Raw genomic sequence first — 72,089 nt, 5'->3', positions numbered from 1 at the left:
GGAGATGCATGGCATTTTTGTGATTTGGCTTTAAAGCCAGTATCATTTCCCCCATACTCTATTTTTTAAGTTTATTTATTTATTTTGAGAGAGAGAGAGAGAGAGAGAGAGAGAGAGAGAGAGAGCATGAGCAGGGGAAGGGCAGAGAGAGAGGGAGAAAGAGATAATCCCAAGCAGGATCTACACTGTCAGTGTAGAGCCCCATGTGGAGCTCGACTTACAAACCGTGAGATCATGACTTGAGCCGAAATCAGGAGTCTGGCACTCAACAGACTGAGCCACCCAGGCACCCCCCCCACCCCATATTCTATTTGTTCAGACAGTCCAAAGGTCTGCCTAGTACAGGGAGAGGGAACATGACTTCACCACCCATTGGGAACAGTATCAAGGTTTTGAGGGTAGTTAGAAATGTGATCTGACTTTTATTTAACTGTCATTGTGAGAACATGCAAGCCATCTTTGGAAAATACAATATGTCATGGGTCCCATTTCTGGCTACAAAAATTCACACCCCTCCTACCTTACCACATGCAAGGTACACGCATTTTCTCCCCTGAGACATCAAAATCTCATTCTATTTTGGCATTTTCTTAATGTCTAGTATTTCCTCATCTAAATCAAGTCCAGGTGCAGATGAGATCCATTGGATGCTGTTCCTCAAGTACGGCTTCTTCAGTAATGCTCATCTTGAGCTGAAGACATGATGACTTAATAGTCTAGTTATCTGTTTCCCAAATACTCAATACTCACTGGTGGAACAAATGTGAATGGCCTTTTTGCACATTCCATTCAAAAAGAGAGAAATCAGGAGGCACATAGTGGTCACACATCCATAGAAATTATTCTCACTTTACCACTCCCCAGTAGTTTCACTTGTACAAATATCAAAATAGTACTAATTTTGATAACCTACCAACATTATATGAATATTTTTAACAAATACTAGCATACTGATCAAATAAGCCAGAAATTAAATACACTAAACCATTTCTATATTTTTCAATTACAGTTTCACATAATCACTATGTTAGCCCAACATACTTCATTGTGCTAACCGTAAAATGCCTTTCCTATAGATCCCATCAATTATCAAATCATAAAACTTAATAATATACTTAAAAATTTGAATACATTCCTTCTGTGTACATTCTTTATTAATGTAAGTTGATTTAAAAATGATTGGGACAACTTTAGATACCTCACTATAGTAGGCTAAAGTCTATGATGGCTGCCGAGACACCTGCTCTAATTCCTGGGACTGTGAAGAAAATGGATTTTACTCTAGTGATTAGGTTATGTCCTGTGGTACAGTTGTATTTAAAAAAGGGAGATGATCTAAGTGAGCTAAACGAGTCACATGAGTCTTCTTAAAACAGAGAGTGTTCTCTGGCTGGTTGAGGAGAGACAAATTGTAGCTGGCCTGGAAGACAGCAAGTATCCACATTGTAAGCTGTCTGTGGAGGCCATGTGGAAAGAACCTAAAAGGAGCACTTAGGAGCCTAGAGCCAGCTACGAAATGGGATATCAGTCTTACAACTGCAAGGGACTGAATTCTGCCAAAACCAAGAATGAACTTAGATGATATTGCCCAGAAACCCTTGAGACAAGACCTCAGCCTGGCTGAGTTTGATTTCAGGCTTGCAATACTCTTGTGAGAGAACCCAGTCATGCCCTACAGACTTCTGATCTACAGAACTGTGAGGTAATAAATGGATTCTGTTTTAAGCTGTTAAGTTTGTGGTAATTTGTTATGAAGCAATAGAAACTAATATAGTCATCCAGGAGACGGGAGTTTTAACCGAGCAAGAGGTTAAGAAGGGAGATCAAGATACATAAAGAAGGTGATAAGGGATAAAGCGCACTCATAGTGAACTGACTCTTCTTCCTTGTCCCTCTCTCCTTTATTAAGTGTACGTGTCAATTCCTTCAAAATGTGGTCTGTGGGTGAGAGAAGGCTACACTACAAAATGTGGTCTGTGGGTGAGAGAAGCAGGATATCCACGGGTTTGGTTCAGTCAGACCCGGGGTAAAGTGATTGCTCTTCCATGTGACCACTAACATGTCTGGGCCTCCATTTCTCCAAGCATAAATGGAGAATAAATATTATTTACTTGAAAACATTCTGTAGAAGTTTTAACCATACATTGTTTAACACTACAGAGACTTTTAGGGAGACCAGGATTCCCAAATTATACGTGGAGCACCATTGTTGTAACCCCTTTCTCCATTTTCATTTCCAAGGATTCCACTTGACTAAAACACTCTTGAATGACAAGGAGAAAGTCTTCCCAATGAGTCTTTTGAAACATACAGTGATAATATTGAGTCCCTGGGGAAGGGGTCCATGTTTGGTGGAGAGTTAGAAATGTTATCTGACTTTTATTTGACTGAATGAAGTGCCATAATAGTATTCACTAACAGTAGATTTTTAAGAATCAAACGCAATTTTGGAAGGTTTTTACTTCACTTGTTTTTAACTAGGATTTTTATTGTTGATGCTGGTGATGGTAGTTTTGCTTTGTATTTTAAATAAACATGACATTTTTTATTACAACCTTCCCATGTACTGACTGTAAGAAAAATGCTGGTGTCGTGTTATAATTCAGATAAAGAAGAGACCATTGAACAAAGGACAATGCCACACTTTAACTGTCTGATTATCTCTTCTAGTTTAGATTATCCTATTTGTTAAAATGCAAATTGTATTTTTTTGGCCAAAAAAGGATAAGAGAAACATGAAAAGTGTAAATTGAACTTTTGCCTTGTGTTACATCTCCGCTGTTTACCAAAATCAATTTATTTCTGTTTGTTTTACTGTCTATCTGCTGAAAACATATCTGAATCCAATGGAAATGTAAAACATGTGATTTAAAATAGTTTGAGAAAGGAAAAAGGAAGCATGCTGTTAAATGTTAAAACGGGTTCTGTGGTAAATTGTATACATGCACCACATCAAACGCAAATTGAAGTTAAAATAAATAATGTTACACTGAAAGTTGAAAGAATATAGCAAATCATAAAGATGCTTGTATACTAATTGAGAATATTTTAATTGTTAAAAGATTTAGAGAAATAAACACTGTAGATGGGAACACAATGCTGAAAGATCAGTGCCAGTTCTGGTTTTCCTTTCTAGTGGCTTGGCACGGCGGCTCTGCTGAGCTCCAGCCTCGCCTTCAGAAACAGAAGCAATGCCGTTCAAAGGATTAATCAGTGGCCCATGCATAGGCCTGGGGACATACACATTGGCAGTTCCAGAAGCTGGTACAGAAAAACGTGTGTCCTCCATCTTTGCTACGCTGCATTTCCGGAAAGACAGCACTTCCTGGCAAGCGTACCCTGGAGGTTTAAGCTTCATTTGTTCCCGTGTCTCAGGTCTGCTGTGTGTTGACCTCACCAGCTCCTCTGTTCCTCTCTTCATTCTGTTGCTATGAGTCACAATGTCACATTTTACAGCAGCAAAATACCAATACTTCCTCTTCCAATCTGGTCTCTTGTATGATCTATGTTACCTGGTTAATGTGGCTCAAGAAGAAACATGTCTTCAAGAAAGCAATTAGTTGTTGTCTGTCTCTCTCTCCAATTTTATTGAGCTCCTATCAGTTGAATTAAAATACTTTTTACGATATAGTCTACTAGTTCTTGGATTGTATATAAAAGGCTTCCAGGATTCAGTGAAAATATATTAACATCAGTCAGGCTTTGGGTATATGTAGGAAACAAACATATTTGGGTTTGTGTGTGTCTTTCAAATGTATATGATATTAATTTTGAATCCACATCTTTTTTCTTCTTCAAAGGTTACCTCAACTTTACCTTCAGGGGACACATTAATTGTTAAGTACAGTCAAGGGATATACCAGATAGAAAAATAGGAACTATTTCATATGTAAGTGGATAATCTATTGTATAAATAAACACCATCAGACATTTCTGACGTCCGTCTATGGTATGTCAAGAATTGTGCCAGGATTTACACATATCATATTTAGTCTTTAAAATAGCACAGTAAGAGCCTGAGTGGTTCAGTCGGTTAAGTGTCTGACTTCGGCTTAGGTCATCATCTTGTGGTTCTTGAGTTCAAGCCCCGAGTCTGGCCCTGTGCTGACAGCTCAGAGCTTAGGGCCTGCTTCAGATTCTGTGTCTCCCTCTCTCTCTGCCTCTCCCCTGCTCTCACTCTGTCTGTCTCTCTTTCTCAAAAATAAATAAACATTAAAAAAATTTTTTTAAATAGCACAGTAAAATAAATATTAGTATTTCTACTTTATAAATAAGGAAAATGAAGTTTAGAAGTATAAGTTCATTCACTTTTTTTTCCCTAAAAGATATGTCTTGAATATCTACTGTATGTCAAACACTGGGCAAGACTTTGGGGATAAAATAATAAACAAAAATCCTCATCATCTATTCTCTCATTGGATTTCCAAAAGAAAGCAATAATAATGTTGCAGTTATTAGGTAACATTCCAGGAATTAACCAGCTTTTCTTTATCAGCCTTTCTCACTAAAGGAGAATAAAAATGATGTCAGAAGCCAGTCAGGCTTTTTACATATTGCCCCCAGTTCTTCCAGATATATTAGATCCAAGAAGGCAGACATTTTGTTTCACTTCGGATCTAATCTGAGATCCTTAAGGACATTAGTCTAATATAATCTTCAATGGTTGGTCCTTATCCAATGGAGTGATCATTTCAGTGCCAGTAATATCTTTGGCCAAATATATAGTTACCAAGTAAATAGGTGCAGCAGTATAGATTCTCAATGCACTCAGTGATTATGGATGCAGCTGATGAAAACACTTGTTAGTGCTAATTTTTTGTGAATAATTCCTCTAGTCAGTTTCAATTTTTGTCATTGACTGGATTTTCAAAGACGGTTTACGAACAGTATAGATTTTAAAAATAGAATTATAAATCTAGAACTTTGTGTGACTTGAGTCCTTTCCTGCACTATTTTTTTTGCCAGATTAATCAGTGTTATACATAAATCTGAGTGTAATTTAATAAAATACATCAAGAATGAATTTATCATTTCCTCTGCACTCCAGAACAGGTTCAGGATGAGAAAATAATTCCATCCCAGTTGTGGCATACACAGTTAAAAGGTTAGGAGACTCATTCCTGTCTGGGAGATATGATCACTTAGCAACCCATTCACAAGTAGATGAAAAAATAAATGACAACTAAAAGCAAATAAGAAAAAGAAGCTAGAAGAAGCCAACTTTGGTCCTCAGCACCCAATATTTTCTGCTGCTAATAAAGACCTACTGCTATTACATGTCAACACTTCCTAGAGACCAATGACCACTCCTTGCTGTTCCAAAGATGATTCATTTGCAGTGTCTTCCTGCAAATGAATACCTACTTTCCATTGATAATAGCTACATTTATATTTCCTTAAAGATAAAGTGAAAATAGCACTGAAGGAACTTAGAAAATATTTATGCATGCAGTCTTTTGATTCCAGAGCTTCAATGGTTTTGTCTGATTATTGAAAAGACTAAACATTCTGGAATGAAATTTTGGTGGTTACATGCATGTCAACTTACTTGCTGCAAATAAGCCAAGTGTATATTGCAAAGACTGTATATATCATGCACTGGTTTAGCATGCTTTCCTTCCAAGACTGCCAAGAAATGTTGCTCGAGTCTCCACTGGTGCTGTTAATGCTGTTGCAAGACCGAGAGCAGCCCACTCCTTCCAACTCATGTCAATATTAGCCTGTGTAAGTATGGCGCCCCTTAAGTGGTACAAAATACCATAGTGCACTGGGAGTTCTTTTAGAGCCAGGCTTGAACATATCATGGGATATATACCTCTGTTTACTAATGAAAATGGAGCCACATTTTCCTGTTCTTTCAGCCATATGGGGTTATGATTGGTGTGTGCTTGCCTTTTACATTTCTATTTGATTCTATAATAAGAACCACATGAGACAAGTTTAGTTTATTAGTTCTTCAGTTGCCAACACGGCTATTGTACAACTAATAAAATAAATAAAAATATTTCCCTTGTGTTTTTTCTTATAAAATACACTTGTTATGTAAAGGATAAGCACATACCAGTCACAACCTGATCTGGCATGAATCATATTGTCTTGCTTTTTCTCATTTAATAGAAAACAAAGGAGACATATTTATTAGTTTCTTAATAGCATGGTTGGCTCACACTGGCCTATACCTACACATCAGATATTGAAGGCATTTATTTAGAGAGAAACGGTTTTTGCTGGAGTCTTGGTAAAAAATTTCAAAACCTAGTTACTAACAAAAATACATTTCTGGAAAAAGTATATAATAAAGGAAGTAAAAACAATGAAACACTGCATGTCCTCTTAGTGTCCACAGTAATTTTATCCATCATCTCCTTCAGGGTCAATCCCTAAAAAAAAAAACCAAACAAACAAAAAAAAACCACTGCTCCACTCCACTGCTGGTTTGGACCTTTCTGCTGTATCAAGAAGTCCAAAGTGAACCATACTAGCATGTCTAAGACCAGTGTTCCGCCATTCAGTAAACTGAGACCCAGATTTTGAGATTGAGCTGAAATGTCACTTTTTGAGTACTACTTGAAAGTAAGTCATACTGCTTTGAAATGTGCCATTAGTCATGTGTTTGCATAAGTCCTTATTGTTTGGAATAGTCAAGAACCAATCTATAAATATTCTCCTTTTGTATGCAGATGCACAACGGAGTAATGGCATAGGAAAAAATTGGCAATAGAAATTGGTTTTTTACTTGGGAATCTTTCTGAGGAAGTACCTGTGAGCAAAGGACAATGGGAGACCACTTCACTCCACCAAGACATCACATTTCCATGAGCTTATGTTGATGGCCTAGCTCATGAAACCTATCAGAGTTCTTGTTCCTTCATTTCCTGTTTTCAGTAGTAGAGATGCTGAAAGATGAGGGGATTGCAGGGAGTCCCATGCATGCATGCTGGAGCCTTACTACAGAGCACAAGTGGACATTTTAGAAATGACTCTTTCCCTAAAACAATTCTTTCTTGCAAAGAAGTACACTACGTAAGACTTGAATTATTCTGCATAAGATTTAAATTTAATTAAATGGTTGCAAGAAATACTTTATAAAACTAACTTTACCAGTCATTTTTTTAAAAGAATAAAACCTGAACATGTTGTTTCAATAAATTTTGGTAAAGAAAATTCCATGTGCTTCAATTCTTCCATTCCCTGGTTTGATCACTTTCTATCATTCTAAACATCTGTCTTTAAAGAAAAAATAAGAATGCGTACTCTTTAAAGAAGCCAAAAAAGATATTTTTGTTATCGTTGTCAGATTTATAACAGGTAAAGATATGTAATATATGAAAAATGATTAAGCAATGCAAGGAAAATGCAGTTTGTTGGGGTAATAGAATATTGCTTTAACTTGTGTTTTGTGCACATATAAATTTATTTACCTATTTAAGAGAATTAGAGCAAAGGGAAGAAAGGGCAGAGTGTATTTGGCTGAAATATCATAGAAGAAAACAATGTTTTCCAATAGATTTCAAGAGTGAATAGAAGGAAGAGAATTGGTTTGAGCCATTTTCCCACTGCTTTACGGACCAAATCATAAATGAGTTTGATGGGTACTGAGGATTAGCTTTGACCCCTCTATAGCTTCAGAGAGTCCAGGTCAACTTGGAGAGACTGGAAGTGTTAACACACAGGGGAGAGCAATGCGATACAGCCTCAGTGTTCAGAAAACTTCTCTGTCTCACACAGCCAGCCAACAACAGCCTTTCACAGTTATGTTGCTTCTTTTTCTATGTCAGGGTTAAGGTCATTTCTAGGGCATAGTGAGGAAATGTGGAGGCCAGGGCTGTCTGCACCACACCTGGGCTGTGAGAAACAGGGGGTTTCAATTTTCAGCCTGTGGATACCACGCAACCCAACCTTTACCTGCCTGTCCTCACCCCAGTATACAAATATAAAATAAAGTCAGATATTTCAGAGTAGTGAACTAGCAAGATCAAGGATGGACATTCCTGAAATGCATTAAGACCTTCAGAAAAAAGTAAGCAATAAAGGCAGAACTTTATTATTTAGCTAGAGTCATGGTTCCCTATGTTTAGTTATTTTGAGAGTAAGGGAGGGTTGGGAGGTGTGTAGAAGATGAATTTCTTTTTTTTAATTTTTATTTTATTTTAGATAGAGAGAACACATGTGCACACGAGTTGGGGAGAGCAGCAGGGGGGAGAGAGAGAGAGAGAGAGAGAGAGAGAGAACTATAAGCAGGTTCCACACTCAGCATGGTGTCCAACATAAGGCCTGGGATTATGACCTAACCTGAAATCAAGAATTGGAAGCTCAACTAACTGAGCCCTGAAAATGAATTTCAGTGATTGTTTTGATACATATGGAAGCATAAATATTGAGCTATTTATAAATATACTACTTACTGAGGACTGGATTTGCAAATATATGTAGTTTATTCTCATCTATAGCTTATTCATATATATATATATATATATATATATATATATATATATATAAAAATTACTCAACCACTCTCCTGAAAAACAAGTTAGAAGCAATAAAGTTGTGATTGGAGGGGAGGCAAACAGAAGGAAAGTGTTTTACTTTAGTGTTCTGAAGCTAGTGAACACCTTTCTCAAAGAATGCAAACCTAATAATCTGACTTATAGTTATGAAAATAGCATTAATAAAAGCTAGAGTTGATTTAACACTTATTCTGTGCTGTGAGCTGCTTTACATACAGTAGTTTGTCAATCCTTTCTGCATACTTATGACTCATTATTGTTATTATTGTCATTTTAATATTATGAGAAAATTGAGACAGTTTCTTCATCTTTCATATGATTTTCGTGTGCTTACTCATAAAGTGGCCGAAGATTCCCAACATGTTCGTGGGGTTCAATAACAGCAAATGTTATTGTCCCTTTTACAATGAAGAAAACATGTTACTAATGATGCTTGTGACACCGTTGGGCTTCTCTGAGATTTTGTAAATGTAAGTTTTCAGATTTACCATGTTATGCCAATTCAGAAGTCTCTTAATTGAATGTAATAAAGGGGCGCCTGGGTGTCTCAGTCTGTTAAGTGTCTGACTTGGGCTCAGGTCATGATCTCGAGGTTTGTGGGTTCAAGCCCTGCGTCAGGCTCTGTGCTGACAGCTCTGAGCATGGAGCCTGCTTTGGATTGTGGGTCTCCCTCTCTCTCTCTCTCTGCCCCTTCCCTATTTGTGCTCTCTGAAAAATAAATGAATAAACATTAAAAAAATAAAGTAATAGAGAAGGACCAATGATCCTTTAAAAATACACCATAGGGGCGCCTGGGTGGCGCAGTCGGTTAAGCGTCCGACTTCAGCCAGGTCACGATCTCGCGGTCCGTGAGTTCGAGCCCCGCGTCGGGCTCTGGGCTGATGGCTCAGGGCCTGGAGCCTATTTCCGATTCTGTGTCTCCCTATCTCTCTGCCCCTCCCCCGTTCATGCTCTGTCTCTCTCTTTCCCAAAAATAAATAAACGTTGAAAAAAAAAATTAAAAAAAAATACACCATAAATTGGTATAGAGTCATGCCATGGGTAGAACAAGAAGACAGTTGTCAATGAGACATGGTTTCAGGGGCACTGGAAGGTTTGTTTGTACTCCAATATTCTTTCAGAGCAAACTGCTCAAGCTTTCAAATTAGACAAAACTAGTCAAACACTAATTTTATCATAATTATTGTGATCTTGAACTGAAGTTTCTTAATTCGTCCAAGAGTTGTCTTGAAATGAGACAATGAATGTTAGTGCTTTGAATGTGATAAGACTAATACATTTTGTTTCTTTCGTCTTCCCCTTTATTCTTTCTCTTTCATGATCTGACGTATTAGGGAGATATTTTCATACTATGAGTGATAAAAATATATGAAAGTCATTAGAACCTGCCATTGAAAAACTCACATTCTAATGTTATATGTTGTGACCTAGAAAAAGCAGTGTGAGCTCTTAAACACTTCTCAGTCATTCAAGTATTTTTTCTGGCTAACAACGGAATTAAAAACTCAGGAATCTATACAAATATTTGGTTTATACAAAGTGGCATCTCACTTCATGTTGTCTTAGGAAGGAGAAATTGCAATATCATAATATCAGTCAATGGTATTTATTATCTCTCAGTCTTTTCCTGTTTTTCACTAGGTTCTTATAAAGTTTCTGATAGAGAAAATCAGGAGATCTTAGAAACTGACTTTCATTTATAACCTGCTGATTCACCTAGATCAGGTTACTGGGAAGAAATCCAAATCAGACCTCCTGACCTACCCAAAACAGCATGAAGTATACCCTGCCACTAAATCCTGATTCCTGTGTACTTCACCCTGTCACTAAATATGATTTAGAGGAACCTTTAGAAAGTCAGGTATAAGGATTTAGTGCTTTACATGTAGGTTACAGCTGCTGGACTGGCTTTTATAGTAACATAAGTAAGTAATTTATTAAATGGTTCAGTCATTAGATATACCAGACCTTGAAAACATTCTTGTGAAGGAGGTTACTTTGAGTAGTGAGAAGATTAGCATTTCTCAGCAGCAAGTATTTGTGACAAGATTAATGAGGCACAGGGCAGATGGATTTGTTTCTCTCTTTGTGTCTGCTCTCCTGGTCTCCTTGCCCTTTATTTGGTTGTCTTTTCCTCTGTGGCACCTGCTGTCACTGACATGGATGAGATGCCAAAACAGCATTCCTTTACTTCAACACTATTCACACCTTCTTTTCCCCCCTTCTTTCTCCACAGGAGTTATTCCTTTCTCCTCTTCTGGGATTGGCAAGGGCATTATTTCAGTTTCTATAAGAAATGCCTGGCAGGCATTTTCACATTAAAAGAAATCATAAAATTATGAACAAGATCAGAAACACTTCTTACTTGTTTCTTTTACATTAAAATTGTGTAATTAATTATGTGTCAATTTTCTTTAAGGTTATGTATGTGTTTTAATACATTCTGCATTTTCCTTCCAAGTTATCAGTACTCTATGGTCTCCATTTTGTCTTCTAGGAGGATGTAATGTGTCTTACACTGGCCACTTGATAGAATGTTTATGTTCCCATGTTCTTTCTCATGCTGTCAGGCACCGGAGACAGACACTGTCTTGCTTTTGTGAGCTTACTTCTCTTTAAAAGATTTATATCATGCAGACTAATAACAAGTGTACTTTCCTTTAACAAAGCCTCCAACTTTGCTTCTGTTTGTTCTTCTTCCAGCTCAATTTCCTCTGATGCCTTCCAATAAATTGCCATCCTTTTTATCCACAGAAGTATTCTAAGTGTGTTTTTTTGCTTTAATAAAACACACTTCTCACAACTTATAAAAGCTAATGGAACAGAATTTCCCATTTGTGTCTTTAGTATCTGCCAACAAATTTTTACGATGATCCCAATCACTAGTTATTTTTAGGTTAAAAGTAATGGCTAAGATATTTAAGGCTAAAGAGATGTTAAGATCTGTGGCTACCCAATGGGCACTCCTGGTTGGGTGAGACTCTGGGGGTCTGGTAGTTTGGGAGAGCAGCAAAAGCACATAAAATACTGGATTTCTATAGTTAGTGAGTATGCTTTATTATATTTTTGTAATCTAATTTTGAGTTTACATTTTGTTACTGACTTTATCATTCTTGATTTGACTGTAAAACTTAATAAAAGCAATTATGTATCAATAGAAACCATGCATTTCAAGAAATAGATTATTTAATTAGAGTAATCATGCAAAACAAGCTTCAGTTTCTAAGAAAATGTCTTATTTATTGGGTGCATCTAGGAACCTCGGTAGAGCATCTGCAGATGGGGTTATTCAGGAAGTGTTCAATGAGTATTTGGCCAATAGCACAACTGACATTTCAAAATTTGGGAGGAAAAAAGATTGTTTACATGGTTAAAGACTCTAGAATAGAAAAAAAAAATAGGCAAAGTGAAGTAAAATTTTCCCACTTACAATTACGAATGGGGCTAAAAATAAAACATGATCTGAAAGTTATAGCATTTTCACTACAATGTATTCGATAAGAAAGCCAATACTAAAGTCGAATTCTGGCTAAAATGCCCATCCTTTTGGATTTTTTCATCTGTAAATTGTAAATAATAAGAATTATTATTTTGCAGGGTTATCCTAAAGATTGAATGAAATAATGTCCTTAAAGCTCTTGGAGCAGCGATCAGTAATAGTTAAATAATTACTAAAAATACTGACGGGGCATCCGTGTGGCTCAGTCAGTAAGAGTCCAACTCTGGATTTCGGCTCAGGTCATGATATCGCGGTTTGTGAGATTGAGCCCCACGTTGGGTTCTGTGCTGACAGTACGGAGCCTGCTTGGGATTCTCTCTCTTCCTCTCTGCCCCTCCCACACCTCTCTAAGTAAATAAATAAACATTAAAAAAAAAACACTGACGACCCTCTTAAAGTATGTTTTATATAGAATAACATAAGAACCACACAACGCATAAACAATCACAGATAAGTGTTAAGAATAAGAATAGAATAGTGTTGATAAAGACAAGACCTGTGATGAGCTAAATATCAGCAGAAGGGAAGCACTTTAAAGCTATTGGTATGTGAGAATTAGGAAAGGAGAGAAATAGACCAATTGGGGTAAGAGGGTGCGATATTTAAGGAAATTATGAGACATCCCAAATTCTAAATTCCACTTTCACTCTGCATTCCTTATGAAACAGAGTTATTCTTAAACTAGAAAAGACAGAATAAACATTTTTAAGAGAAGATGGAAATTCAAGATAGGTTACAAGATTGGAAAAGAGTCCCTAGCTGATTTTATGTTATAAAATTTCTGGGTCCATTCATTCTTTATATAAAAAATTTCATTATACATGTGACCCTGTCTCCTGATACAACTTGCCTTTCACACAGCTATGCCTTATACAGTATTTCAATTCACCTGGAATGCTTTTCCTTAATTTTTCATTTGGAAAATGCTATTGTTTAGACAAGAATTTCCCAGCTTCCCTTGGCAGATCTAATCACTTCCTGGCCACCATCCAGTCTGTGCACGTCTCTGTTTAATATCTGTGAGAACGTATTGTAATGATAAGATTATATGTCATTAATGTTCTCCTGTCCCAATTGCGATCTTCTTATGAATACGGACCATCAATCTTTATATTCCGAGATCCTACCACAGAGTATGGCTCATGGCCAGAATTCAGCAAATGTTAATTTGACTTAATTTAACTTAAAGGAGATGAATGGTTTTGCAGGAGCTAAGGGCTCTTGACAAGAAAAGGCTTTAGGGAAAGTGCTGGAATGATAACTATCTTCAATAAATGACAGAAATTACATAAAAGAAGGAGTAACTTCAGAGGACAGAATCATGATTAATGGGTCAAAGTTAAAATGAAATAACTTTGGCCCTGAATAGAGCTAACCTTTCTATCAGAGCTGTTCTCACCTGGAAAGGGTTATCATATATGGTAGCAAATTCTCTGCTAGGATACGTGCTTAGGTAGGAACTGAGTAATCGATTTGGGATGTGGTACAGCTAGATCTTACAAAACACAAAGGTTGGATTTGAAAATCTTTAACTTTCCGTTTATAGCTCTAAAACTCTATGATTGTCCTCAACTATTAATGACTCAGTCTGGAGACTGCAATATTGTAGTAATTTTTTTTTCATTCAGAAAGACTATGCTTATCTCAACTACCATATTCTCCCATGTAATAATCTCTCCTACATGTTTATGAAACTTGCTTTACTGCAGGTCCAACTTTTATGAATGTTTCCCTCCCAATAAACCCCGCCACACCATAGGTACCTGCGATGGAGGCTCCCAAACTTGGCAACTCTGAAACATTATTGTGAAGTTTCCCCCACTTTGTTTTGTAGTCCTAGCTTCGCTGGAAAAAAAAAACTATTATGTTCAGGAGACTATTAGTATAAACCTGAATAATCAGAAAGGGGCTCAGTTCTGTAGACAACAATAATAATAATTGAAGTTGGCTTCTTTAGTGTCTGGAATTCCAACTGGGACAAGCTCAAAGCTTTGGTTTATCATCATAAGAGAGCCACAGAGCCCTCAAGAGACCTTTCTGGGATTCCAAAGAAAATCTACCAAGGCAGAAACTTTTTCTTCAAAATTTTTTTTTTATTAAAAACAAATAAAGGCAAACACAAACACATTCCAATACAGAAGCACTTCTGAAGAGCCACAAATCCACAAGGTTCCAAGCCTCTGGCTACTCCAATCTGCTGCTATAAAATGCTAGACATAATTTCAGCCAGCATGGGTCTGCCCCATACAATAATCAAAGACTGCAATACTACCACAAAAATCAGGCTCTCTTCTATATTACCACTACCTTTGTTTATGTCCTTAGAGTTTGTATTTTCTTCTTTTTATGAAAAATTTTATTGTTTCTTGAATGTTTCTTGTTTGATTTTGAAGTTAATATTCTTATTCTATCTTCAGCTCTGCACTAATGGCACATATGCTTTGTTTATCTGTATGGTGGCAAGACAATTTCGTGATATTCCCGCAGCTTATAAACTGATCAGTGGGGTCTGTCTTCATGGTGCCATGACTAATGGACATCTGGAATTGTCAGTTGTGCCTTTGTGAAGTTGAGCCGTGACTTGAACTAAAGCTACAATGTGAGCAGTCATTTGAACTTCCCTGTCACTTGCTGGGTGGAAAAGAAAGAAGGAGAAGCATAATCTGTAGTATGAAGAAAATTTTCTATTCTATTAGCTTACATATCCCATCATCTGATATAATACTTTTACCAATTTTATGCATCTACTAATGTAGGATAATATTATAACTGGTTTATTGAGTTATGTATATGCTGTATTCCAAGATTCCTTCTGTTTGTTATAGTCTAAGAACTGCTCAAAGTGTAAACATAATAACACAACATAATTATAGCAGTTTCTCTTTTAAAGCATTATGTGTGTATTTAAGAGAAATGATATCAGAATACACTAGCTCAACTTAATAGGCAGATAATCAAACATACCTGCTTCCTTCTATCTGAGGAGATAGTATGACAAAGTTAATAATTACAATCATAATCTCTGACATATATGTAGTATTTGTTGCATATAGCACTATTATATATTCTTAAAATATATTAGCCCATTTAATTTATATATATGGTAGGTGCTATTATTATCTTCGTTTTATAGATTAAAAAACCTGACATCTAGAGAGATTAAGTAATTTGTCAAGAAGAGTTGAAATGAACTTAAGGCTAGAAGTTTGGGTACTATTTTCATATCCAAAGCTTCCTAAATGATGATAGTAATGATTCAGCTTGTGGTATACATGGACTCCTACTACCAACTGCTGGGCTTCAGGTATACTTGTCAAGCAGATGAGACAGTCTTAATGGAAACATATTTGTACCCTCTGGAAAAAAATTCAATCTACTGTTGTATAGTGTGTTCAGACACACTGATGGGTAACACTGGTGGGGTGGCTTCCTCAAAGACTTTTAACACAGGATCCTGAATACATTTCCCAGAAAGGATTCCCCCTAAGAGAAACTAAGCCAGGCATGATGAACTTGACCTGGTGACTCATTTCAGCCACAGAAGAAGAGTAGACATGTGAATTACTGTGGGGGGCTGGTGTTTGAAAGCAAACAAATGACACCAGGGCCCCAAACCATGCTTCTTTGGGCCACATCAAAGAGAAATGCAAAGGAGAAGACTATTTTCCCAATTTAGCACCCATTGCCAACTGGGGTCTGAAGAGGTGCCAGCAGAAACTATAGCATCTTCAAGAGCAGGTAGGAATAGCCCACTCAACATAGTGTATTGGGGGTTATTCATCCAAGAAATACTTGGATGATACTTTGATAAGATGTGAAGATTCTACTCAAGCAGGTCAGGGGAAAGTGAGAAATTCTGGCTGAATGGAGCTCAGGGAACTTACTGGGTCATGATTAGTTAAGAAGGGCCATGAAAAAAATTAGGGATTTCACACTTTAATAAAGTAAAACAAATTTAGTAAAATTTGATCTGGAAACAAAACAACAACTATATATATATATATATATATATATATATATATAGTATACATGCAACCTCAAAATAAAGGACATTCCTTGAAATTAAAAATTTGGTTTGTGAAAAGTCCATACCTTATGATTTGTATTTACTTCAGACTCTGAAACACTTCATCACAGGCTTATATAGATTCACTGAGAGATGTCTGGAAACAACCAATGTGATGGCAGTTCCACTGGGTTATCTGGTCTATGACTTTGAAGTTTCAAAAACTCATTATTGCCAGTGCCAGGGGATTATCAGACTTTGAGAGAATGAATTATGCAGTCTTTGATATACATAGAACTACAGTAGCTATCAAAATGCTAATTTATTCTTTTAAAATGAGAAATACATACAAAAATTGAAATATCCATATTGGCATGAGTATTATATTTTCTCCCTACAGCCCAACCGTCTGGAATTTTATCAATCACATTGCTTTCTGCTATAAGATTTTCTTCTCCTAATATTTATTGAACATCTACAATTTGCCAACATTCTAAGCTCTTTGCTTTGTATTAACTCTTTTAGTCTGCATAACAAACAACTGAGGAAGCTGAGTTACAACAATGTTAAAGTAAATACCCTACATTCATGCATGGAGCAATTAGCCACGCTGAGATTCATAACTAGACAGTTGGCTCCAGAGTCCATGCTTTCATCCTCAATAATATACTTCCTTAAGCTATGAGATAGTTTGAGTTATGCAAAACTAAGTGATGAACTGATGAGAGTCTCAAATACAAAGGCAGAAGTAGTAATAAAAGGAATACAAGGAATTGAGTTGTATGAGTTCATATATTTTGAATGTTAATCCCTTATCAAATATATCATTTGCAAATATCTTCTCAAAATCACAATGAGATTTTACCTTATACCTGTCAGAATGGCTAGAATCAAAAATATAAGAAATAACATGCATTGGTGAAGATATAGAGAAAAAGGAACTCTGGTTTACTGTTGGTGGGAATGTAGTTTGGTACAGACACTGTGGAAACAGTATGGGGGTTCCTCAAAAAATTAAAGATAGCAATATCACATGATCCAATAACTCAACTACTAGATATTTATCTCCCTCCCCAAAAACCACTAATTTGAAGATATATATGCACCCTTATAGTTTACTGTAGCATTAGTTTTAATAGCCAAGATATGGAAGCAGCCCAATTGTCCATTCACAGATGAATAGATAAATAAGATGTGGTATATGTACAATGGAATATTACTCAGCCATAAAAATGGATGAGATCTTACCATTTATGGCAATATAGATAGACCTAGAGAGTGTTATGCTAAGTGAAATAAGTCAGACAGAGAAAAACAAATACCACATGATTTCACATATATGTGGCAACTAAAATACAAAATAAATAAATACACAAAAAGCAGAATCAGACTTGTAAATATGGAGAGCAAACTGATGGTTGCCAGTGGCTAGATGGTGAAGGTATGGGAAAAATGGGTGAAGAGGAATGGGAGATACAGACTTCCAGTTATATAATGAATAGGTCACAGGAATAAAATGAACAGCATAGAGAATATAGTCTATGGTATTATAATAGTGTTGCATGGTGACAGATGGTAGTCTGTCATACTTGTGGTGAGCGTAGCATAATATATAGAGTTGTTGAATCACTATTCAGTATACCTGAAACTAATATAACATCATGTGTCATCTATACCCAAATTAAAAAAAAATGAAGAGAAAAAGGAAACATAAAAGGACATAGTAGCTATAAAGGCAGAAAGCAGTTATGTGCTAAAGGTATTTCTCTCATCAATTTATATTAAAGATCAGAAATAATTAATGTTCACTAATTAGGATCTGAGGTCCCACAATGGAGAACACATGAGGAAGATATGTACCCTTATAACACCCAAGTTGATATATAACTGACTAATAACCTATATGGATATAGTAGCACCTTGGATGCTCTGTACTATCAGACATTCTCTAAGCTTATAGGAGCATTAAAACAGGTTTCTGAAATGGATATAAATATTTTAGGGTAACCAGCAATATCCAGAAACTGGCTTGGGTAAGATGGACAGAGTGGAAAACATTTCTCATTTGAGACTTAACTATAGATTCCAGAATATTATTTCTCATCTAATGTTATAGATGTCCAAAAAGTAGACTACAAACACCAGCATTCATTGGTTTTATTTTAGAGGATCATAAAAGCTTAATGTCACAACAGCACTTAACAGCAATGTTGACTATTTTCACAATCAAAATACTGGCAAGGAACCACTCTAAATGTGATCTCTTAATTTCTTTTTCATTTATGATAAAGCCAAATTTGTTCTCTAACTTGCCACAGCTTTGTCAAGACCCTTTGTCAAGAGAACACGTTCTATCTCATGTCTTTTGTGCTAAATGCCTAGTGATCTGGTTCCATTACATGAAAATTAAACAAAAGCTGACAGGCCTGGGTAAATTTTATTGAGGCTAAGAGTGGTTAATTGCTTTTATTCATTCATTCCCTCCTTTAACAAGTATTTATTTACACCATATGCCAGGTACAGTTCTTGCCCAAATTCACTCAGCTAGTGAATGAGTAAGTAACATATGCCTGACTCCAAAACCCATGCTCTTTCCACTCTACCATATTGAATTAAAATGGTATCTTTTAAGAAAATCTAAAATAGCATTATAGACTGAGTAAAATAGTAAAAGACTTACTATTTAAAACAATCATATTCTCACAAAACCACATGCAAACAATATCCCATATTCCATACATTTATTTCACTTTCCTGCTGGCCAATACCACAATCCTTCAGATTAGAAAATTTGGCTGCACTACAGAATACACATTGGAAGTCGAGCAACACCCAAGGCTCCATTAAGGTCATTATTCTTGTGGATTTCTTTTCCTCCCACAGGGACAGACATATCAATTTTTCTATATGTTTTGAAGAGCTTAGCCACATGATTTTAATCATTTCTCCCAGGTGGCTCTTAGAACTTGCATGGTGGCCCTATATATTATCCAACCAAGGACAGGTTCCAGTGTGATTTGATGAATGAGCAGGAGACCAAAATCAGAGACTTGAAATTCTCTTCCCCAAGGAGTAATAGTTTTACCTTCTATTGCTTGGGGATCCTAGGGAATCTGAATATTGGAAAACAATGTAACTTAAGGTTTTGAGCTGGACCACAATTTGAGATCACCTAATATTTTTTTTAGCTATTTTTACAAATGTTCTGGTTTGGATAAAACCTAAGCTATGTTTTTCTAAGTATCTCTCTTTTCAATTTTTAAATTTTTGTGTATTTAAGTGGAAATTTAATCCTCAATATTAGTTTATTTACAGTTAACTCATCAAAGTATATTAATAAAAACATATTTCCCAATTGGCTTTACAATAAACTTTTCTATAAACTTTAGAATGAATACACACACACACACACACACACACACACACACATACACAAGTCTCATGCCAGGAAATAAAACAAAAAGAAAATACACAGCACCAAGAAGTTCAGGTTGGGTTCAGATCTCAAAAGCCACAGGTTCCAAATAATTCTAAACTTGGATGATGGTTTCTTCCATCCAAGAATGTGTCCCACATGTCACTGAATGGTGCAACCACAGTAACCACAAGTTTAACCTAGTTCTCTTGTACTTTTTAATTGACTTCAGCCCAAAACTTTTCAAAATGTAGACTTAATTGAACTTCTCTAAAATATTGCAATTAAGATGCATTTTTCTTCTGACCACTGGCATGTGAGGCAATGTCAATCATTTTTCCTTGGTATCAAGAAATCTCTCTCTTCCTCTTCACTTCCAGGCAATAGAGCTATGAAATTTTTATTCTTGGAAGATAGTCTCTTATCTTTCTCATATATCTTATTGGCATACCTCAAAACTCTTTGACCAGTACATATGTTAGTCATCAAATATATATTCAGCTATTATTGTAAGTAAAGTGCTTATTTTACCAAAAGTTAGTTCAACAGATCTACTACGGCATAGTCATCTGCCAGCCAAGCTAATTCACTGAATGATATGAAAGCAATAATGCAAAATATAAGTCAGAATTGAAGATTTATACTATTGATAATGCATCTCCCTCCATGGCCATGATAGACATTTTAACCTATTAGACATACTTTTTTGTGAATCTCATGTATGACTTTTGAATTTTTTTCAACTGTATTCCAGAAAACCACCACCAAAATACTGGAGTTGGTACAGCAGATACAACCTATACTCTATTCGCTTATTATGTGCAATTACTCTGAGGGATCTTCAACTCTTAACCATGGGTGTGTTGCTGGGGTGCAGTGATAATTCATATGAAATTGTTGTGTCTGTATATTCCCATCGTATACCTATATAGTCCTATTTAGTATATGTTTACTAAACACTGTCAATTACTATACTCATCTGATCTTTCCTTGGTTGTTTCTTTTTCTCATACTTAAGATTAGAAAAAGCAGAAACTGATGGGGCACCTGGGTGGCTCAGTCCACTGTCTGACTTCTGCTCAGGTCATGATTTCATGGTTCATGAATTCAAACCCTGCATCAGGCTGTGTGCTGACAGCTTGGAGCCTGGAGCCTGCTTTGGATTCTATGTCTCCCTTTCTCTCTCTGCCCCTCCCCCATGCATGCTCTGTCTGTCTGTCTGTCTCTCTCTTTCTCTCTCAAAAATAAATAAACATTACAATTTTTAAAAAATCAGAAACTAAAACAATACCTATCCAATGAAATGAAAGTCTGGGGCATCTGGGTGGCTCAGTTGGTTAAGCATCCAACTCTTGATTTCAGCTCAAGGCATGATCTCTAGGTTTGTGAGATTGAACTCCACATTGGCTCTTTGCTGACAGTGTGGCGCTGGCTTGAGATCCTCTCTCTCTCTCTCTTAAAATAAATAAACAGGTGCCTGGCTGGCTCAGTCAGTTAAGCCTCCAACTCTTGATTTCAGCTCAGGTCATGATCTCACAGTTCATGAGTTCGAGCCCCATGTCAGGTTCTGTGCTGACAGCGGGGGAACCTGCTTGGGATTCTCTATCTCCTTCTCTCTTTGTCCCTTCTCCACTTTCACACACACACACTCTCTCTATTTCTCTCTTCCTCTCAAAAATAAATGAACATTTAAAAAATAGGGGCGCCTGGGTGGCGCAGTCGGTTAAGCATCCGACTTCAGCCAGGTCACGATCTCGCGGTCCGTGAGCTCGAGCCCCACGTCGGGCTCTGGGCTGATGGCTCAGAGCCTGGAGCCTGTTTCCGATTCTGTGTCTCCCTCTCTCTCTGCCCCTCCCCCGTTCATGCTCTGTCTCTCTCTGTCCCAAAAATAAATAAACGTTGAAAAAAAAAATAAATAAATAACCATTTAAAAAATAATAAAACATTAAAAAAAGAAAGTTTAAGCCTGTCATATTTCAACAAATAGTAAATATGTATTCCCTATTTATTACCTTAGACAGACTAGGGCATCAAAAGGCAGACGACCAGGGTCACTTATCCCCAATTCTCTAAACCATTTATTCATTCACCTATTCATAAAACTAATATTTGGAAGCAATCACTTTGGGACAGGCACTCTTCAAAGGCCTTGGTTGACTTATCTGAAAAAATGAGGAGCATCCACTTCTTTCAGCTTACGCAGAGAGGACCCAGGCTATTATGGTAGTTCCAATTCTGGGTTTTTTAGAGAGACTGTTGTTTTGCACTGATGTAGAACAAGTTAATTAAGTCAAGTAGGAAATCAGCCTTCATTAACCTCCCAGGAATGTCATAGAAATGACCCAATAGATAATTGTGACCGCTACAATATCCAGTTCCTAGTTTTTCTTCTTTCTTCTTCCTTTTTAATGTCCTCTTCTCACATTTGGATTTATTTCTTTGCTCTTGCCCTAACCCGAACTAAAACTTCAGAAATACCAGGATCTCTCCAATATTTGTTCATTTTTTTTCACCTTTTAAAATAATTTGTCATCTCTATTCTTCAAATTAACAAATCCTTAACAAATTAACAAAATCTATAATTAATGAAATATGACATTGCAGAATACATGAGATACAGTAGAAAAAGTGATTAAGTGCTTTTTACAATAAGTAAAAAAGAATGAAAATAATTAAGTCAAAAATTTAGTTAAATAAAATAGAAAAGTAACAAAATCCGATCACCTAAAAAATTTGAAGGAAAAAACATGGTAGGTTGAAGAACATCAATGAATGAATTATAATAAAGAATATATCAGGAGCTTGGGTGGCTCAGTCCGTTAAGTGTCCGACTTTGACTCAGATCATGATCTCGCAGTTTGTGAGTTCAAGCCCTGCCTTGGGCTCCATGCTGACAGGTTGCAGCTTGGAGCATTCTTTGGCTTCTATGTCGCCCTCTCTCTCTGCCCCTACCCTGCTTGTGCTTTGTCTCTCCCTCTCTGTCTGCCGGTGTCTCTCTGTCTTAAAAATAAACAAACAGTAAAAAATTTTAAGAAAAAAAAGAATATATCATCATGTCTAAGGTTAAAATTCTAAAACTGTACTGTCTAATATAGTACACTAGCCACATGTAGTAATTTAAATTTGCATTTTAGTTAAAATTAAATGCAATTAGATATTCAGTATCACTAGCCAAATTCCAAGTCCTCAATAGTCACATGTAGCTAGTGGTTACCATATTATGCAATACAGACATAGAACTTTTCCATCCTTGCATGAAGTTTTATGACTGCTGATTCTAAAATCAGAAATGATACAAAAGAACTCACTAAAACAAGGATTAATTAACACTCTTCTAGTAAATGCAACTAAAAAGGAAAAATAAATAATGTACAGGTGTTAAGGAAGAAGTGAAATTATATTACATTGAAATATAATGTCATAACTGAAAATTCTAATTCATTTATTTAGGAAACTATAACCAACAATAAGATAATTCAGTAAGTAGGCTGAGGACAACATCAATATGCCAAAATTAATAGCCTTCTTTAATGTGGAAACAATTTTCAGCTGCAAAGCATAAAAAAGAACCCATTACAAATAACAACATAAAAGATATAAATAAATTTAATATTTAGCAAGAACTGTACGAGAAGGATATTACAAAAGAAGGTAAGTGAACATACACATTCTGTTCTTTGACAGGAAGATTTCAAATTTATATAAGATTTTTACTTATCCTGATAAAAGTACTGAGTGGATTATTATAAATAATTTTTAAAAATATTTTTAAAACTTAGACTAAGTAATTTTAGAATTTTTATGGCAAAATAAATGTACAGGAATAAGCATTATTTTAATGTCTTAAAGTAAAGAAACATAAAAACATGAGATAACACCCTATAATGTAAAGCTTTATTAATTAAAGTAGGATTCATACTAGAATATCAATATGCAAATATATCAATGTAATAGATTAGAGTGTCTTGATATAACCAAATTTGTATTGGGATTTATAAAATTCTATAGATAGTATTCACAATCTTTGGTCAAAAAGGAATCTGAATTTATTAGCCAGGAAAGGTAGAAGCTATATTAAAATATAATTATTCACTACCTCAAACCTTATGCCAAATACATTTCAGATAAGTCCAGGAATTAAACATAAAATTTGAAACTATAAAACTAGTAGGTCTTATTATGAGACAGATATTTCTAGTTGATATGCAATATGCAGAAGCCATAGATAAACATATTGATAATTTATCTACATAATTTTTAGAAATATTACATGAAACAAATAACATAGTTAAAGGCAAAAGACAAATGATGACTTGGGAAATATATGCAATAGATGTAAGAGATAGGGGGCAACCGCATAGTATGTATTCTATTACCAATAGAATATTCTATTAATATATTCTATTACCAATAAGGGAAGAGCCAACAACCTAGTGGAATTTAGTTAAAGGACAAGAACATGAATTCACAGAAAAAGAATTATTCAGCAATTTTGGATGGATGTACGAAAGTTGTTCAAAGTCATTCTGAAAATAGGAAATGCAGATTATGTATATAACATCATACAATTTTATACCCATCATATTGATAAAGATCACACAGATTGATTATAAACAAACTCTGTTAACTTGGGTATGGGGACTGGCCCTCTTGAGTATTATAAACAGTTTTGTAAAATAAGCAACAATTTTCATACTGTCAAAATGCACATATCCCTCCACTCATCAATTCCCCTTTTGGCATCCTCCCAAGATACTCACCCTTGTACTCAAAATAGTATTCAATTGCTTACAGCATTGGTTGTGATAACTAAAGAATGGAAATCATCTAAATAAGTATCCAACAACAATAATTGGTCATATAAATTATGGTTTATCCATAACATTAGGTACCATTAAAAAGAATAAAGCTGGTCTATATACAGATAAAAATTATTTATATGTTACTAAGTAAAAAATAGTCAAAGGGCAGAGCTCTCTATACAGAAGTTATAAGTTGCATGAAACTCATGGTGTAAATACTCACAAGACCCTTTTAAGAGGGATTGCCTCTGGGATGAAAAAGTGAGGAAAAGGGGACATGGGGTAAACAGGAAACTTACTTTTCAGTATAAACTCTGTACTATATGATTTAAACACCTTTAGTTTGCATGTTACCTAGTCAAAATTAAATAGATGAGACAATTTAAATATATTCTGTCCTGAAATTGTACTGAGCCTGTGGAAAAGAAGGGGTTTCATCTTAAGCAAGTAGCCTCTATTTCCTTCTAAACATTACAAAGCAGCAACAGTCTTTTAAAAAATTGAGACAAAGTGAAAATATATATTCATGAGTCTGGCCTCAGCTTTATTTTGCCCTTTTTTCTGTGCTTTGGGGATCCCTACCCTCCCTTTCACTATCCCTTAGGTAAATAAGATACCATCATGCTTAATGCTAAAACAGAATAAATCATCTGTTATTATAAGCATCAATTAATATTGTTCTAACTGATGTAATTAGAAAAGAGGAATAAATAGAAGGTGAAGTCAAACAACTAAATTTAGTAAATCTGGGGTGCCTGGGTGGCTCAGTGGGTTGAGTGGCCGGCTTCGGCTCAGGTCATGATCTCGCGGTCGGTGAGTTCGAGCCCCGCGTCAGGCTCTGTGCTGACAGCTCAGAGCCTGGAGCCTATTTCAGATTCTGTGCCTCCCTCTCTCTGCCCCTCCCCGATTCATGCTCTGTCTCTCTCTGTCTCAAAAATAAATAAACGTTAAAACATTTAAAAAAAAATAAATTTAGTAAATCTGTGTTTCTATTATTTGTCCTCTCTCTGATGAACTTGTAGTTTGGCTTAATTCAAAATGCTGAAAGTAAGTCTTTACACTCTTCACTTCCTGACCGAAGCACTCCCCTTACCATGAAGGACAAATCTAAAGTTAACTAGAAAAAGTTTGTGAATCTCTAACTGCAACCTGCAGGAGGTGGGGAATGGGCAACATCTAGCTACAGCCCAGGGGCTAGAATTCTGACGAGACCATTCAAGATATCCTCCGTCTTGGCACTCTTGGTGAGTGCCTTGGAACCATTCACACTGAGAAGACATGTGGGAAGCAAAGCTTATGCTCCTTTTAGATAAGCTATTCAGAGATATCACAGGTGGGCAAAGCCAGGGGAGAAGCCAGGACGAGCGGGTAGAAGAGATTGAGAACGATTTTCCAAGTTCCATTGGGGAAAAAAGTGTTTGTTCCTATTGTTTTATACAGCATTTAGTTTTTATTAGCACGTGTGAATAGTAATTTAAGTAAAGACAACAAATGAGCAATAGGTATTGGAGAAAATGAGCTAGTGTTTTTGTTTGGTCGCTGCAGACATCAAATAGAAAACTAACAAGAATGAGGCAAATAATAAAACTATGAGAGTAAAAATCTAAGTATATATATTTCAAATTTCTAATCCTTTTTGCTTATTTATTGTTTTCCCATCTTAAGAATTATAACAAACTATGCATCTTTGTATTTTCAATAGCAAGATGAAAGTAAAAAGAGCAGAAATGGCACACTTGGGCTGAGCAATGAGTATCATATGTAAGTGACGAATCGCTGGGTTCTACTCCTGAAACCAAGACTACACTTTATGTTAACTAACTCGAATTTAAATAAAATAAGATAATAAAATAAAAAGAAATGAAGCAGGTGGAGAACACTGGCAGCAGAAACGCCTAGCATAAGGGTTAATACGAGAGTCAGAGATCTGGCAAAATAAAATATTCAATGGTAGCTTGAGACTCTCAGCAAAGATGGCACAAGGAATGAGAGCAACTATTTTCCATTCACAATCTTCAAGGTGGCATTTTCAGAGTATTTTCAATGACACAATGGTTGTTAAGATAGAAAAGATATTAGGGTGCCTGGGTGGCTCAGTGGGTTAAGCCCCCGACTTCGTCTAGGTCATGATCTTGCAGTTCATGACTTTGAGCCCGGAGTCCGGCTCTGTGCTGACAGCTCTGGGAGCCTGCTTTGGATTATGTGTCTTCCTCTCTGTCTACCACTCCCCTTCTCAAACTCTGTCGCTCTCTGTCTCAAAAATAAATAAACATTAAAAAAAAAGATATAAAAGATATTGGAACAAGCAGTGTGAGAGCACAATCAATTTGTTCAACAATGAATCAAAACATCAGCAGTCAAGCCAAGAAACACATAGCTGGTAGTCTAAGGCAAGTACCTGTTTTGTCTGCTTGCTTTCCAGTCAGGACACTTCAGACCCACCCTACAGCTTGATCCTAACTTTGTTGGAACCAGGCTATTTCTGACACCCAATCTAGACAAAGCCCAGCCCAGGAATTTGAGTTTCCTGGCAAATTAGAGAAGAGTGTTAAAGGAAAAAAATAAAGAGAGAAGCTAGGGGAACTAAGAGAGCCTACAGGAGTTATGGAAGTATTTGCTATTTGCACCAACCACATTAATTTCTTTTTTTTTTTTTTTTCAACGTTTATTTATTTTTGGGACAGAGAGAGACAGAGCATGAACGGGGGAGGGGCAGAGAGAGAGGGAGACACAGAATCGGAAACAGGCTCCAGGCTCTGAGCCATCAGCCCAGAGCCCGACGGGGGGCTCGAGCTCACGGACCGCGAGATCGTGACCTGGCTGAAGTCGGACGCTTAACCGACTGCGCCACCCAGGCGCCCCACCACATTCATTTCTATCAGGATATCTACTGAAACCTCTGGCCCAATAAATTTGGTTTAGCAGGCTTGAACATGGCCATCTGATAATGCCAATCAACAAATGAGTGACAACAGTTATTGGTTTCTTAATTTTACATTTTTATTATGTAAAATTTGATATAGAAGAATATAGATAATATGTAAGTTATGAAGCGTTTATAAAACAAGCACTTGTGAACATATCACCACATAAAACCTGGAAAATTCCAGCACCATTAAATCTACTATTATGCACCTTCATTTTTAAAGTTCCCAACTTTCTCCAAAACCAATATAACTAACCAGGATTCTGAATTTATTATTCCTTCATTTTCTTAATTTAATTTTCTCACATGTACAAACTAGTGAAGCTTTTGTTCTTGACTTTTTTAAAAACGAGAGGGTGAACATGGTCTTCTAGAAGTTGCTTTTTATTCACCTTATGTTTTAAGCTTGTTTCCATGCTACTGTGTCTCCATGCTACAATGGGTAGCTATCGTCCATTTTTACTACTGCATAATATTTCATTGGGTAACTAGTTCACAAATTATTTCTTCATTATTTTTTTAAAAATTTTTAAGTGTTGGGGCGCCTGGGTGGCGCAGTCAGTTGAGCGTCCGACTTCAGCCAGGTCACGATCTCGCGGTCCGTGAGTTCGAGCCCCGCGTCAGGCTCTGGGCTGATGGCTCAGAGCCTGGAGCCTGCTTCCGATTCTGTGTCTCCCTCTCTCTCTGCCCCTCCCCCGTTCATGCTCTGTCTCTCTCTGTCCCAAAAATAAATAAACGTTGAAAAAAAAAATTTTTTAAATTTTTAAGTGTTTGAGAGAGAGAGAGCAAGTGAGCAGAGGGGAGGGGCAGAGTGAGAGGGGGAGAGAGAATCCCAAGCAGGCTCCACAGTGTCAGCGCAGGGCCTGACATGGGGCTCAGTCTCAAGAACTGTGAGATCATGACCCAAGCCAAAATCAAAAGTCAGATGCTTAACCAACCCAGGCACCTCTCTTCATTATTTTTTTGATGAACATTTGTGTTAATTCCAGTTTTTTTGATATTATAAATATTTCTATAACGTTTCTTTTTTAAATTTTATGTATTCATGTGTGTATGTATGTATGTATGTGTGTATGAATGTATTTTTGAGAGAGAGAGAGAAAGAGAGCACGTGAATGAACAAGGGGCAGAGAGGAAGAGAGAATCCCACCAGGTGCCGAGAGAGGGAGAGAGAGTGTGAAGCCTGGAGTGGCACTGCAGGGCCCAAGTTCACCCCATGCAGGGCTTGAACTCATGAACTGTGAGATCATGACCTGAGCTGAAGGAAGTCTGATGCTTAGTCAACTGAGTCATCCAGGTGCCCCCTCCGTAAACTTTCTTGTACACGTTTCTTAGTATACATGTGTGAGTATCTCTAGGCTATTTACCTGTGATAGTTTTAGGTGTCAATTTGGCTAGGATATAGTCCACAGTTATTAAGATTTTAATCTAAGTGTTGCTCTGAAGATATTTTGTAGATGTGATTGACATCTGCAATCAGTTGACTTTAAGAAGATTATCCTCGGGGCGCCTAGGTGGCGCAGTCGGTTAGGCGTCCGACTTCAGCCAGGTCACGATCTCGCGGTCCGTGAGTTCGAGCCCCGCGTCAGGCTCTGGGCTGATGGCTCAGAGCCTGGAGCCTGTTTCCGATTCTGTGTCTCCCTCTCTCTCTGCCCCTCCCCCGTTCACGCTCTGTCTCTCTCTGTCCCAAAAATAAATAAAAGTTGAAAAAAAAAAAATTAAAAAAAAAAAAAAAAAAAAAAAAAGAAGATTATCCTCAATAAGTTAGGTGGTCCAGATCAAATCATTTGAAAGACTTCATAGGGTGCCTGGGTGGCTCAGTTGGTTAAGCGGCTGACCAGCTCAGGTCATGATCTCATGGTTCGTGGTTTTGAGCCCCACGTCAGGCTCTGTGCTGACAGCTCGGAGACTGGAGACTGCTTCAGATTCTGTGTTTCCCTCTCTCTCTGCCCCTCACCTGCTTGCACTCTGTCTGCCTGTCTCTCTCTCTCAAAAATAAATAAACATTAAAATTTTTCAAAAAAGAAAGAAAGGTTTCATGAAGAGAAATGAGGTTTTTCTAAGGAAAAATAAATTCCACCTGTGGACTGCAGCTTCAGCTCCTGCCCAAGAATTTCCAGCTTACCCTTCCTGATTTGGACTTAGTCAACCCCCATAATCACATAAGCCAATATATAAACAAACAAAAGCATATTGGGGAGGAGTGACAAGTGTGTCTATTTTTCCTACAGCCTCTGTTTCTTCAGTAGAATCCTGACTGATACAATATTTATGAGTGGAGTTCCTTTATGTTATTATAATATGTGTCATATAATATGTAATATAACATTATATATTATTATTATAATATTATGAGTGTAGGGCATACCATGGTTCAGCTTCACTATGTAATGCCCAACTGTTTTCCACAGTAGTTGTATTAATTTTCATTCCTGAAGTATTACAGTTTCCATTACTCCTCATCCTTGACAAAACTTTGACAAAAATTTCTTACTTGTGCCACTCTAGAGAATATTAAATACTATCTAACTCGGTTTACTTTTAATTTCCATGATGACTAATCAATTACCAATAAGTTCAAAAAATGTTTTTGTGTTTATTAGCCGTCTGTGTTTCCTCTTTCTGGAATTCTTTCTGTATATTTTAGCCAACTTGAATAATTAGATGGTTTTAAAAATTATTTTAGACGGCTTTATATATTTGAAATAATACTTTCTTGTTGGCAATGTGTTTTATAACTGGCATTGTTATATAATGGGTCTTTATTTTTTTAATGGTAATGAACCAAAGGTCCTAAATTTGCCATGGTCTAATAGTCTTTTCTTTTGTCATTGGTACATTTTATGCTTTGCTTAGAAATTCCTACTGTATCATGATGTTATAAAGACACTTTCCTACATTTTCTTCAAAACTAAAAAAAAAAATTATCGTTTTCGTCAGTGAGAAGTTGATATTTGTGTATGATCTGAGGTTGTATTCCAATTTAATTCTTTTCATAAATATATTCATAGTTCCTCCTTTCCTCTAACATTTACAATGCTGATTCTGACATATATTTGTTTCCATGTATTAACGGGTTTATTTCTGAGCTCTCTATGCTCTTTTATTGGTCTTTTGTTAACCCTATTCCAATTTGTAACAATAAACCTTAAGATCTGGTTAGGCAATTTCCCTAACGTGATTCCTCTTTTTTTCAGGTATATTTGACCATTCTATCAAACTTCTTCAAAAATTTGAAATTAAATGTCAAGTTCTTAAAAAATAAATCTAGTTTTTATTTTTGTCATAATTCCCTTTGTTCCATGTATCAGATTTTTGGTATTTTTTAAGGTATTGAGTCTTCTTATGAACATGGTATAATGAACCACTGATAGGTCTTCTTGGCATCTTGATTCTCATTGCTCTCTGTTCTATTCACCCACACTAATTTCCATTTTTTTTTGTGAAAAAAATCCATGACTAACAACTATGTTTGGTTTAATAAAGGTAGTCTCTAGCTAACAGATTAATTGGAAGGAACTTCAGGGTATCTAGTCTATTGCATTGCTGGAATCAAATCTATAATTCCTATCTATCAGGTTAACTCAGAAGTCATAATCATCTACTTGCAAATTTTTGTTTTAAAAAAGGGATAAAGTACTCTATGCCTGAACCCAGGGCCCAGTGATTAAAGATTATATATATATATCTTAACCATATCAGGTCCTGAAACAAAAGAATTATGGAGATGAATGAAACTTTTACAGTTTCCATTGTTCCAGAAAAATCCAGAAGTCCTGCAATATAGTCTCCTAAATGATACAATAATTCCTTTGACAGCATGCTACAGATCGCTTTCCAACATCCAACATTTTACAATGATGTTCAATTTGAATTCTAGAATTGTATTTGAAAGACATTTTAAAAATATTTGAACCATATTCCTTTTCCTGGTAAATCTATTAATGTAATACAATTTTCCAAAATAAGTGAAAACAAAATTGAACATTTGCCTAACCCTTCAATATTACAATAATGATGACATTATATAGATACTGTGCCAGCACAGTATATCATTTAAGAAGCAGAGCACAACTGCATCTTATTTAAAAATTGGAAGATGCTCTCACATTTCTTCAAGTTGTGTTTCAAATCAATCAGCATGTGAACAGTACACTTGGGACAGGCAATAGCTTTAAGCCTAGCCCTTTTAGAGAACCTTACTATAAAACCATGAAAAACATAAGCAGAAAAATAAATCTCCAATTTGGAAATGATTTGGTACATTTTATATTAGGTAGGAAGAAATGGAAGTTTCTAATTTGAAATGGCATCTGTTTATTTAATATCCTACATGAAGGGGAACTATGGAAACACATCTGGCGCTTCCAGGGACTGTGTAATAATCAGTATACCCTGACTCTAAAGACTAGCAGAAGAACATCTGAGAATACAGACTTGAAAGAGTAATATGATCCCTCTACTATCAACTAAAAACCTCAGGCTGGCTTCTTAAAGTCATGTTTGAGGAGCATTACAGAAGATCTGATGTTCAACTGAATTTCACCTACCTGTCCACATTTCTTAGCACCCTTGCAGTTCATCACAAGCATGTGACCAATTTTGGGCAAGGAAATGATAGTGGAAGGTACATGTGTAACTTCCAGGTTAAGGAAGTGGAAATTCTACTAGTGATTCTCCTACACATCTTCCCCCTCATTCCCAACAATCAAGGATGCTACATGTTTCAGAAGGTGCTATTACAAAATGATGGAGCCTCTGTAATATTAGGATACTACATGTAGCTATGCAGATGAGAATTCTGTCTATGTGAGTAGGTGTATAATAAAGCACTGGGAGTTGTAATTTGTTATAACAACCAACTCTAGCCTATTCTGGTTAATACTAAGCAACTGCTTGGGGCGCCTGGGTGGCGCAGTCGGTTAAGCGTCCGACTTCAGCCAGGTCACGATCTCGTGGTCCACGAGTTCGAGCCCCGCGTCGGGCTCTGGGCTGATGGCTCAGAGCCTGGAGCCTGTTTCCGATTCTGTGTCTCCCTCTCTCTTTGCCCCTCCCCCGTTCATGCTCTGTCTCTCTCTGTCCCAAAAATAAATAAACGTTGAAAAAAAAAAAATTAAAAAAAAAATACTAAGCAACTGCTAGATCTAGTATTACCTTTTACAAATTAAAAAATAACCAAGGTTTTCAAAATTTTGGTGAGTCCTATAATGACAAAAAAACTTGATTTTTTGCCTTTTTTCCCCCAAGATGAACATAATCCTACACTACATAAAGAGGATTAAATTCTAATTTATGAGCTTTACTTTCACCAGTACTTAGATCCTCACTTAGTCCATTATAATTAGTAAAACGTTTATAACAACTATTATTATTTAAGAATTACTGACTCAGAGGCACATGGATGGCTCAGTCAGTTAAGCATCTGACTTCAGTTCAGGTCATGAATTCACAGTTCATAGTTTGAGCCCCCCATTGGGCTCTCTGCTGCCAGCACAGAGCCTGCTTCAGATCCTCTGTGCCCCTCTCTCTCTGTCCCACACCCACTGATTCTCTGTCTCAAAAATAATAAACATTAAAAACAAAATAATTAGACTCATAGGGAGCAAAGTACTCAGAAACACAGCCTAATGAGCAAAGCAAGATAGAGTGGGGTCTTTGGGTGGAACGGGTCTTTGCAGTGCTCAGAAAAACTGAGAGATGTGGTTTTTCTGTACTGCCCTAGACTCTGCCCTGATGGCTCTTATCCATTTGACTTCTGTAACCTCCTATCTGACCCCTCTGGCTATAGTCCGATGTCCATCCTTGCAATTACTATGCAACTGGCCACACATCAAAATCTTAAGAAAGGTAAATGGACATTGGAATAGTTATAGGACTCAAAAAATAAGAACTAATATAACTTTTAATATCAGAAACCCAAATCAGAATGGAAGTAGGTGGAAATCAGCAAGTATCCAGTATAGTCATCCATTCATTCAATATTAAATGAGCATTAAAAATATGTTAAATACCATGCTAAGGACTGAACATAAAGTAATAAACAAGACAAAAATTTCTGCTCTTCTAGAATGGCTCAGAATCTAGCAGGAGCAAAACAAACCAGATGTGAAGAGAGGAGAAAGAAATTAAGAATCCCTCCTTGCCTGTCATTCATGGTAAATTTTTATATTAACAGAAATGAATCATATCACTCTGTTAACTAAAATCTCTCAATGGCTTCCTATTGTATTAAGACAAAAGTTGAGCTTTTCCCATGATACCCAGGGAGGGGACCATACAGCGTTGTTTTTGCATTCCTGTGGTAACTTAAAGGGAAACTTTCACCATGTCCAGAGCCCTTGATATCTTACAAATGAAGGTGGAGGTTGTCCTCAAATTTCTTGCAGCAGGAATCCACTTAGGTGACACCAACCTTGACTTCCTAATGTAACAGTACATTTACAAAAGGAAAAGTGGTGGTATCTACATCATAAATCTGAAGAGAACCTGGGAGAAGCTTCTGCTGGCAGCTGGTGCCATTGTTGCCATTGAAAACCCAGCTGATGTCAGTGTCATATCATCCAGGAATACTGGCCAGCGAGCCGTGCTGAAGTTTGCTGCTGCTACTGGAACCATTCCTATTGCTGGCTGCTTCACTTCTGGAACCTTCACTAACCAGAGCCAGGCAGCTTTCTGAGAGCGAGATTTCTGGTGGTTACTGATCCCAAGGCTGACCACCAGCCTGTCACAGAGGCGTCTTATGTTAACTTGCTTACCATCTCTCTGTGTAACACAGACTCTCCTCTGCCCTATGTGGACATTGCCATTCCTTGCAAAGAGGGAGCTCACTCAGTGGCTCTAATGTGATGGATGCTGGCCAGGGAAGTTCTGCACACGCATGGCACAATTTCCCATGAACAGCCATGGGAGGTCATGCCTGATCTTTACTTCCATAGCGGTCCTGAAGAGATTGAAAAGGAAGAGCGGGCTGTTGCAGAAAAGGCTGTGACAAGGAGAGATTTCAGGGTGAATGTACAGCTCCAGCTCCTGAGTTCACTGATACTCAACCTCAAGTCGCAGACTGTTCTGAAGGTGTACGGGTGCCCTCTGTGCCTACTCAGCAGTTCCCTACTGAAGACTGGAGCTCAGCCTACTACTGAAGACTGGTCTGCAGCTCCCACTGCTCAGGCCACTGAATGGGTAGGAAAAACTGAGTGGTCTTAAGCTGTTCTTCTACAGAAGCAAACAAAATGGAAAGAAGGTTGACGAAAAATAAACAGTTTGTAAAAACAAACAAAAAAGGCAAGAGTTGAATTATTTGCCACATCCTCTAATTTATTCTGTATCTGGTATCCCTACCTATTTAACCTTTCTAAGCATCGGTTTCTTCATCTGTAAAATGTTGATAATAACATTACCTCCTAGAATTCATGGAAGGATCAAATGATATAATCTGCATTGTATCTGGCAATAGAAAGCACACAGTAAATGTTAGATGATGATGTTGCTATTATTATTATCTCTTCTACATTTTCCCATGCTTTTTCATCTCCTTTCACTGTGCTTTATTTACTCATACTGACCTCTGAAAACTGTTAGAATAGGTCAAGTTCTCTTCTGCTTATGGATTTTGAACTTTCTGTTCTTTGCCATGCTCTTGGTCCAATAGGCTTCTCAGCCTTTACATTTCAATTTATATTGTCACTTGTAGACTCCACTAACGTGTCCCCCTGTCCCTGCTCATCTCCATCATAGTACTTTGTTTACATCATTGGGCATTTAACTATCTGAAATTATTTTACTTATTTGAGAGCTTACTTGATTTACTGTATGTCTGTTTAGTAGAATTACGTTTCAAGAGGCAGGGAGCATTTGCCCTGAATTGCCCACTGCTATATCCAATATATTTAGAGCAATACTTTCTACATAGGAGTTCTTTAGCAAATATTTACTGAATGAGTTAATAAATTCCAAATAAACTGGAAGTTCTAATTATAATGAAGTCCAGTAAAATATTTTTAAAAGGGTTGAATACCAAAAAATACACAAATAGGTAAAACAACCTCAAAGTTTTGCCTTTCTTGCTGAAGGACTGATCGATCAAAAGGCGGATTGCAGGGGGGCCTGGGTGGCTCAGTTGGTTGTGTCCGACTTCAGCTCAGGTCATGATCTCATGGTTTGTGAGTTCGGGCCCCAGGGCGACGGGCTCTGTGCTGACAGCTCAGAACTGGAGCCTGCTTCAGATTTTGTGTCTCCCTCTCTCTTCCCGCCCCCCCTTGCTCACACTCTGTCTGTCTCTCTCCCAAAAATAAATAAACATTAAAAAAAAGTGGATTTCACAAGTGGATGAATTGTCATTTAGACAAAAGCTCACCCACAGTATCCAGGTTCTGATTTTAGAGATTTTAAATAATTAATATTAGCAGACATTCAATTAATTATTTCTTACTAGGCAGTTTGATAGATGTTGAGACTATGCAGAAAGAATGAGAAACCACAAGGGGATTCTGATATAACTGATGGAAATCAGTTAAAAATGTAAAATATAAGGTAGCCTTGTCTTAGGCAGTAAAGTACCTAATGAGTGCTGTGGAAATGACAAACCAAAAGATTTAACTTTCCAACAAACACTGAGCACTTGAACAGGACCTAAGGTCATGAGGCCTCAGATAAAGTCAGAGAAAGAAAATACTGGAAGAAGAGTGTTAGCAATCATTTGTATGATACAGGAAGGATTATCAGTTTCTTTATTTACTATTTATCTACTATTAAAGCTGACCAAAGTAAACACTTCCTGTTGGAGGGGAAGCGTCAAAAACCAACGGAGTGCTTTGGCTCGCATCACCTAATAGAGTTGGCAATACTCTCTACCAGGTACTTATTGAGAATATGTTTTGTAAAATATTCTATGATTAAAATGTTATTTTCATTATATAATGTTCCATGATTTATAGTGCTTTCATATAAATTATCTACATTAATTCACAGTCAGTTAAGAAGGTCATCATTTTCTAGATAAAAAAATGATAAGCCATTTTCAAGGTCATTGGTTAGTACATTGCAGACCTATGAGAGTGACCTAGAATATTAGGCACTAATTCAGTGATCTTTTACTATCCCACATCTGCCTTCCAGTTAGTGGTAGTGAATATTCATTCACTTCAAATATTATAGGTACCTCTGTTCAGAATGAATGTATCAGTCATAGCGTTTGCTTAGGTGATATTATCTTGTATTTTCAGACCAGTTAAGCTGTCAGTATAGCAGAAACGTTGTCTTCAAATTTTACAAAATTTCTTAAAAGGAATATGGAAGAAAAAAATGAATTTAACCTCTGCAGAAATATTTGTGATCAGAAGTTGAAATGCTAGAAATCCAGCCTTTCAGTTTTCACTAATTAAAAAAGTGAGGGTACGAATGCTAAATGAAAACTATGAATTTTATGAGGAAAGATAATTCAGGACTGTCATGTTACAGAATCAGCCTATAAGAAATTGAGTTGGTGTTAAGAGTATAATTACATAATACAAAGGAATTATGCTATTTGAGGTTTTTTTGTTTTCTTTTTGTTTTTTCCTTTTGGAACAGCTCAAGAGCTTAAAATTTCTGTTTTGTTTTTGTTTTTGTTTTTACCATCTAGGATATTTACACATTGAATTTTACCAAAGTTTTCACTTATACCAATCTTAAGGGTTATGTTTTGGTCGACACATTTGTATTGTTATTATAAAGCAAATCCCATTATTTTCCATAATCTATAAAACCAAAGAATTTTGGAAATATTAACATAGAGGAAAATATACCAAATGGCAAATTCTAGAGGAAAATATACCAAATGGCAAATTCTATCAGCCAAGATATGAAGATACAAAATAATCACAAATAGATACCGCTTTAATCGAATAGGGAGTTGTCACAAATATTTATATTGCTGGTGACATTTATTACCTCACAGTTTTCTAAAAATTATTACAGTGTCTTTTTTACAAAAAAAAAATAGAAAAAACTGAAAAACTGACACATGCAACTTTCTTCACTGAATATTATTTTAATACTAATGTGAACATTTTGTTTTATGTACAAACACTTTTCTTTAGGGTGCATTAAAAAAAAACGAAGAATTCTGTATCTGTTTCACTGGTGATGACAAGTATGTTAATTGCTTGCAGATAACATCTGTTCTAGTGAAATCAAGATGCAGAGGCTGTGTTGGATCTGTGGTGCTAGCAGCTTTCTAAAGCTTTGTCTGGGAGACCCACTGCATGCATTTCAGACTCTCTGGGCAGCTGGAGGGCTTTTGAGCATTTTTGAGAACTTTCCAGCAACTGAAATAAAATCTGCCAGGAATCCTGGGTCATCGAAATGTCTCCTTTTGAGCAGTGGACTCACCTTTGAAGCTCCAAGATATCCACTGACCATGACGCCTGAGTGTGCTCTGGCTGAAGCAAGTTCAGGGTGAGCTGCCGACCGCCTGCATGCAAGAGCAGGCCTCTGACTTCCTTCTCTGTTTACAGAGCAGGGTGAAGGGCCTCTCTGGAGGGAATAGCAAGAGCCTGGTCAATATAATGTCAGATATAAAAGGCCCTTATGCTCAACAGGCCACGTTTACAATTTTACAGGGTTCATGGACTACAATTGCTTACCAGATGTGCTAACCATGGCTTACCAGAGATGGCTAACCATGGCATCATGATGGCTCTGGTCCCAACCTTTTCCAGCCTCTGTTTATTTGTATCTCCTTTAAGCTATGAGTTTGTGTACACTCTGATATACTGTTCCTAACAGAGCCAATACTACTCACCTGCGAATCAGTCGTGATGCACCTACTCCAGTGAGCCCGGAGTATCCAGAAGCATATTCATTATTTGCAGACCCAGCTGACTATATATATTAATAGGGGATTTTATGGGGTCTACAGGTAGGCTTACAGTGGTGTAGTTCAAGAAATTTTTTTAAAAATCTATATTTTTTACAGGTTATATAGTTGAGAAAAACTCAAACCAGAGAGATGGAAGGAAATGTGAAGTCAGTTAGCACATGAAATACCTGAGAAAAAGATCAAAGGTGAAATCCCATGAATATGAAAAGTGAATGCAGAGAGAATAGAGACTACATATGAATGTTTTACTATAGTAGAAAATTTTATTTTTAAAGTTTCACTCAAAAATTTAATTGCTTACTGCCAATATGAGTTTTTAAATATATTTTCACTGTGTTTTACACAACATTTGCATGAAAGCTAATGATGTAGTAGCTTAAAATAAATGCAGTCTGACTTTGTAATCTAGGAGAAATAAGCCCTTTTCACCAGTTCATCTGAGGACACTTCCTATGTAATAAACAACATTACAGCAAAGTCATGATGGAAAGTATATTTCCTCAGCTGAAGAAACACTCCACTCTTTCAGGTTTTCTTGACATTTCTCTGAACTCCCAGGAGGTTAAAAAAAAGTACCCTTACCAACTTGGAGGCACTGCATAAAATATATCTGTTAAAAGAAAGAATAGACATAAGTATCAATAAGGTTAATAATTATGTTCTCAGGACTGTAGTTCCAGAACACTTACTACTGAACCAATATTTAAATTGATTGACCGAGAGGGGGATTACATGGTTTTTGTCAGCACAGATGGTAGCAAAGAAATCAGCTTCTGCCGACTGGTTTTGGTAGTCTACTTTCTATACTTTGCAACAAAAGTGAGTTTCATTCTTCCAAACTGATCCAGCATCAAACTGTAACCTCCAGGATCCAAGACTGTATTCATAAAAATTAACAGAAAGTTTGGTTTTTCAAGGAGTCATTTTTAAAACTTGGGTAGGACTTATTTGAACTTAGTGTTTTAAAACACTTCAGAAGCCTGATTTATAAATATATCTCTATGTTTTTACAAAAACAGATATAGATCACACATAAATATACACGCACATACATGGTCATAGACATTTACCTTTTACTTCTTGTTGGGTGATAGCAATCTTATATAAAACACAGTTGGTAGTTTTCTGAAGAATATATTTATTTGTATTTTTCTGTGTAGAATACCTCAAAATGATGCAAAGGTTCATCAATACTGCACCAAGCTGCACTTGGGATTCTTGCCATCATCATTCTGTGTTGCTAGTTATCGTTTCTCTACCTTGTTAATAAGATCAAGAGAAACTATGAGGTTTTTCTAAGGACAGTCATTTTCAATAGCAGGAGAGCAATTACTTTGCCCATTTGTACTATTATTTGCTGATGGCTTTTCAGTGGTTATATTAGATAATATTTTCTCTCCCTATCAATCACCAAAATTTTTCTGAAATTTTACTACTTCTTGAGAAAGAGAGTAAGAGCAGGAATAATTAGATAACAATTTAAAATAGGCTACATTTATGAAATATTCCATGTTGGAATAATTGGATAATATAACATGTTTGCTTTATATCTGGATAAAATTATCCTTGTTTTTCCTTATCAACATAGGCGAGTAAAAGTTTAGAGTTGATATTTTTGTGCAAGAATTACTTTAAAGAAAGAAGTAAATTGCCAAAAATTTCAAACCATCAAACTAAATTAAAGCATAAAAATTTTAAAAAGGTGAATATTGACAATATGTTTAATCATTGAAATGGTCAACAATGGATATTTTTAAATTAATAGTAATAGATGAATTGAGTTGGGAAGGTCATGCTACTGAAACTAAAACAGTTATAGATATTTATTTATCTTAAAAATACAAAGAAAAAATATCAATGTGTTTGAGTATAAATCAGGTTATAATCTGATTTTAAAAATCCTTTGGGCGAAGAGATCTTTTTTGATAATTAGATTACTGTTCTCAGCTCCTTAAAGTGAGCCAATTGAAATTACTTTTAAGAAATCACTCATTTCAGACTTTTAAAATTAAAAATGTCATTTGAAAAGATATACTTTCATTTTAAAGATGGCACATATAAACATAATTCATTTCTTAAAACTAATTGTAACCTTTTGTCTTCTAGAATTATATAGGTTAGCAGGTCTCATCATGCATGTTAACCCTGTCAAAGTAGCCTCTATTTCTCCTTTGTAGAACTTATCCCTTTTCGAAGTAATAAATTACTTGCTCAAACAGTGCTTTCCTAGTAGACATTGAGCACCATGAGGAGAAAGACCTGCGTTGTCTTATCAGTGAATCTGTAGTTCCTGGTACAGAGTAGACATTTCAATTACTATTTGTTAAGGAAAGGAAGAAGGGAGAGGGAGATAGAGGTAGAAATTGAGGGAAAAAGATTATCTGTGAATATTACTTGTTAGATAAGTTTGATCTCAGGGATGCTGTCATCTATCAAGAGAAGGAAAGGGGTGCCATTTTCTTTTGAAATCTGATGTGAAAGGCAGGACAGGAGAGACAGGAGAAAAAAAAGTTCAGAGCATAACATGAAACTGGAAAAGAAAAACCAGGCTGAAATACTTTAAAGGAAGAAACACAAAGGTCAAAGCAGGTTAAACTCAAGAATAGATATATTTCATTACCACCAAGGCAAAACTAACTTCATGATAAAAGTAAATTAAATAGTGGCTTAGATCAGTGGTACTCAAAGAGTGGTCCATAGGACAGTATGGGCCCAGTTTCACCTGTCTGTGAGATTAATACAGAATGAAAGAATAAGCATTTAGAATTGTTTAAACTGAGCCACCCAGGCACTCCTCTTTTGTCAGTTTTAATAAGGAAGGTGAGTCTCAGATTTTCTGGTGTTATTGACTGAAATGAGAAAACTCTTACTCCTCTTCTGAGAATACTAAGCTGGCAGGCTCATGCTGCTGAGTAGCAGGTAACTCTGTTGTTAACTGCTGGCTTTTGAAAGGGTTCAATAAGCAACATCCTTTCCTCCAGCTGAGTTCAGAACCACATAAAAGACAAACACAGAAATCAGACAGAAGCAAATGAAAGAGCCACCAGTTTTAGATCTGGCCATATGATTTTCTAGCACTCCCAAGTGGAACTTTTCTGACAAAAAAAAATGGAGTCAACCTACCACATAAGAGAGAGCAAATGGTCATTCTTTCTGACACAGGCAGATCTCAGGAGAAAGGAGAGAGGGGGAAGCAGAGTAAGTACAAATCTTTCTCCTCAAATCACCAACTAGGTAACTACCTCCTGTTTCCTTTGGGAAAAATAGTGAGTGGGTAGAGAAAGATAAGCAGTCTTAGTGTGGATGTCCCTAGACTTGAACCCGTAAGGTCTGGGGAAAGAAATACCTCCCCAACATGAACTATGTACCCTAAATTTTCTTCTACTTTTATTTTATATATAAATATGCCTAAGAAATATTGTGTATTGTCATTGTGCTTTTAAGTTTATTTTTTACCCCTATAAATTTAATTACCTAAAATGAACATAGTGGATTGCATATTTTTATACACTGGGATTCTGATACTAATTTTTCATTCTTTCTCAAAAAGAAACTATGAAATATTTCTTAGTTCTGGCCAAAATAATATTCTGAATTAGGTTTAATGGTGTTCTTTCTTTGAATTTCTCGATTTTATCTCACTCATTTTTCTGTACCTCCTTCTATTATTTTTTTAAAATAATTTTGTTAAATTATAAATCACATACCATATAATTCACCCACTTAAAGTGTACAGTTTAATGCTTTTTAGTATATTCACTCACAGATATGTGCAATCATCACTCAAGTCAACTTGAGAAACTTTTCATGATATTAAAAAGAAACACTCTATCCTTGAGATACCATCCCTCATCTCTCCACCTCATTCCCCTTCCTAAGCAATCTAATCTACTTTGTGTTTCTTTAGACTTCCTTATTCTGGCTATTTCATACACAATATGTGTTTTTTTGTGACTGGCTTATTTCACAAGATTTTTAAGGTTCACCCACGTTGTAGCACAAATCATTACTTCATTCATTTTTATGCTTAATAATATTCCATTGTATGGACACAGCACATTTTTTGTATCCATCATCAGTTGATGGGTATGTAGGTTGTTTCCACCATTTGACTATTATGACTAATGCTGCTATAAATATTCATGTATCAAGTGTTTCTCCTATAGACAGTATGTACTTAGATTAGGGTTTTTTAGAATTTATTTTTAATTTATTTTTAATTTTTTAGGGAGAGAGAATGTGCACAAGCAGGGGAGAAGGCAGGGAGAGAGAGAGAGAGAGAGAGAGAGAGAGAATCTTTTTTTTGGGGGGTGGGGAGGAGGAAAAGGGAGGGACAGGAAGCACGAGCAGAGGAAGGGCAGAGGGAGAGAGAGGGGGAAAGAGAGAAACCCAAGCAGGCTTCACACTGTCAGCACAGAACCCAACACTGTACTCAACCTCACAACCATGAGATCATGACCTGAGCTGAAATCAAGAGTCAGACACTCAACCAAGATACCCAGGTGCCCCGAGAGAGAGGATGTTAAGCAGGCTCCATGTTGAGAGATGTGAGGCTTGATCCCACGACCCTAGGATCATGAGCTGAGCCCAAATCAAGAGTCAGACACTCAACCACCTGTGCCATCCAGGCACCCCAACGTGTTTTTTAAAAATTTTTTTAAATGACAGTCTCTGCATTTTTATTTTATTGTTTAATTCATTCACACTTAATGTTATTACTTATATAGTTGGATTTACATCTTCCATTTTACTTTTAGTTTTCTATGTATCTCATGACTTTTTGTTCTTTTATTTCACTTTACTGCTTTCTTTTGTTTTAAGTATTTTCCAAAGAAGCATTTAAACTTATTTAATGATTTTTTACTGTATCTATTTATCTATCTATATCTGTCTATTTATCTATATATGTACATATACACACACATATATTACTGGTTGCTCCAGGGCTTACCATATATATCTTAACTTACAGAATTAGCTTTAGCTTTATACTGGCTTGATTCCAGTAAGATCTAGAAACATATGACTCCTATAAAACTATCCTATTTCTCCCTCTTTTCTGGTATTATTGTTACATCTATAATATTATATATTACATCAGTAATTATTACAAATCCAATAGTATGTAGTCAAGTTCAATTCAGCTTTGTTCCTATCTGCCTCCATTGTGCTGTTATTGGCAAACATATCACATTTTAATGTTATAGGTCCAATATTACATTTATTTACATAAATTTATAGGCCCAATATACATACTATTGTATACAATTACTTTTTAAATCTGTTAAGAGAAGAAAGGGGAAAAATATTTTTTTATCTTCTTTCATAATTATATAATTAGGGATTTTTAAGTTTTTAAGCAGAGCTATTCAGAGATGAGGCAACTCATGTCTCCATATTCATTTTACTTATGCTGGTCTTGAAAAAAAAAAACTAATGAATGTGTAGACACATCACACACCCAAAATATTCCCGAGCATGCATTTTATTGTTCACTTTTATTCACCACTCGACTCTCATCACCTCTACTCCATATCCCTTCCAAACTTTAATCTGGTTGCTCTCTTGAGGTGGCATTAGTCAAGCATATTCTGTACCTCACTAGTTGCTGTGCTCCTTGGTGTGAACAGGGCCTCGTGTCTAGTGCAATCAAGGTTTACAGCTGATGAGCTCATTTGGACCCTGCTTCATTTGGTCCCCTTCCAGCTAAGTTCTTGGCTTACTTCACTTTGGTGGTTGAGAAATTACAGAGACTGTAACATTTATCCTTCCTTATCTTACCTGCCTCTTCATATATCTTACTGACTAAGACATGTTCTTCTGATTTAGTACATTTTATTGCTATTAAAATAACAAAAAAAATCCAAATATACCTAATCACGTTATTATAACTTTCTTTTACACAGTTTCTAATGAAGCATATTTTATAACAGTATTGCAAAACAAAATAAAATTTACTTCTGGACAATATTATCTATCACTAAGTAGAATGACAGAGGAATAATTATCATCATTACAATATTATTATACATCATTTTATGTGTTTAAATGCTTTCTCTGGCCCAGTCTCTTTGTTGAGTAATGCATAAACATTCTCAGAAAAGCCTTGTAATTTAGGTATTATTATTATCCTACAGATGAGAATACTGAGATTTAGGGATATTAAATACCTTCCAAGTGTTACAAATCAAGTCAGAGGTACAGCCAGGATGTATAAATTCTATGGAATCATACAGATAAGAAAACCAACTCTGCCTATTAGGAATAAAATTTTTGGAAAACAGTCCTTAAAAGAGGTAACATCTGAACTGAGTCTTGAAGAATAGACAAAGGTTCAGAAGGTCAATAGTATAGGTAGGTAATATGTACCAGAAAAGGGAACAAAGCTAACACGTGGAAGAATGAGGCAGTGTGGCACCTTAGGGAAACCACAAAGAGATCAAAATTACCGACTGTTGATGAAAGGGTGAAGCTTTATTGGAACAGAGCCACACTTATTTGTTACATGTTTTCTATGGCTGTTTAAGTATTACAAAGGCAGAGTTGAGTAATTGCAACAATGTCCATTTGGCCCACAAGGCTGAAAAGTATTTGTTATTTAAAAAAAAGTTTGCTAGCTCCTATCTTGGAGAATTAATTGAGTTTTACAGCAATTAAAAATAAGAAAAAAAATGATTTCCTCTCCTTTATTTAATTTCTAGCATTCTTTGTTTTTTGGATAGATTCAATTTTTTAAATTATTTATTTATTTAGAGAGAAAGAAAGAGAGCACAAGCAGGGGAGGGGCAGAGAGAGAATCCCAAGCAGGTCTGTGCTGACAATGCAGGCCGACATGGCGGGGGGCGGGGGGGGGGGGGCTTGAACTCATGAACCCTGAGATCATGATCTCAGCTGAAATCAAGAGTTGAACACTGAGCCACTCAGGTTCCCCTTATCCAAATTTTTATTGAGTATCATATTCCTGCTGCCTGAAGATTTCTTTTAAGATCTTTTGTAGTGCAGGTCTATGAGAAAATCATTACTCTCCAATCAGTGATGGAGCTGGGTTACCCAAATGAGTGTAATCTCACCTAAATGGTATGACGAAGGCTACCTCTGGTTTGCTTCTGTTCTTATAACATAGCTCTCCAGAGTTTCTTCATGCTCTTTTTTTTTAAACTTTTATTGAAAAAAAATAATGCAAGGGGCACCTGAGTGGCTCAGTTGGTTAAACATCCTACTCTTGGTTTCAGCTCAGGTCACATGAGTCCTAGTATCACATCGGCTCTGCATGGACAGTGCAGAGCCTGCTTGGGATTCTCTCTCTCCCCTTTGTCCCTACCCTTCACACTCTCTCTCACAAAATAAATAAACTTAAAAAAATTTTTTTAATTAAAAAAATATTTAATGCAAGAAAATTTTAAGAATAGTATAATGAACTCCCATGCACACTTACCTAGAGTGACCATTGTTAATATTTTGCCACACCTTCTTCTCTACACACACGTGCATGCACACATATTACACCTCAGCTGAAACATTTGAGAGTGTCAGCTCTCATGACCTTTCACCCCAAATACTTCAGTGATGTTTCTTAAGAAAAAGGATATTTTCTTACATAAAACATGGCACAAATATTAAGTTCAGAAAAATTAAACATGAATACAAAACTATTTCACCTATTTCTCAATGTTGTCTTTTATAGAATTTTTTTTCTGATCAAATATCCTATGGAGAGTCATGAATGCATTTACTTGTCATATGTCTTTAATCTCTTTTAATTTAAAAGTTTCTAAATCTTTCTTTATGTAGCTTTTTCTATTACAATGTAAGTGCCTGACATTAAGCTTTTGATTGCTGAGGCATCTATTTCAAAGACGTTCATTCTGATTAAACCATTGCCAGCTGTATGGCACAGCTACTAGTAAAACAACTAGATAAGGTACCAGGTCACCCCTATCCATAATGTTCCCATTTTAGAACCATGGTAACATAGAACACTGACCACTTAAAGTGACCTCACATTTCCCTTCCTTGACCCAAATTTCCGTTCTTGTGCTTTAAATTCACCAATAAAGAGTGAACCCCTGGAACTGCAGTTACTCTGTCCTCAGACCTTAATTAAAGCAGAACCCCCGGTCCATGCTCCTTCCCTCTCTCTCTCTCTCTCTACCTGTGACCTCACTGTTTGACCCTCAGGCTTGCTGCGTATCTTCCAGAACCTATGAGTAAAACATCTTATTTTTCAAAGTTCCCTGGTGGTTTTGCTGAGCTGTGTCCTATGGTAATAATAAGAACCACAAGGGCAAGTCTAGGGCCAGTCAACATTAGCCCTGCTGGTGTTGGGAGAAATGTATGCGGGGCTCACTACAAGTAAATACTGAATCCGGATGAGAGCCTCAGGCATGCCTAGCCAAAAACATCACTATCAATAGGCTGGGACTGACACAACACTTTGTCTTTCATGAAGTGACTTCTTTAAAGAATACATGTCACATGTTTTGTAGAAAGTCCATCATTTAGGTTGTCTGCTATTTTTTCCATGATTAGATTCAGATTATGACTATCCTGGAAGGAATACTATATAAGTAATGCTGTGTCCTTCTTCACATATCATTTCTAGAGGCACACAATATTTCTTTTCTATGTTGTTGATGAGGTTGACTTTAGTCACTTTGTTAAGGCAAAGTCAGGTTTTTTTCACTGTATAAATATCATTTTTCTCTTGGCAACTACTAAACAGTATGTGAGGACATTTTTCCCCCAGATTGTATAAATAACTTATAATCATCCAATGATTTTATCCCAGTTGTAATGGTCTGCCAGAAGTCTGGTTTCTCAACTCTTTGCTATACTCAGAATTGGTTAGTAAAAAGGGCTGTTGATCCTCAGTGTCAATATACCACATCTATGGCTTTCATTTCTTGCTTTTTCTGTTTTCAGGTCTTTGTTTCTTAAGTATGAGACTGCTATAGATTTCACTTTGAATTGCAAAAGTTTTTAGTTTAGATTACAGCTTTTTATGTAGTCTTAGAATACAGCAAATGTCTTCTGTGGCAAATGGTTATGTACCTGCAGACCTCAAGCCTTCAATATTGTCTCTCTATCCCCAAGCGACTGCCAAAGACCACATTGCTTTCTCCTTCTTTTAACTATTGCCCTCTGTCTGGGCAAGCTACATACCTCACCCCATATCAAGAACTGGCAAATCCCCCATAAAAAGCAAACAAACTCAGCCACTATTTATCTCCTCACCTCTGAGTGAGGTGAATAAAAATTACCTCTATGTAATTTAGGGCCATTTCACCCTCATAGCTTCCATAGCTCTAGGATGCCTCTTCAAAGGTAGTTTTTGTAATTTATCTTTTTCTCTTAGTTGTAAATTGAGAGTATACAGGCTTGACATACTCTTTTAAATCCTGTTAAAAGTGCACAGTCAGCCTACATTTGCATCTGGTAACTTCAATATCTGTATTACTTGTGGTTTTGTTTCTATTAGTTGTTTTTCCTCTTGCCTTTTTTTTTTTCACATGGTCTGTCTTCATATCTGCCTGTTAATTTTTTTCATGAAAGGACAGACATTTTAAATGTTTTCTTTTCTTTTTTTTATGTTTCTTTCTTTTTGAGAAAGAGACAGAGTGCAAGTGGGCGTAGGGACAGAGAGAAAGGGAGACAGAGAATCTGAAGCAGGTTCCAGGCTCTAAGCTGTCAGCACAGACTCTGACGTGGGACTTGAACTCACAAACCATGAGATCATCACTTGAGCCAAAGTTGGACACTTAACTGACTGAGCCACTCAGGCATTCCAAGGACAGGCATTTTGAGTGAAAATTTATAGGGCTTTTTCATACAGAACTGCCATCTTCCAGTAACTTGCCAAAATGACCAACACAAAAGGAAAGAGGAGAGGCAGCCATGATATGTTCTCTAGGCCTTTTAGAAAACATGGAGTTGTTCCTTTGGTCATATACATGTGAGTCTACAAGAAAAGTGATATTGTAGACATCAAGGCAATGGGCACTTTTCAAAAAGGAACATCCCACAAATGTTATGGCAAAATGGAAGAGTCTACAATGTTACCCAGCATGCTGTTGGCATTGTTGTAAACAAATGAAGGGAAAGATTTTTGCCAAGAGAATTAATGTACCTATTGAGAATATTAAGTGTTCAAAGAACCGAGATAGCTTCTTGAAGCGTGTGAAGGAAAATGATCAGAAAAAGAAGGAAGCCAAAGAGAAAGGCAGTTGGGTTCAACTGAAGTGCCAGCTTGCTCCACCCAGAGAAGAACATTTTGTGAGAACCAGTGGAAAGGAGCCTGAGCTGCTCCCTGTGAACTCATGGCATGAATTCATGTAAAAAATACGTGTAAGAAATACACAAGACCTCAAGACTGTAAAACAATACAAACAAAAAATAAATAAATGGAGAGTTATAGGGATAATCTGAAGTTCTAGATGATGGTATCTTCCTCAAAAGAGGATTCATTTTGTTTTAGGCAAATAGGCCGAAGGCAGATCACCTTAAGCCAATGAAGAATTGAAACTTTCCCAAACTAGGCCTCATTCTTTAGGAGGGTTGGTCTATTTGTGTTTCTCCCTTATTCTTTATACAGTGTATCCCATCAGGAATATCATTTGAAAGCCTGGATTACATATCAGATCTCTCTTTCTAGAAGATCCCAAAGTCCAATTTTTGTTTCCAAATTCTCAAAGATTACTGGAGACTTTGTTGAGCTTCTCACTTTCTCAGCTGCAGCCTGCAAACTAACAAAAGTCAAATAGAAAAATAGTACTGAATATTGGATTTTCTCTTTTTATCACCCTTCTTTATGGTATCTTTGATCCTCTCTGAGATCTCTATGTCTCGCTCTCCAGTGCTTCAAAACAGATTTTCTGTGTGTGTATGTATGTGTGCATGTGAGTGTATGTGTGTGTGATTCTTACATTTTAGTTATACTCAAAGCAAAAATTGTTCTGTAACAAGCTATGCTGCCATTTTTGATAACATAAAATCCTTGCTTTTGTTTATTTGCATTTGCCTGATATTCATGGTATACTTACATGGATTTTCTAACTTTCATTTAGGATTTAGGTATAGCTCATGTACTTGGCACAGAGTTAGGTTTTACTTTGTGATCCAATCTGAAAATCTTTTTCTTTTGATAAATCTTTGTCTTTTCTTTTAAACCATATTCACAAATATGAACTTATGTCATCCCTTAGTTCTGACTATATTTTATGTGTATTTTCTGTTTTTATGGTTTTTAAAAAGTCTTTCAGTATGTAGTCTTTTTTCTTTGTTTGGTATGTATATTTGTAATTAAAAAATACTTAATTTTTTTCATTTTTATTATAGGGATTTCTTTTATTATTTTATATCTTACTTTAAGCCTGTTATTTTAAAAACGATGTCCATCATACCTCTATACAATGATTATAGCATTCTCCTATATTTTTTCTTACCCTCCCCTCATTCCATCCAGATTTAGTCAATATTATCTTTCATAGTATTTACTTTTATATGTTTAAATCAATTAATATTCTGATACATGGTTTACTTCAGATTGGAATTAAGTCATTTGATCCCAATATTTATACAAGGTAAACTGCAAACCTTCTCTAAGTCCCATCTTTAAATTGTAAGGCATAAGTGTAAATTGTGAAGGCATGCCATATTTACATTTTCATTAGTCACCCTAATTAATATCTGCAGGTAATATAGGTCAAGAATTTAGGACAGTGCCTAGTACAAAGGAAGTACTATGTAAATGTTTTTCTATGTATTTTGGTTGTAATCAAACATTTATATATAGTACTCACATGGTCTCTTTGCTGTAGGTTCTTTATTCACCATTTGGTGGGCTGAACTTCACCCTCTGATAGTTTTCTCAGAAAAGTTCAGAAAATCTGTGCATATAAATTATTGTATTTTACAATTTGAAGGATTGTTTGGCTGGATGTGACATCCTTGGGTTGACTTTTTTTTTAATCAAATTGTTTAGTTGTTATTCATCTGAATGGCATTGAATGTTGCTGTGAGGGAAATGTGGGACAATCTAATGCTCTTCCTACTATAGGTGATTTTTATTCCTTTCACTTATACGTTAGGAATTCTTTATCTTTCAAGTCCAATAATGTCTTAGAATTGAACATTCTGGATCATTATTTCATGTGTGTTGCACATTTTTAAATATTTAAAGTATTTTATTTCTTAAAAAAAATCTTGAATTATAATTTAATTGTAATCATGGGTTTCCTTCTTAAATTTCAGTTTTCTTTACTGAGGACTCCAATTATAAATGGGTTGGATCTCTTTGCTTTCTGTGTTGATGAAGTTTATTTTAATCTTTTTTCCCTTCATTTTCCTTTCATTTATGTAGCTCCACCTCACTGCCTCTTTGTAATATATAAATAAAATTCAAGTCTATGTAAAGATAGCAAATGTTCTATAATGTTTTAAATTTTGTAGTCATATTTATGACTGAAATCACTGTATTTGCAAAATTGCATATATGTTGTTTTCCACTTGAGTCCTGATGGAATAAAGCCCGTGCAACCTGAGGGATGCACACTATATTTGACAAGTATAAATAAGAATAAGCAGTGACATTTCATTTCACATAAATTAGGATATGTAAATGCAAGAAGTAAAATCTAAGGAAACCTATTAATTTCCAACTCATGTAGCAATTTTCAGTCTATTTATAGAACTTCAGATATGTGAAACTAAGAGGAACTAGCCATTACAGTTTCCTCATTTCAGAAAAAATTCTGATACTCAAAGAGATCAGGTGAACTTTTCAAGACTCTACCAAAGAAAAATCTAAGTTCTCATAGTTTTCTAATATTAGACACACACACACACACACACACACACACACACACACCTGATGTTTCAACATCACCATTATGGCTTTAAAAGCCCACTCCAGGCACTCATTTTCAATTTCTACTTTGAATAGACCATAAGCCAAATAAAATTGTGATACAGATAGGTTTGAACACTAACAGAGGCAATAACTTCACTTAGAAAAAGATATTCTGCACCAGTATGTCTCAGACACCCACACAGGTACTGGAGAAATTCTTCAGCAGAAGATTGAAACTTACTTTCACAAAACTCTTTCCTTATGTATACAATAAGAAGAACCATCATTAGCATTATTAATGACATATACAAAGCAACTTATTCAGTACATGGCACACTGTACATCTATAAATATGGTCATTATTATAAATTTACAGATTCAGAAACCAAGTCTCAGAGATGCGAAGCGAAACTTCTTAAGATCGGCTAGTAGGAGGAGGAATTAAAATTAAAATTCAGCTCCGTCCATTTTGGACTTCTCTGAACATTTCTTTACATTAACCTGAAATCTTTCTCAACATATTGGTTCCAGATCTAGCTTTCAAAACAATAAAAAATGAATATAGTCTCTCTTCAACGTAAGAGTTTAAAATATTTAAAGGTAGTTACTATACACCGCAATAGTCTTTCCTTCTCTAAGTTAAATATTCTCTTTCTGGTAGTTCATCTTTAATATGACACGTGGCTGATTTTAGAGTCCACTCATCAATCTGATCATTTGTTCTGAACATGTTCCCATTTGTCCATGTCCTCTTCTAATATGTAACGTCCAGAAATTATCAAAACACTCCAGTTGTGCTGTCAGTGCCAAGTAAAAAGTAGACCATTTAGAGGTCTAACTATTAACTGAAAATAATGAGGAATTGCTGTATCTTGGCTGAACTCAAGTACCAGGAAGAGAAAAAAAAAAACCTTAGAAAAAATATCTCCTTTCAGTTGGGTCATAATATTCTGCTTCTGACAGAAAGTAGTCCAAAATAACCACCACTTTTACTGAATTCTGAAGATATAAATATGTTGGTTATTCTGCAAGAAGGCACCAATGTTGAACCCAGGAAGTTCACAGGACAGTCACTGTGAGCAGCTGTTTTTTCTTGAATTTACAAACAAACCTGTTACTTCTACCAGGGACAGAGAGATATCTGCTGCATGCCTCCTACTATGTTAAGTACAAGTTATGCTACTTAATCCTAACCACACACCTAAGAGTAATGGATTATTGTGTCCATTTTATGTATGCTGAGCTGAGGGATGGTAGAGTCTATTAGCATTCATTTATTTACCTTCAGAGACTTGCCCATATTTTTGTAGCTGGTAAGGTGCAGAGCTCAAATTCCACCTTAAGTCTGAAGGACTGTCCAAGAGTCCATGTGTTTTCCTTATCATGTTACCTCATAAGATATGGTAGGCAGCCTCTAAAATACCCCCCAATGATTCTCTGCCTCCTAATATTTTTGCCCTTGTGTAATTTCCTCCTTATGGGTGTGGGCTTGACCTAGTGATGCCCTTGAAATGAATAAAATATGGAAAGCTTGATGTAATGTCAATTCTTCCAAAATTAGGTAACAAAGAGATAGTGTCTTCCATCTGGATTATTTATTGTCTTGCCCTTTTAATCAATCACTCTGAGGAAAGCAGGCTGCCCTATGGTGAGGGACCCTGTGGAAAGGCCCACATGGCAAAGAACTGATGTCTCAACCACAGCCAGCAAGAACTTGAGACCAGCCAACAGCTATATGAGTTGAATGTACACTTTCCCTTAGGAGAGCCTTGAAAGTGTCCCAGCCAACACTTTGATTGTAGCCTTTGAGAGAGGCTGTGAAAGAGATACCCAACTAAGCTGTATCTTGATTCCTGACTCATTGGAATTATAATAAATATGTTATTTGAGCTACTAAGTTTTGGGGTAATTTGTTACACAGCAATAGGTAACTAAACACCATACGAAAGCACAAAGTCTGTGGGAAAGAAGCAGAATTACACAAAATCACCTATATGTGTGTCTTTTATCCACCAGGAATTGGGTGTGCTCTAATAAACCTTCTCCCAACTTTGTGCTTATTTCACAGCTGCAATACCCACCTTCCTAATATAGATGAATCTCACTCCATATGTGTGTTGAATTGTGCTGGTTCCAAAATGTTTTTTCCTAAATGTGGTGAAAAGGGTAAAATTATTTCTTATATTTTCCCTTGTTGTGATTGCTAACAAACATGGCTGTTAACATGTAAATATGTCTCATTTAACTAGTAATGGATTTTTTTGGATGCCTGTTTTATAGGAGATAAACTGAGGCTGGATTGCAAGGCTGTGTCATGACTTTCAATCACCAGTGTATTGGAATTATTTTTTTTTAAGGTTGTTGTCATGACTTATATTCACCAATGTATTTCCAGTTCAGCTCATATGGCAGACATAAATGAGCACTTCTACAGAGTACTATCTTACTGGCAACTTACTTGTGTTGAGTATTGAAATTAATAAATATGAACCACAATCCAAGTGTAACTTTCCTGTTCTCCTTGTCTCTAGGAAGTAATGTTATAAGAAATTGACACATTTGGGGTGCCTGGGTGGCTCAGTTGGTTAAGCATCCGACTTTGGCTCAGGTCATGATCACACAGTTTGTGAGTTTGAGCCCCATATCCGGCTCCGTGCTGACAGCTCAGAGCCTGGAGCCTGCTTTGGTTTCTGTGTCTCCCTCTCTCTCTGCCCTTTCCCTGCTTGCATTCTCTTTCTCTCAAAAATAAATAAACATTTAAAAAATTAAAAAAAAAAAAAAAGAAATTGACACATTCAGTTTGGCCAAAAGATCCTTGTCATAAGTGCTCTAAAGTGGAGGTCCCCTCCCAACTTTCATGTACTAATACATAGTCCTCATGTAGATCCTATAACTCTTCTTATGGAAAATAAACAACAATAACAATATTAACAATAGACTAAGTTTAAAATTTAATTACAACTTAAGAATATGTTATAATTAACTACAGAGGTAAATATTTTGAACAGAAAAATCTGTGTGCTAGTTGAAAATCTCATTATTTAGAAAACTATTCATTATAATATATGAGATAAGATAAGACTATTCATGACTGTTAAAAAATACATAAAAATTGAGAAAATTTTGACTAAGAATAACTTCTTCAAGGGAATGTAAAGCTAACATAATTCCAATATACCAGCAAAATTTTAAAAAGTTATTTTTTTATTTTTGAAGAACAATGATGAGCATTATAAATTAATGTGGTCTCCATTTAAACAGTTCCAGTCTTTTCTTACTGAGACACATACTGCTATTTGTCCCCCAATATCCATGTTCTCTTTATTCCTTACAGTCTCAGTTTTTTACTGGGCCCATAGTTATTTGGAGAAATGGCTACATTTCTCAGCCTTTCTTGCCACTAGGTGTGATGTTCAGTTTTGAGCAATTGGTTATAAGGAGAACTACTAGGGAGTGTCCTTATAGAAAAGGTGTCCCCATCTTTGTCTCTTTCTCCTCCCTTCTGATTGATATAAAGAGTTGAGTTCCAAAAGCCATCTTTCCCCCCCCCCCCCAATTGAAGTCCACTTTATTTGAAACTTTCCACATGCCATCCAAGAACCATCTTGGAACATGAGTTAAACTTTCTAGTTATTAGGGCTCTCTATTACTAGTTTGGTAGAACCCCAAAAATGTAAATAATACATCATTCATACCCAACCCCAAACTCCCTCCAGTGAATCTTAATGGTGAACCATTCCCAAGGAATGCTACCTCTGACTTCCCACTTCTATCTTCTGCAACACACTTCAAAACTGCTTTCCTAGAGGCCTTGAAAACAGTGAGTAGTCAAACCACCCTTTTCCTGGTAGTCTGAATTAGGAGATAATCATTTCAAATTGTCTGGGCACATGATTTCTACATTCTACATTTTTGCATTTGAACATGATGGTCTCGGAAAAACTCTCTAATATGTGAAAAGAAAAAAAGAACTTCAAAAATATATAATTGAGGGCTTCTTTGGGTAATAAAATTTGAACTAAAGTCTAGTGAGACTCTTCAGCACCAAAATGAAAATTTTCTTTTTACTGGTATTCAACACGGAAAAGATGAGCATGATTTTCCAGGGGCTTTTTTAGGCTTTTGAGCAGTAATAGTTTATAATACAGTGCAAATACAGAGATAACTAAATAATAGTGTTAGTCTAATTTTGCTGGAAGTTTCTCCCAAAGTTTCTAAGTATTCTTCAAAAAATCCACACTATGTTTTCCTTTCCCAATATCTAATGATTAAATATATGTTGATGGTTCTGTTTTTCAAGCTGTAAATGTCTTTAGTATCTTTTCTATGGGCCTCTTGTTTTATACTTAACTTTTATTTTCATAAAATTAGAACTTGATTTGTTCTTATTCTTTCTCTTTATTTTTTCATGCATCTAGAAATTATATAACAGCTGCATCCCAGGCAGCAAATCCATCTGCCCTCTGGTAGAGATTGTGGCACTGAATATGGGACTATTGAGCTAGTCTCTGTGTCTCCAAAATTATTCATCATAGAACTTTGGGCCAGTTTTAGTCTCCTAGGCCTTTTCGGTTTACATTCCTGATTCAAAGAGATGCCAAAAAACTAGCAAGAAAGCATTTATTAAGTTGGACAGTGAGACATTACAGAAATGAAGGCACTGGATAGATGAGTATTTATCTTTACTAGGCCCTAAAGGCAAGACTTGTTCAGATGCTGGCAATTTCTTGGTTTGCTGTTCACACTACTTTCTTCCTCCTTTAGTGTGCCGCAATCCTCAGAGAACTAAAAGAAATAACTATGAATGTAATGTACACATGGAACCATTTCTGGGAATGAGTAAGTAGACACAAAGTCATGCATTTTTAAAACAAAACCATGACACAAATCTATGCAAGGAAGAAAGTTCATACTTGAATGTTTAGTAAATCAGAACACAAGGTTTACTAAGATGCTTTGGGCTTAATTCCTTACCACAAGTTGAGAACTGTATAAAAAATGCTTCAAATGACTTCTGTAGCAGGGATGGAAGCAGAGCAGCAGTTTTACTGTTTTGTGGTTTTGGTGGGCTTCCATGCCTCAGCTTCCACTGATCCTTGTCTGACTAGGAAGCCAGAAGTCCCTTCTCATTGATCCAGTAAGTTCCAGGTTTCTGACACTGTCAGAAACTTTTTCCTGGTTAGCATTGAAAATCAAGTCATTTTTTTAATTAGACAATGCAAATCTGTATATCTTCAGACATACTGAAGCTCCTGCAAGTGTGAAACAAAAGCTTCCTGGACTTTGAGAGAATCTTTGACATCATTTCTGCTTTTCTAGTCCAGGCACATTGGCCACCTGGAAAGCAAAGGTTAAGAAGCTTTGACAAGGAAATATGCAAAAACAGGTAAAGAATGCTGTCCCCTGCCCTCCTTAGTTCTTGTATTTCCTGGTACCACTAGGGAGGGGTGTTTGATTTTTAAAAATGCTTTCATTGGCGATTTCAGGATTTTTTTTTTTTTTTTTTTGCAATGCTCACTCTAGATCTCATTTCCATAATCGGGTAATTTGCAGATCTTGTACACTTTGGACTCAGGGAATTTGTGGGAAAATATTTTTCATTGGTACTAGCAAAAATTTCTGGCATGAGATTTCTTTAGTGTCAAAACTGAACTATTTCCCAGGAACTCATGACTAGATTGAAAGCTGATGGAAGACAAGGGCTGAGTCTAATATATTCATATGTTATCCAAAATGTTTAATATGTGGCTGGGTATGTTAGTTACTCAAGAAATACGAGTCATATATGAGAAAATTTATTAGTACCAGATTATAACCAGAATTTTTTGAAAGGGCAAATTCAAAAGTTACTTATTACTTGAGTATTCCTATTCAGAATTAGTTTATCATTTATTCATTCATTCATACATTTGACAAAAATGTACTGGCTTCCTCTGATGTAAAAACAAAACAAAACAAGTATATTAATTTAGGGAAGGGTAATTTAAAGAAGATAAGGCATAGCCTCACTCTATAGAGTGTTTAATTCAGTTAAAAAGTAATTATTTAGGGAAAAATGAGAAATATATAAATCTCATACAATGCTAGGGATCCATTAAAAAATTAACAGGAAAAGACAACAAAACAGTCACAAATTTCCTACATCTAAATGACATTAGAACTATAAGTACAACCCGTCTGCATGCTCTAAAATATTGGTATTGGGAATTAAATTTCTAAATGGAGCTGATTAGTTTGCTTTGGCCTGATTTAGATGAGATGATTTAATGTGGAGCATGAGGGGCTAAATTTGACTTCTAGACAATCTTACTGTAATGAAAACCTAAAGAGAGAAAGAGAAAATGAAAACTGGATATGTACAACTACAATAAGAGCTAAGGACTCTTCACCGAAGACAGAGATGATGTGGCATCAGTTTTCAATCACTGAGAACCGTTTTCAGTCCAAAACTGGTGGTTACCACTGTCTATCTGTCCCCCAATTTGCTCGTTGAGATGACACATACTTATGTACACACTCAGGAAGCTGGAGATCAGAACCAAAGAAAGCCAGCACATTCTCTTGTTGAAGTTGAGAAACCCTAAGTTTAATAATTTGGGGATCAAGTGGCTAATGAATAGTTTCTGCCCCAATTGTAGGGGTAGAGGGAATAATTATGAAAAAATAACAACTGATTCCTCCTCTTTTCTTCTTAAGTCTTGTGGATTTTATCTTCATTCACAGTGCAGTTCTTGTAGGCAAGTTGGAAAAGCAGCTTCTTGTGAATGGGAAGGTAAAACATGATATGATAATTATGTATGTAGGTTTGGATAAAAGATGGAAGTAGAGAAGTATGTGAGTATAGAAGCCCCTCTTGTGCACAAATCAAATTTGGTGTAAGGACATAATCAGCAACAGTGAGGATTCCCAGAAGAAATCACTTTCCTTCCCACCATTTCTAATCCCTTTTCAGCTCTCTATGAAAATGCCCCTAATGGATACTCCAAGATACAAAATATTAGTACATTCATCAAAAATCCCCTCTTGCTTCATGCCATCACACTGAGGATGGGAAAATGAGCTCAGGGAAATGCTTATGAAATTCTTTGGAATGTAGCTAAATATAGGAAAACATGAATTACTTACTGCCCCACGTAAGTAGTAATTCACTGGGGAAAAAAATGGTGTCTGAAACCACAAAACATTTGATGATTCTTAAATTTGGCAGCACAATCATGAGATCCTCGGCCCTGGTCTTTTTTGGAGAAATCACTATTACTGACATGAGAGTTAGAAGTCATTAGTTTCCTCAAATTATCATGCAAGATTTTTCCTAAACTTAATGTGGTCCAATTAAACATCCCATTTTCAAGGGTGCCTGGATGGCTCAGTCAGTTAAGCCTCTGACTCCTGATTTCGGCTCAGGTCAGGATCTCTGCTCAGGTCAGGATCTCGTGGTTCATGAGTTTGAGCCCTGCATCGAGCCTGCTTGGTTGGGATTGTCTCTCTCTCTCTCTCTCCCTCTCCCTCTGCCCCTCCCCTGCTCTCACTTTTTCTCTCTCTTTCAAAATAAATAAATAAACTTAAAAAAATAAATATCTCATTTCAGAACCTTGAATTAATGTCAGTCACATACAGCAAGAAGACAGATAACAATACCAAAAGTGATGAAAATAAATAAAGTTATTGAAGGCAGCATACTCTGCCAGGTATAAGATCTCTCTTTCCCTCCCTCTTTCCTTTCTATTATCCATTATAATATAAAGTAACATAACTCTGTGTGTGTGTGTGTGTGTGTGTGTGTACGTGTGTGTGTAACAGGAAAAACAAGAAAGTTCTCCCTTATACTTTCACACTTAGATAGAAGTCTGCTTTCATGTTGCACTTTATTTATATACTATACACATAAAAAGCTGCATATTTTGTTTCTTCAGAGAATTAAAACATTCATAAAGGCAGGTGCTAAATTAATCCTATTAGATTATATACACTTCTACACCCTGCCCTGCACACAACGTTATGGCCATATGGTTACTAATTACATAGTATATAAAGGATGTAGAAAAGAAGCAGTCCATTTTCAAATCAGGTAGTGAGAGACAGAGTAGTATGTGAATGCTACGGAAAAAAAAGAGGACAGGCTGATAAGCTTGAAGGGGTGTTTGTTAGTCCACAATAAAAGGAGACATGGAAAAACAGCAGGCAAACAATAAAGTAAATTCAAAAAAGATCAGGGAATGTTATTTATAAAAAGGGAAGCAGTTGTCATGGAGTATTTAGGATTTGGATCTATAAAAAAGAGGGTTTGAGCCTTTTAGCTCCAGAATGAATAAAAATAAAGACCTGGAGGTGGAAGCAGATTGATGACTGAAGAAGCTTCATATTGGAGAGCAGTGAAAAGGAAGCCTGCTTAACTAAGGAGACACCAGATAACAGATGATTGTGAAAGCCAGGCTAAGCAGATTCAATTTGACACGACAAGAAATGAGAAATTATTCACCTAGCATACAGGGAGTTTAAAAAAAGAACTTTATGGGGCGCCTGGGTGGCTCAGTCGGTTGGGCGTCCGACTTCGGCTCAGGTCATGATCTCACAGCTTGTGAGTTCGAGCCCCGCAGCGGGCTCTGTGCTGACGGCTTGGAGCCTGGAGCCTGCTTCGGATTCTGTGTCTCTTTCTCTTTCTGCCCCTTCCCCACTTGTGCTCTGTCTCTCTCCATCAAAAATAAATAAAGTAGAAAAAAAAATTTTTTAAAAACACTCTATAGATGCATAGAGCTTATCAACTTCCAGCTCTGACATTTACTAGCTATTTGGATTTTGGACAATTTATCTAGTTTCTCTGATGCTCAACTTTTCTTCTGTAAATACGATAATGCCTATAGTACATTGCTGTAAGGATTAAATATGCTTACTTATGGAAAGCACTTGGCTTAGTTAATAGTTACACAAAGATTATTAGTTCATTCTTTCTTCCCTCCTTCCTTTAACAGAGTGTTTTGAAAAGTAAGTTATTAAAACAGTTATTTAGTCAATGAAGAATGTTAGAGATTGAAATTAGTAGAAGTAATAAGTAGACAAAAATACAGAATTTTAATATGTCCAATGATTAATGGACATTATTTTTAATAATTTAGCATTGTCTCTAAGACAGAACTTGGGTTGTAACAACACAAAATAGTTCCTATAATCTTAACAGAGAGTTCATTTATAGAAGGGTGTCCTTGTCCTTTTAGGAAGCATAATGACAATATTTGGTTTTATGGCTATTTTGAGTTCTATAAGTTATCCTTTCCAAGAAGCATTCCTGTACTCTTTGAACCTTAGTTAACAAACCTAGTAAAGAGAATGATTCCTGCTTTTAGCACAAAACATTTCACTATTAAAAAGGTGACCTGCTTTTAAGAAATACCAAAGTTCCTGGTGGCTCAAAACTTTCTCTATGAAATTGAATGACTGTGCATGTGCAAGTTCTGAAATCTAATACAGACTGTAAAATGGTCTAAACATTCTACAACTATACAAATGGTGTGAACTCAAAATATATTTCAAAACTTTCACATTGTCTTTGTTATAGCATAGCTTTCTATTGTTAAACTCTTATTTAGCTAGAAGTGGAAATACTAACAGAATTGAATTCGTAGGAAAGCAGGGCTATCTAAATTATAGGTAAGAAAGCTCTTATCAACAGCTCCCTTATTTTAGAAATTTCAGAGTACTGTGGAAAAGAAAATAAACTACTTTTACTAAATTGATATATTTTCTGGCATCTACTCAAATGAATTTATATTGAATATTATTGAAAGAAATGTCTCGATTTTCAATTTAACTTTCAGTGGTAGAATTGAGCTCATTTGTCTCTTTAAAAAAAAAGAATTGTTTATACATTGAAGTAGAAATATTGAATCTGCCATTGATGTCTTTTCCACACCCCTTTTGGAGAGTCTGATACCAACTTTCCACTAAGTAGATATTGAAATATCCCTGTTCTAAACTCAAAGCCAAGATCCTGATTAAACCTGCAAGCATACATGAAGAAGCTGAGGTAACCATATTCTTTGTCTTAGGAATTTCTCTTAGGAATGTAAAGGCAGTGCATAGAGACAATATTAACTTAGCAGTGGGTGCCAGGCATGGAAGGTTACAGAGAGACGGGGCAGATTTTAGGGCAGCTATACAGGACCATGTGAATGCAGTAAAATTAGCTCTGTGAAGGGTCATGTGGTCCCAGAAGGAAAGAAATCAAGAAATTAGCATCTTTGGTTCTTGAACGACATAGCAGTCCATCATTACAGAACCATTTTGACTAGCTTGACTTCCTTCATTTGGATTCCATGATGTTCCCTTGATTTTTTACAATAAATCTCATTTACTAAATGTAGTTTGAGATATTCTTCTTTTATTTAAGTCATATGATACCTGAATAACATAGAGGCAATAAGTGCCTCACAGATATTCATTTTTAATATATGATAGTATGTTGCAAAAAAATGCTACATAGGAAAAAACATAATTTACATAAGAGTCATGATTTTATATAAAATTCCATGCACACCCTACATCTAAGAAATTTCCAGCCATATGAATTATGAGTCATGGAAGTGTCAACATGTAGTAGACCATTGTCATTCCCAATAAAACAAACCCTGGGGCCTTGGAAGAAACTTCAGGGTTCATCTATCAATTTATTCCACTATAGACAACCCAAGAGAGTCCAAGGTACATTCAAATTTGGGGACATCCTAGATATCTTATGACTGGGTCAGTTCCAATCTCTGGTGTCTCTCCAACCCACACTCCAGTTTAAGAAGCCAAGTGTGCTGTGTGAGAAAAGCAAATAGCGAGGAAAGGTTGTATCATAAAAATGAAATTACAAGTTGAATTTTTCTAAAATCAGTAAACTAATGAAAAAATTTATTGAGAGAGACTTCATAATAATAAACATAAAACTCCAGCATCACATATTGCATGTTATAAAGCGCTCATAGGTAAATATACTTTATCCTTAATTATTTTGGCTGCCTCAAAATCTTCCACAACTCTGGAGTTCCTAGTCCTTATGCTTAATCTCCAAATATGACTTGAACTATTAGAAAAATGTGTACCTTTCACCCATTTGGGAATGAGGACTTTGTTATTACATTAAAATCATAAAATCACAAGAGGTCTAGTGGTTACTGAAAATTATTGTGATTGCCTTGTAATAGGAGAATTTCCAAACTTTTCCCTTAATGTGGTTGCAATTTTGAATACTTGGTGTGAGAGAGTCAGTGTGGTAAAGATAAAAAATACTTAAATTTCTCTACTAGAACAAAGACCTTGAGGAAAAGTCTTGAGTTGTGCAAACAATTCATTTTGGTCACCACCTAGAAGATTTATACAAATGTAGAAACACTAAGAGGAAATTATTTTCCTCATCTTTTCAATGTAAAATATTAAAAGGAAATTTTGGCCGAATCTTCCAAGAGCAAATATCACTTGTGTGTAAACAATACCAATCCAACAGAGGGAGCTAAATGCACACAGGGATGGAAGAGATGGCAAAGATTATTAGGAGATTAAAGTCAGGCATATATTTTATTACTTAAACCTAGCTCTCCCTCAGATGGACCCACTGATCTGAAAGAGGATGGGCAGTTGACTCAGAAACCCACTGCCATACTTTCCCTCATCACTAAATCTCTATTCCTTGCCTCCTTTTCATCCAACTATTACTTTTGCTTCTCCTGCTTTCTTGATGCAATTTCTCTTTTATTTTATTTCCTCCATTTCCTACCTGCTAGGTCTGAAAAGGGCTTCCACAGCTATTATTTATTGCCATTATTGGGGCTTAGGCCACAGTGTAATTTCTCACATGCTTGCTAACTGTCTATATTCTCTCAATTCCAATTTTAGTTCCCAATTTGTGCTCTATGCTACAGATTCTATGAGTAAATGATGCAGGGATCAGAAAGGTATCCTAAAGTTATTGGCAATTTAGGCTCTAAGTCATCCAAAGAATTTGGGATGAAATAAAAAATATTACATATTGCAAATGTATTCATATTGCTATTCCACTCAAGGCAAATGGCATATAAAAACTTGTAAAGTATTAACTGAATGATATATACAGTAAAAGATGTCTTAGAGATTCAAAGGACTGGAAATAAATAGCACTCTTTAATTTTCTGAAAGGAAAATAAATATATGCTAGGCTTTTTCAGAGTTAAAAAAAAAAGAATGGATCTGCTAATGTCACTGTGCTACTCAAACAAATCCAAATGATTGATAATCAGAATACCTTCCTTAATAATAGGCTATGAATCAAAGACTCCAAAATAAACAATGAAAATATATCTAATGTAAACCATGTTTTTGACCATGATGTTATATTTCAAATTTCACCTAATTTTGTCATTTTTGTTTTAATAGCACTGAAATCTGGAATACAACCACCAAAGGAAAAAAGATGGTACCTATTCTCCAACAATGTACAATCTTTATAAGAATAGGTACCTCTTTTTAAGACTTTTTTAGTAAAAGCTTCCATATAAACACATGACTGTGCACAAGAATATAGTTTTGACATCATAGCAAATATACCATTGGAATTTTGGTAAGAATTGCATTGAATCTGTAGATCACTTTAGGTAGTATGGACATTTTCACAATATTAACTCTTCAAATCCAAGAACATGTAATATCTTTCCACTTATTTGTGTACATTCTTCTTTATCTCTTTTGCTGGCTTTCTTCTACCTGTCACACAGATTTCTACTTTTCCTCATTCTTTTTTGGACTACACCTTCTACCTCTGTAACTAAATTCTATTCATCTTTAAAAGTACATTTAGGTTCTAGCTCTTCCATCAACCTTCTAATTACACCAGCTCACAATGTCTATGCTTTTCAGAAGCCCTTTTTCCACTCATATTTTCTAAAGTTGTCCTATGGTTTTCAAACTTGGCCAGGTAGATACTGAACTAGTAATCTAGAGATTTTTAGAAACCATATGATATACTTATATACTTTAATGGAAACTACTTTTTGTCTAAGACTGTGAGGACCTAAAAACAATAGAAAATATTGAACATATCATAGCAAAAATCACATGATATTTAAAGTTAAGCCTCAAATTTCGAAGATATTTCATTCTAGTTAGTGGCCACTTTGGGCCACATTCCCCGAGGGTGTCTCTTCTCTTTCCCTCTGCTATTTGTAAAATTTCAATAAACATTTTTCTGAATGGTGGGATTACTTTTCCTCTTTTCTTCTTGTCTGCAGGAAGTTCCTTTCCTATTCCTTTTCCAACAGTACTCTGGAACCCTAGAATCTCTTCAGGATTGTAGAAAAATAACCGTATCATGAATTATATGAGAAAAGTAAGGAAATGCCTACTATTAAACCTTCATTAAAAGTCAGAACAAGTAAGGGCTTTATGTTATGTTGAAGCATATGAAAATGTCATATTTGTAGGTAAAAATGGCAAATCATCAGTAATTTTATATGGTTCAACCCAATAGTGTTCTCTTTTCATAATGCCTGAAGTCTGACAGAAACTTTAATAAAAGAAAACTAGGTGTGTCAAGTCTATGAATCTCTCTCTCACACACACACTCAATTTCTTTCATATTTTCTTTCTCTTCTCCCTCTCCCCTTTCCTCTATTTTATTTCAGCATTTTGAATTTTCCAGCTTCATCAATCAACCATCAGCCAGCATAAATTGTGGGGTTTCATTTTCCATTCTAATACACTAATGTGCCGTCTATGATGATGGAGCTCAAATCTCTGACATCTGCTGGCTGAATGCTTTGGCTCATTCTTAACTTAGTTTCAAAGGCAGCACAGTTGTTTTTTGACCAAATCCAATTTGGATATCCAACCCTCTAAGATAACACTATGGATATTACTCCTTTTGCATAATTAATTGCATAATTAACACTAAATAACTAATCATTAATGGGATTCACATACTGAGGCAACGCAAAGACTCATGGTGTAACTCATCATGCATCCTTTACCATAATTTATTACACTACTTTTCTACACATTTAATATTAAAATAGAGGATATCCTCTCAGCTCATTCCACCAACCATGAAAAAAACCGCTTAAATTTGCTGACAGACATTTTTGCAAAGCATTTAATACTTTTAAGTCCAAGTGAAATATTTTTCTATAGTGTTTTTTCAGCATTTACAGTACACTTTAAAGAGTTACAGATAAGGCCTATATATATTTTTTCTAATGCAACACTTGTAATTTTTAAAATTAAGCAATATCATGACATGCCAAATCATAATGACAGTACTGTTATTTTCAGACTCTTTATCAAGATAATTACAGATTTATTAATATTCTCATTGTTTAAACATCCTCATTATGCACACTTTTATTAAGTTTTTAATTCAAAACTTAGCAAAAGGAATTATAAGTTTAAAACTAACCTGAAAGAAATTAAGGAGTAGAATGTTTGAGAGTGGATCAGTTATAGGAAGTTCCCCAAATTCTGTTATCTATTTATTCTACAGTATAGTAATATATTTAGGTTAAAAAAAAAGCTAGATTACTTGTGACATTTTGTATCATGAATATATAAATTATTATTATTAATCTTAAAAGATATACATAAAAAAGGACATGATAAATTAATTTATATAATTATCATTTAAAGAAACAGTATACAACAAATAGGGGGTGTCAAATTTTACCCAGAGAAGTTTTTTCTTTTCTTTCCTTCTTTCTTTCTTATCCAACTGAGTAAATTTGAAGATCTAGTTGGCTTCATTAAACAATTCATAAAGCAGGCATCATCCCATCTAGCAAGAAGAGGGGGGCTCCTGAGAAGTTTTTTTCTTAAATTTATTTTGGCATTCCCATGATAATCTGAGGTTAGCAAAATTAATACATTTTTTGAGCATTTACCAAATGCATGATTTATGAGAAAAGCCATTTTTGCATGCCTTCCTGGAAAATCACTTGCTGAATTTTAGAAGCTGTGTGCATTTTACACATTTGGGAACTTGACTATTTTGTGTGCATAACCAACCCATTTTTTTTGTCTTTTTAAGAATTGTTTATGCCTAAAACAAATTGTCTTTTTTATCTCAAGAAAAAACAAGGCCAATCATAACTGACAACCAGGAAGAAACTAGATTCCCACTTACTTTCCAAAAGCCCAGCATGACTTTCCAATGATCTTAAGTGACCAACAGATCTAGGAAAATTTGGTCTGTGAAAAAAGTAGGCAGTTTGACACAATGAGGAAATTTTTTTCTTAAAAGTGTTGACAGAGGGAAGAAGACTGATGTTAAAATTTAACCAAGCCAAATCCTGAGAAAGCATGGTCAGAAGATAAAGACTGGGGGAGTCCGCATATAATAGCAGGGAGCAAAATGTCTTATTTTAAAAGCTAAAGTTATTTCTTTAAATAATTAAATCAACTGACATGCCTAAAAATATAACAAACACTATTTTAATGATGAATAACCTCAGAATGTTAAACATAATTTTCTTTTGTTTTAAATTTTATTTTAGAGTGCTTTGTAGTATAAGTCATAGTGTCTTCACAACACATTTAAAACCTTTGTAAGAATTGGAATGGGTTTTCTAGAGTACTTACTTGTCCATATGTAAAAGAGAATACAAAAAAGGACAATAGATATCATTTAAACTTTTAATAAATTTCACATAATGAAGTCTACCTCAGATAAGAAGGCATACGCATTCATATTTGAGAAGTTTGAGAGAAGCTATATTATATATTTTAATATTAGTCATCAATATTTATTTATTTTCTTATACATTATCTAATTTAAATGAAGTAAGATAGTGGCTTTTATTACAATGTCTACAGAACATTACCTTTGATTACATTTCAATTTTAATAGCTATTAATTCCTATTCATTCTTAAATTATTTATTATATATTATGTCTATTTCTATTTTGCTTAAAGCTTTCCTCAAACTTTATCCATATGTAGGAATAAACAATCATCTACAGAGAGATTGAATTAAAAAAAATCAAAAACCAGGAGAGATTGGAAGAGATCCAATTTCAGGAGAGAAACTTCAAAGAGCATTTTTATAATATTTCACTACTTTGTTTTAGGATAAGACTAGTTAACAATTTCCTGATCTTTCTCTTATTTTTATTTCTTCTATTCCTCTGTCTTTATTCATTAACTGTGTTTCTTAGTAACAAGTATTTGCTGTATAATAATTTTCAAGTTTGCTACAAAACTTTGCTATAATTTCCTAGTAATCTGAGAAGACAACCACAGCTGCAATTTTGAGGCAGACAGTGATTCCTGATACTGGCAGTTTTCCTGAAAAGAAAAAGGAAATATAACTACTCCCACAAGTTTACCACAAATAGTAAGCCTGTGGCAAATTCTAAAATTTGCATACAATTACCATTAAGTTGAACAAAAGTATCATTAACCCTAACAATAGCTGTCTTCAGCTGCTAAAAGAAGGGAATTCAGCCAAGTTTAGCTGTATAACATTTTATAAAGTATATTAATGAGAAGCCTTTAATGGAAATCAAGATATAAGCTCACTGTTTCTCAAACTGGAGTCTGTGGTTTCCTCTGGGAAATGTAAATAAATTCTCAGGGCCCATGAGTACTCTAGTCTGGGAGCCACTAATTTAAATCAGTTAATAAACACTTCTAATATTTACAAGATTTCTTATAATTGCATTCTTTTAAGGATAATTAATATTTATTCTTTTACAATAATACTAACAATAGGCTTAGCTAGAATTTAAATGCCGCCAATTTAAATGATAAAAGTGTATGTTTAGCGTTTTGGGGACTGCTTAAGGTTGTGCTTTTAACGAGTGAGTGATTTCTAATGAAGTGGAGCAATGAAGCAACAGTAGGTATTTGAAAAACTATTGATTCCAAGTAAAAATTGCCTAAAGACTAAATACACAAGGATAGAAAATATATCAAGAAGAATGTGAAAGGTGACATCAGCAAGATGGCAGAATAGGATGTCCCAGCCCACACACCCCACAGAAACACTGATTTAACAACAATATATGGACCAAAATACATTTACGAGAGATACAGATTCCAGTTAAGAAGTTGCAGATCACCAGATGAGTACAAATTCAAGAATATCTGAATTGATGTGGGTAAGAAGAGCAATTTTGCTTCAGCTTCATCAGTCCCTCTCACAAGTCAGCAGAGCTCACCACCAAGAGATATCAATATAAGCCAAAATTTCTCCCTTGGGAAAAGAGAGTGGGTATGAATCCAATACCCTAGGCCTTTCAGTCAACTGCCTAGGTGCTGGTTTCTGTCTTGCCTCACGCAGAGCATTGATGGAACTGCCAAGGTCTATATGTCCAAGTCAACTAAGAATACAGAAAGGGAAAGGGTGGCTTACTGCCACCAGCAGGGAGCTGTGAAATTGGGAGAAGATGCACAACCCTAAGACTTCCCCCCAAATAAGTGAGAGGAGTGAAGTGTAACCATCCATGGAAAAAGTTTGAAATTCTCTCCTAGAATCTAGCCAGGCTTAGTGGTGAAGGTCTTTCTCTGCTAAGGCAGCCCTTAAATACAGAGAAAGATAGCTGCTTCTTCATACATGCAGACACCAACACAAAGCTGTAAGGAACATGAAGAATCTGGAAATGTGATACATCTCAAGGAGCAAAGTAAATCTTCAGTAATCAACCCTAAAGAAATGGAAATCTATGAATAACTTGATAAAGAATCCAAAATAATTGTCTTAAAGAGAAGCTCAGTGAGATACAAAAGAACACACACACAAATGAAATTAGAAAATAATATATCAGCAAAATGCCAATGTCAACAAAGAAGTAGAAAACTTAAAAAATCTGTCCAAATAGTCTAGAGCTAAAGAATATAATTGAACTGAAAAATTCAATAGCAGCAGAAGAAAAAAAAAAACAGTTAACTCAAAGACAATTTATTTGAAATGATCCAGAGAACAAAAAGAAAGAAAAAGAGGAAAGAAAGCCTATAGGACATATAGGACACCATCAAGAAACCAATGTATTTATTTTGGGAGTCCTAGAAGAAGAGAGAGAGAATGGATGGAAGGTTTATTTAATAAATAATGGCTAAAACATTCTCAAATGTGAGGAGGGAAATGGTCATCTAGATTTATGAATCCCAAAATATTCCAAGAGACCAAACTCAAAGAAATCAACAACAAAATATATAATCAAATTGTCAATAGTAACAGATAAAGAGATTTTTGAAAGCAGCAAGAGAAAAGTAACCCATTACATACAAGGGAACCCTCATAAAACTATCAGTGGGTTTTAAAGCAAAAACTGTACAGAAGGAAATGGGATAATTTATTCTAAGTGCTGAAAAACAAAAAACTGTCAACCAGGAATATTATATAGAATAAAAAACTGTCCCTCAGAAATGAAGGAGAGATAAAGACTTTCCCAGAAAAACAAAAGCTGAGGGAGTTCATCACCACCATCTTCCTCACAAGAAATTTTAAAGGTAGTTCTCTGAGTTGAAATGAAAGTACACTAATGAGCAACATGAAAAACAATGGAAGTATGAAACTCACATATAAAAGTAAATATATAGATAAGAATACTGTAATCCTGTAATAGTGATAGGTAAATTACTTCAGTATAAAAGTTAAAAAGATATATTAAAAATAATTATAACAAACTATTTTCTAATGAATACACAATATAAAAGATGTAAGTTGTGATGATAATGTGAAGAGTGTGGGGGCTGGGGGGTGTAAAACAGTAGCATTTTGTATGCAATTTAAGTTGTAACCAGATTCAAATAGACTGCTCAGATTATAAGATGTTCTATGTAAGCTGATGATAACTGCAAAGAAAATACCTATAGAATATACACAAAGGAAAATGGTAAGGTATCAAAACATAACACTGCAAGAAAATCAATGAAACAAACAAAAAGACAGAAAGAGAGGAAAATAGGAACAAAAAAACCACAAGGCAAACAGGAAAAAAAATTAACAAAGTGGCAAAGTACTCCCTTATCAATAATTACTTTAAACACAAATAGATTAAATCAAAAGACAGAATAATTGAATAACTAAAAGAACAAGATTCAACATATGCTATCTACAAAAGCTTCACTTTAGTTTTAAGGACATACATAGGCTGAAAGTGAAAGGATGGGAAGAAATATTCCATGCAAATGGAAACTAAGAAAGAACAAGGTTGGCTATACTTATATCAGAAAAATGGACTTTAAGTAAAAAACTGGGACAAAATAGGCTTTAAGTAAAAACCCATAATAGAAATGCAAGGAAGGACATTATACAGTTATAAAATGATCAATTCATCAGGAAAATATGACAGCTATAAATAGTTATGCATCCAACATCAGAGCACCTAAAGTATAAAGCAAACATTGACAGAACTAAAAGGAAAAATACCAATTACAATAACAGTAGGAAACTCGAATATTCCACTTTTACTAATGGATAGAACATGCATAGAACATAAAACCAATAAGGAAACAGAAGACTTGTACAACACAATAGACCAAATGTACCTAATAGACATATATAGAATATTCCATCCAACATCAACAGAGTGAAAACATTCCTTGCAAGCACACATCTATCTATCCAAGATAGATCATATGTTAGGTCACAAAAGAAATAGTAACAAATTTTAAAAGACTGAAATAATACCAAGTTTATTTTCTAAGCACAATGGAATAAAACTAGAAATCAACAATAGAAGTAAAACTGGAAAATTCATAAACATGTAGAAATTGACACATTCCCAAAAGGTCAACATATTTTTTATTTCAGTTCTAGAGGTATTTGAGAGTAGACGAAGGCAATGGTCAAAGAATTAATGACAGGGGTGCCTGGGTGGCTCAATCGGTTAACTGTCCGACTTCAGCTCAGGTCATGATCTCACAGTTCATAGGTTCGAGCTCTGCATCAGGCTGTGTGTTGACAGCTCAGAGCCTGGATTCTGTTTCAGATTCTGTGTCTCACTCCCTCCCTGCCCCTCCCCTGCTTGCACTCTCTCTCTCTCAAAAATAAATAAACACTCAAAACAAAACAAAATAAAAAAAAAATTAATGACAGAAAATTTTAAAATTGAAGAATAGCATAATTCCTCAAATTAAAAAAAAAATAAAATGATTTTCAAACATAATAAAAATAAACCCAAACTATATCAGCCATATTAAGCTGAATTATACTGCAGTAACAGATAACTGAAAAATCTGAGTATAACATCAAAGGTATAGTTTTAAATTCATGTTGTATATCCATCATAAGTTTAGTGTGCCTCAGGTTCATGTGTACATTCCAAATCCTAATTGATGGTAATCTCTTCCCTGGGACACCATGGGTCTTGTTACACAGGGCAAGAAGAATAGTGTGAAACCATGTAATGGCCCTTAAAGCTTGTACTAGGCTATTCCAGAGTCACTTTTGCTCCCATTTCACTGTTTGAAACAAGTCACGTGGCTAATATTAATATCAATGGAACAGGGTTGCATAATCTTTCCACATTAATATGATCTATCATATTCTCATCTAGATTCTATTAATTAGTATCTAATTAGGAAACATAAACAACTCTAAGTATTTCAAGCAAAAGTATATAATACAGAGAATTGTTTACAATGTGTTAGAAGGGCTAGAGGAACAAAAGGGAAAGTAGTGTTATTTAAGTGCTGCTGTTCTGTCACTGTTGGAAACACTAACACAACGCATATTGCAGGAATCCAACAGTTCACACTCTTATGGACACTGAAGTATCTGGGAGCCTACATTCATATTGTTGCTGCCACATCCATGCTACCACTGTTGCCTGCTACTCTTACTGCTAGAGTTTACCTGCTAAAGCTGCTGGACAGCAGAAGCTTTCATTATTGGAACCAGAAGTGTGAGGTGCTGACATTGCTGGAATGTTGCTGCTGTTACTACCAGGAACAGAAACACAAGAAGGAGAATCAAAGACAAGGTGATATCATAAAAGCAACCAGAGAGAAAAGACACACAAGGAACAATTAGATGAGAAAAGATTGCTGACAACCACAATGGGAGCCAGAGACAATGCAACAACATCTTTAAAGTGCCAAGGAAATACAAATGTTAATTTAGAATTCTATGTAAAGCTAAATTCATTCAAATGTGAAGTTTAAATAAACATGTTATCTGAAAAGCAAAGACTAAGTTGATTAAATTTCATAAGCCTCACTGAAAGAGCCACTATAGAATGAATTTTAGTAAGAACCGAAACCTGAAAGATTATGAGAGGAAATTTG

General features: G+C 35.6%; 2 pseudogenes; both read left to right on the top strand.

Moving 5' to 3' along the window:
- Positions 1 to 33,413: 33,413 nt before the first annotated feature.
- LOC123609808 lies at positions 33,414 to 34,358 on the top strand (annotated as a pseudogene).
- Positions 34,359 to 47,873: 13,515 nt separating this feature from the next.
- On the top strand, positions 47,874 to 48,455 carry LOC123609807 (annotated as a pseudogene).
- Positions 48,456 to 72,089: the final 23,634 nt, after the last annotated feature.

The sequence above is a fragment of the Leopardus geoffroyi genome, chromosome B2 (genome assembly GCF_018350155.1).
Source record: "Leopardus geoffroyi isolate Oge1 chromosome B2, O.geoffroyi_Oge1_pat1.0, whole genome shotgun sequence".
Classification (NCBI taxonomy): Eukaryota; Metazoa; Chordata; class Mammalia; order Carnivora; family Felidae; genus Leopardus; species Leopardus geoffroyi.
The sequence above is the reverse complement of the archived record's forward strand: the minus strand, read 5'-3'. Positions and strand labels throughout refer to the sequence as shown.